General features: G+C 40.5%; 2 protein-coding genes across 8 annotated transcripts in view; both read right to left on the reverse strand.

Moving 5' to 3' along the window:
• Positions 1-10,205: 10,205 nt before the first annotated feature.
• On the reverse strand, positions 10,206-54,768 carry LOC111263314 (uncharacterized). Of its 3 annotated transcripts, XM_022838276.2 has the most exons (8): positions 54,503-54,768; positions 48,701-48,835; positions 34,185-34,405; positions 22,607-22,736; positions 21,254-21,384; positions 18,655-18,868; positions 17,226-17,462; positions 10,206-10,539 (listed from the first exon to the last, which is right to left on the reverse strand). In XM_022838276.2, the coding sequence occupies exons 1-8, from the start codon at positions 54,573-54,575 to the stop codon at positions 10,373-10,375; spliced, it is 1,308 nt and encodes a 435-aa protein (XP_022694011.1). In that variant the 5' UTR covers positions 54,576-54,768; the 3' UTR covers positions 10,206-10,372. The 3 variants fall into 3 exon arrangements, with proteins under 3 accessions (XP_022694011.1, XP_022694012.1, XP_086825669.1); XM_022838277.2 differs by lacking the exon at positions 48,701-48,835 and having other exon boundaries at positions 54,503-54,767; XM_086969543.1 differs by lacking the exons at positions 48,701-48,835; positions 54,503-54,768 and adding an exon at positions 47,495-47,592.
• Positions 54,769-66,514: 11,746 nt separating this feature from the next.
• Positions 66,515-72,089, reverse strand: part of LOC111263310 (uncharacterized) — a 6,729-nt gene continuing 1,154 nt past the window's right edge. For 2 of the 5 annotated variants that reach the window (XM_086969539.1, XM_022838264.1), the window contains exons 3-9: positions 71,912-72,031; positions 71,331-71,525; positions 70,749-70,947; positions 70,250-70,405; positions 69,627-69,743; positions 69,343-69,505; positions 66,515-69,120 (exon numbers count right to left, since the gene is read on the reverse strand). In XM_086969539.1, the coding sequence (XP_086825665.1) occupies positions 68,915-69,120; positions 69,343-69,505; positions 69,627-69,743; positions 70,250-70,405; positions 70,749-70,947; positions 71,331-71,525; positions 71,912-72,031 (1,156 nt within the window). In that variant the 3' untranslated portion in view covers positions 66,515-68,914. The remainder of the gene's footprint in view (positions 69,121-69,342; positions 69,506-69,626; positions 69,744-70,249; positions 70,406-70,748; positions 70,948-71,330; positions 71,526-71,911; positions 72,032-72,089) is intronic. The other 3 variants (XM_086969540.1, XM_022838265.2, XR_002682153.2) reach the window with 2 other exon arrangements.

The raw sequence follows: 72,089 nt of genomic DNA on the forward strand, positions 1-72,089 counted from the left end.
GAACCGTTACAGAACGAACCACGGACTGATTTTCAATAGGAAACCAATATATATCTGCTGTGTTTTGGGATTTTAGCAAAATTCAATGTAGGCTTTACAACCCCAATCGTTTCGGCACACTAGATCCAGGTCGGGTGCATTCTTTCTACGAAACGATACTTATCTCCTAACTTTTCTGTTGTTGTTCGCCTCGAGAGTTAGAAAATTCAGTTTAACTTCAGTCAGTCAACCCTCAAGCTATTTCCTATACGTGTATTCAAAGTACCACCAGCTTTTTCGATTGTTATTGTCGCTACTATGGGGCTCTCTGACGCACGCTAACCGATTAAGTTAACATTGGGCAATGGGATAAAACCAAAAAACCGCACCATCGGACGATGCGTGCTTCACAACCCAGAGCGATTTTCACGTGATGCGTTTCTTACATCGGATCTTTAAGGGGAAACCGGTTAAAATCATACATTCAGGTCCGTCTGACCGGTCCATTCATCATATGAACTATTCCTTTTCTGTCAGCTTTAAAGTACATTGATTGCGTCAGAGCTAACTGCTTGCAAGAGGCAGGCTTCGATTGGGTGACTACCACGCATCTCTGAGCGCGCTGCTGTAGTAGTTATGAACCATCAGCATCTCAGGCGATATTGATTCAAATATCAAGATCGGTAGAAGGTGGAAAAAGGTTTTTCTGAAGAATGAAAAACCAATAAAACAAAACTAATAGCTACAGAAACTGCTAATATGGCCACCTTGTTGGTTTCTAGTTGTGTTCGAGAACACAGCCTGTACGTGTCGTGGTAACGTGTTTACTAGCACAACTTAGAAACATGTGAGATACTCCAGATTCGAGACCAAGCGTCGACACACCTTGTGTCCTGTTAGGAGCCAATCGTCTGAAGCAGTGCTAAGTGGGAGCACAGAACTTCCTTTACGTCTGTCAGAGAAACCCTAGATAAATCGAGAACAGCGCCGTATTGACGACAATCTTTGAAACGATTCTTATATGTGATACCACAGACGTGGCCACGACGGAGCGAAGCTGAGGGTCAACGTGAAGTCACCCATCCCAGTTAACTATTTGTAGTTAGCTAGAACATACAAATTACAAAGCAAGACAAAACATTGAGCGTATAATGGTTACTTCGAGACTGCTTAAAACGATCTTTGATAGCAATGCGTGATCTGCTATGATCCTCTCAAAGATCTTTTTCTGAAAGAGCTTGTTCAGGTTAGAAGTTATACACGAAGGTACATAGTAGATATTTTGAATAGAAATTTAGAAAAGGATTCGAATTTCTTTTGACGTACTACTTGTCGAAAAAGAAAGACCTACGCATGATTTCATTGTCGTTAAGGGATTGCTCGCTACAGAAAGTTTTATCTTACGTATTTAGGTGGCATATCCGATACACTGCAGTGTTAGAATGAGCTTCAATGGCTATTGAATTATTGTTGATTCTTGCTAGCCTGGAAGAGAACGATTTGGAGAGATGGCTGGTTTTTTATGGTATTATTATTTCTATTATCTTTCATAATAGCGACCTGTGTAAGCATTTCGCTTACTCTTTATAGTACTGGTCTAGTGGTGCTCCCTCTGATGTAATCGCCGCCTTTTACCTTTCCCTGGCTAGGGACCTTTTCTTGTGTTATATGGCAGCGCCCCAAAAGAAAAACGCAGTCCCCTTGTTTATAATCTGAATAACGTACTCAAATGTTGAGCTCACCAAAGCCGTTCGGGAGCGTATGTATGGGCAGTACTTAACTGAATCAATAAAGTTGCCCCTGGAGGCTTACGAACTAATACCTCAGTAAAAAAAAATGAATAAGCTGTATTAGCACCGACATAAAAATACATAAGGCAATTTTCTCTTAACTAAACCTTGCCTCCTTTGCCACTTCTACTCGTTAATTCATTTCTCCGCTTGCTTGTGGCGTAATCATCGGATATTCTGAACATCTCAAACATTTCCTTGGTCTTTACAGGCAAACTCTGTAAACGTTTCCAGTAACAACAATAATAATCACATATTTGACAAGTCCGGACATCGCATACGGTGACTTTTATAGCTAAGCTCACATATGGTTCCCACAATCAGCACATCGATTTGAAACATTTAGTCTGCATAATTGTATAAAGATATAATTGAATTACGATTGTCACATATGCAGACGACACGATCTTGTCGGCCATCTGATTCGACCCAAGTAAACGTCTTTTCTTCCACCTTCTTCTCTTACCGATTCTTTCTTTCAGCGTAAAGACTCTTCAATCTAAAATTCGCAAAATGACACGGTCTAGAATATGCTAAACGCTATGCTTCAATTATGTACATTGCCTGTTCTTCCTGCTTCACGCTCCATATAAATGCAAATAAAGCTGAGAGGTTTTCCTTTGAAGAGGCTGCAATGTCAAACGTTTTGCGATTCAGTGGCGAAGACTTTTTTGCGGGTCTACCTAAGCCTCTGAAGAATGGCCGAATACGACCTCTCCGAAGGCCGAAGCCATACAAAGATGACAGCAGCAACAGTGAGCGCAGCACTAAGAAACCTATTGCCGTTATAATTGCTGTTTCTGCTATTGACAAACATAAGAAACCGGATGTTTCACATTGTATTGGCCAGGTAGTGTCGAGGTAACTTATGCCTAGGGTCATTATACTAAGAAAGTCAATCTAAGTTGATTTAATGGGCCTGCGATGGAAACCATTACTGCTGGATGTCGGTCGATACAAATCGGCCGAGTAATTGCTAACCAGCCAGAACTTGCAATTTTCAACTTTTTTTCGAACATAAAGGTTGTTATGTTCATCAAAGACACTTTGATTACAATTTTAAGTTGATTTCAATAAAATCGAGTAGACGATCGTAAGATGAACTTGCAGGTCTAAGCTAATTCGCGTAATACAATTGCAACGCTTCTAACCGACGAAAAAAAGGTCTTGTACGTAATTAGATGTTACCTTTTGCTGTCGATGATCGAGAACGTTGATCGATTTTTTTCTTAGTTAAGTTTTAAGGCTGCGTGTGGCAACAGTTCTAAGACAGTTTCTCTTCGAAATGAAAGGTACTAAAAGCAGCTCCCTTGGCTAAATAGCGCAACTAAGCCTTTTGCTAAATAAGATTCGTTTATAATAAATCTAACTGATGTGTGTTGAAAAAAGTACGTTGTTTTTTTTTTGTATTTTTCCCCCTATTTACCTCCCGTCCTGCTTAAAATTGTACTTGTATGACCATTTAACGCGACTATTTTTAGACGTGTCATAAATGGGTCCAATACGGTAGGTGAAACGAATTACCTTGTATGGCGTCAGCTTCTAGCGTATAGACGCTTGCCTATTAATTTCTTCCGGACTATGTTCTCTCTCCAGTTTACTTAAAAAAGGTCCTGCGGGCCTCTTGGGCAGGCCATTGTGCGATTATTTCTTACATTTGCATTGCGCTTTACGATTTTGTGAAACCGTTGGATAGTGTGATTTATCTTTGTTAAATATCGTGCATAATGTACGTATCAAGTAGCGAAAGAAAGGTATAAAGTGGAGCGTTATTAACGTTGGACGAGAAGACCACATGAGTACGGCCCTGGTGAATATGAAGATTAAGGCGCTTCTTGGAATGCTTTAAATTTTGGGCAGATCTTGACGGATTGTCGGAAATTGTACGAGTTATGTAACTGTTATCGAGCTGTGGTAGCAGAGCTCTAGCATATAAAATCCCCTGGATAAAATTTCTATTTTTACAGAGTGGTACAATTTTATGCAAACATAATTTGAACGAAATATACTACTGGTAATAATTTATTTGAATTCACTGCGTATGGTATAGAAAAGTGTGGCACATCTTATTTTTTCTTAATTAATAGTACAAAATATATGCTACCGACCCCTATTCTCTCTAAACATAGGTGATGTCGATATAGTTTGAACTTGTCACAAATTTTTGCTTGCTGGGGTGCTTATGGTAACTTCTACTGCAGGGTCCGCGTTATCGTATCCTCAGGGGCCCTCATTTAAATGAAGGCTGTTTTTCGCTCTCGTTCTGTTTTATCACTTCCGTTAAAGCAGGCGGCATCAACCTAACGGCAGGGTAATTAGGGGAATCAGTGGAAACATCATCTGATTTAGTAACAGTTATAACTTTAACTAGAAAGTTTCCCTTGGTTCGCAGCCGTCAAGATAAAGAAGCTTTACTGAAATTAAGCTGAACTTTAATTGTATCTGTGAAACATAAACGAAGCTATCGGTTTGCGCATCTAATATTTATTTCTAACGTTCAAGACGACGTTTTCTTTGCCTAGCTTATGACGTTGCACGTTTCGACCACTGAATATACTTGTGAATTTTTGTGATCAGTGTTTTTTTTTTTATAAATAATAAAAATTCTATTAAGAGAAATAAAAGCTTACATTGTAGCACCATATGAATGCGTATGTACATTTGCACCTAAGTTAAATCATTATATACCGTTTCCCGCTTCTTTGATACCCTTACCTTGATCTCCAACGTAATTCTGTTAACTTCTGCCCTTGGCGCTCGTTCCGGAACCTATCAAGCAGAGAAACAAGGACAAACTTTGTCTGGCTATCTTTCAAAGGGTATAATGGGGAATGGGCCTAGTCACAGTGATTCAACGTGGGTTAGTTTGATCGTAATTGAACATTTGTTCAAACAACTTTGGTCAAAACAATAGCGATACTGTTCTTGAAAACTCTCATGAAAAAAAGCTCATGAAAAGGCTCATGCAGGCCACAAGACAAAAATTCGACGGTCCAGTGTATATTTCGGACTATGTAGTTAATTTTTAGACATGTAGCTAGGACGAAAGGTTTGCGACGTTGTAGCGGCTGGATTGTACAGGTTTGTGCTAATATGAAGGAGTCGATATATAGGTATAGAAAAATATATGGAAGAGTGTGATTCCAAGCTAGAAATGGTACTACTTATCATCTATCAAGCGGATTGGTTAATCCGTTATGGGAAACAACGAACGCAGGCAGGGGTTTGCATTACTTGCCTATACGGCGAGAAGGCGGGTGATAGAACTAATTTAAGGCTAATAACCAAAGCCAAAAATTATATTCTTGTATGAAAGTAACATAAACACGTTCCTATATTTTCGTTTTATTATGTCCTGCTGATCGTACACTGCGGCGCCCCGTGTCTTGATCTTATACCGACAGCATAATTGAAAATAACAAGGATTTTTGGACCTCTTCCATAAGAGAACATATGCGTCCTTTTCACCTAAACTAACCAGCAAATCAGTGCGCTCAATCGGATACAGATGTAGAACTGCCCGGATCTATGCTATCATAGCCGTTATCTTCGTCTCTAAGTTTCACTCTTGTTACGCTTTGCATGTTTACTGGTATAAGAAAATTCCTGCCATTACAAAAATTAATTAGAACTTAATTAAACTTTGTCCAAATAATTGTTCGGGCAGTTGTTGCTTACTACGGACAAAGCAGTGGCTCTTACACTTTATGGCACTGCCTAGTCGGTCCAGGTCCAATTAACTATCAGCTATTTTTAGCTAAGTGTTTCCGTGGAAGTTATTGAGAACTGTTTCGAGTTAACTGCTATCGACAACCTAATGCCATTGATGTATTTAATGTAGAAAAGTTATTAGACACATCAGTATCGTAAAAAAAAAAAAAGGTAAGTTCGCTTTCACAACACTACTGGGGCAGATAGCGCTGTTTAGGGTAATTTCGGCTCTAAACGGATGCCTACCGTTGGAAATGGTAACATACGTTCCAGGAAGGATACATTACCTCTGCTCGAAACGTACGAAGTAAATCTCGCGTAGCGCAAGCCATTACATCATACCGACGTCGCCGATTTATACATATACATATATAATTCACATTTATTTACACGCTTGTTATTAACGAAGTTAAGATGGCTAGGTGGATCGTTGGCAGTATATTTTGTGTGATTATAAGTTTTATGCAGACCAAATGCGATGAGTACTGCACAACTTACGTGATGTCTCCAAGGAATTTGTCAATTTACTGATGATGAGCGCTGGAACTGTTCTAGAGAGCGTTGTCTACACCGATGGCGAGCGTGGCATGATATTGTAGTATAAGTAACCTTGTTCTTTTTTTAGCTATGGTTCGTTCCCATTTTGCCGTTTTCGGAGCTACACGACGCAATGTTGGTGACATTTATGATAAGTACCGCGGGAATCAGCGCGATATATATATATATATACACATATATATATATATATATATGTATGTCTGTCACGCCAAACGGCATACGTTCCTTTCATGGTTGGAATTTCTTAAATCATAGACGGAAACTATACTAGCTTTGTCACTTAATTGTTTTTGTGTGCCATCAGCTTTCAAGCGTGGCCAGTGTTAGGAATGAGATGAAATCTTTGGAGGATCAACGTAATGACTGCAATGCAAACGTCATAGGATCGGAATCGCTTTCTGCCGCCTGTGCGCCATTCCGTCGGTGAAATAGTGCCAACCATTCTGCAAGGCCATTGAAGATCAGTTTCGATCACTGACGGCCCGTCCTTACCGACGCGATGGCTACGTTAAAAGTTGTACAAGGCTAATAACTCTTTTTAGGCCTCCTCCAACTAGTTTATCTATCCTTGTGGTGCTCTTCTGCTCTCCTCTCTGTCGATTTATCCTTAACGTAGTCTGTGAGTGGGCCTCTGGGAGCACTTGCGAAAAAGTGAGACTCCTAAATCTAGCCGCTTCGGTGACCTGCTTACGCAGAAGCAATCAGGGAAGGCGGATAGCGTTCCGTATGCACTCCATAGGGACGATACTTTTGTCAAAATTATCTCAGTCTCTGGAGAGCGGTAAGTGTAACTTCATGGGATTATTATATGGAATCACAACCAGATCTGAAGCCGGCTGCGTAGACAGAAGTGCGCTGAAGATAGTAGTCTGAAATTAACGTCATAAGGATAACTTAAATCGGCCATGGGTCGAATATGGTTCGGCTGCATGAACAGTGAAAATAAATGCATTCACTAAGTGGTTTGAAAAGGTCTTTAAAGTTTTGGATTCCGAACTGCGTCAGCATTGCGTCGGGCCGCTGAACTCCAGCACGAAACCAACGCATTTACCGCAAAATTCACAAGTCGTCCAGCTTAGTAGAACGACATAGCGAAATATATACCATATATTTTTTCTTTATTACAGTCTCCGTTCTCTCGACCCTATAAGTCTATTCAAAAATGTATGTACTAACAAACACAACATAGGTTACGATTATCAAGTACAGTGTCCCAAACCGAATTTCTGAATATAAATTTAATTCCATATGAAAAACGTGTGCTCGATTTGGGTTCAACCTCCATGAGTGTATCTCAGCATGTCGGGACAATGCCTGTCCTTTGTGTACCACAAGCTTCACATCAACCCGCTTACATCCGTCTAGACATTTGCCTGTTGCAGAAATATATCTTCAGGTCACCGTGTGCTGTACCCTCTCGAGATGCCCCAGAAGGATCCACACTGTACAGCTGCAACAGCTGGACGAATAGATCTGTCGCTTTACTCGTTGGCCATGAGGACCTTCCTATCGATCATACAAACGCTCTGCACCGATGTTTGTATGTTGAATCGACATACCTACGCAATAATGGATCTCCGCCAGGAGCTCGTGCGGCTGTCGGGTTCTGTTCACTCTTTGGCAGTGCCGACTAGGTTGCCTCCGTCTGATGCTGGAATCCGGTTCCGCCATCAGTGACAGCAAATACAAGTTTTACGGCGACCGATACAGCCACGAATTGACCAATCAATGTCGATCACTAAACGTCCACTGTTGCCTGTCACGGACGACCCGTACTTCAAATCGACGTTAGGAAGGCAAAGCGACCGAGCGCATTTTCAGCCTAGCTCTCACTGAGAACGAAAAATGGCGTATCATAGACTAGGTATGTCATTCGCTTAATACGTGTTTCGTATCTGAGGGAAGCTGGTGTTGCAACCGCTCGACGATGGCGGACTTGAACTCGAGGCCGGTTAGGCTATACTGCGGAGAACATAAGATGATGAACATGAGACGCTGCTGTTGATGATTAAGGTTTAAATTGGATAGTATTGGTTAATAAAACAAGCTGACCACTACATCATAGCAGTAGCGTGGTAAATATATACTTGCGTTCACGCAGAAAAGCGGGCGAACACGCACACGAGGTGTCAGGTCGACGTAGAAGACTGCTTAGTCAAAGGTCCATTTGGGTTAAATTAAATTGATAAATCACTGTGACATTGATCAAAGTGATGGCAGCGGATGGCAGGCTAACGGGCCTGATACGGCGCAGAAGTACCGAAATTTATACGAATTTATACTACCGAGCTTGTCTTAGACTACCTATCGTTTAGATAAATAGATCAGTAGACTTTTTATAGAAAAACGCAAATTATGAACAACATTGCAATGCTCAAATTTAAGGTATATTAGGGAACTGTTTCATAAGTATAGAGAGTTCAAAGTCATAGGAGTTATATCGCGAAGTATTTAGTAGATAAATGTAAACAGCAACGAGAAAATAGAAAGTATATTTAATTATATTTTGGATTAGTAGATCTTTTTTTTTTTTAATTTAAAAGTCATTCTATTGGCTTTGACTATCTGCTGAATCGTGCAATTGACGATGATTGCCTTCGAAAATCTGCAGTCGCAGTTTGCGGGCATCCAATGTAAGTTCACAGTATTGCCATGACCCGAATAAACCCTTTCCATCATAGACCATACGTCATGGTAGTAATAACTTACCTTCGTAGTCGTAATAGTCGCACTGGTAGCGTAGCTACCCGCAATCTGTCGAGATTCAGTCTAAATATATATTTGTATGTGTTCATATAATTAACATTAAGCTGATCCTACACAAAGGAAATTGTTACGCTAGATACTATGCAAAGCAACTTTGTTTCGAGTGTTTCGAAGCCAGCAATGGCGATGCCACTGTCTGTTGCGAAACCAATAATGCCATTTCGTCGTGTACGTGAAGAAGTAGCTGTTAGCGCCTATCTGACAACGGAATTGTCGCAGACCGACACCAGCGGGCGTTCATATTAACTACAGATCTCGACAAAATCAATTCCGCTAGCTGATTAAATTGAAGGAACCATCTTGAACATCTTTTTGCACTCCATCTTTTTTTTTTTTTTCTAATCTGAAATATGTGTCTCTGCGTCTCTGCGCTGAACTATCGTACTACTGGCTTTTTCGATTGCCACTGGTGGTCTAGAAACTCAGTTGGTGGACTAAAACAAACGGAAGAGGTAGAGATATTCAGGTGATGATAGGGACGCAATGCATGAAGATGTCTGCTTTTTCTAGTTTGCTTGGCATTTCGTTCATGGGACGTTGAGCTAATTAGAAGATATTGGCTACCCTTTTCAGTGCTTTAGCAGTGAGATCCTACGGAGCCTGTTCCCCGCAGTGTATACGACCCTGTGGTTGGTGCTGCTGCTGACGCTGTACAAATCAGGCTTAGGGCCTAGCATCATGATAGCAGACGGAGAAAAGGCTGATACCAGAAGTAAAGTCGAGCGCTCAACCGGTGTATCCTGAGGCCGACCCATTTGTCCTGTACCATTCAGAATCCACGACGGGCTGCGTTACCGGCGCACAGGAAGCAGGAAAGAGATCGCATTTTTCTTTGAAGATACACTAGAGCAAGGCGGGGCAGAGTTGGCAAGCACGCGAAGCAACGGGGGGATCGGCAAAAGTAACTTTAGATTGGATTTGAAGCGGTCGTGCCGTCGACGGCTAACGTTGAAAACTGTGAGAAAACCTCTGGACACGATTGAGCTTTAGCTGGTGCTGGCTGTCAACAGATCCCTGCCTCTCTTTGTCTCTCTCTATATGAGAAAGATAATAAGGGTGAAAATATAACACAAGCATCCGAGCATAGCATCCGAGTGCTGACAGTGAAGCTACGGTTAAGCCTTTTCGACGGCCATCTTCTAACAGGTGCTTTGTTAGAACCTCTGTGCTCGACAATCCTTCTCACTACAGCTCCGATCAGTCCAATTACGAGAATCCCACAAATTCTGAAGCTATAATTCGAATGTGCAGTGTAAGGTCCAAGTGCATATCCGTATATATATGAAATACACAATATATATGTTTAATACTAATTTATATATGTATCTATATGTAGATGAGAGGCAAGCTATATATTTTTAATAATATCAATGAAATATAAAGAAAAGACAACGTTGCGGCTAGAATAACAACAGAATAGATCGGCAATGCATTTTACTAATTGTAGTTGTTATACAATGATATAGTACATCGGACCGTATATGGCGGCTACACAAGATGAAGATGAATTAACGGCTCTTTATTTCTCAAAAAAATAAACGTCAATCGAGCACTGATCGAGTTAATTGTTAGAACAATGAGTTTAAAAACGGTGAGTACGGCGTCGCCGTTGTTGGGGGTGACGGTTTAGTTCTGTTGACAGTCGTTGTTTGACGGATAGCAGCTGATAGCCCATTGCCAACCATTGCCTCGCAGCGGATGGTGAGGCGACCCTTGTCAAAGTGGCTGGACTTCACTGCAAACAGAAAGAATATTGTAGATTATTTAAAACATTAGTTATATGTAGTAATTGAGAGTAAAGTAAACATTACGTACTAAAAATATGAGTTACTTTTAAAGATGAGAAGATTAAGTTTATTTAATTTATTCTTTTGTATTTTTGTGTATTACCATTGTAAGTTATTCGATGGCAAAACGCCTATCGGATGAATCTAGGTTATACTCTGTATAGGATTTGAAGCGATGTTTCGCAGATCGTCTTCATAAAGCGACTACCGACTGGCTGCAATATGTCTTATGAAATGGCAGACAAAAAAACTTTTTGCTTAGCAAGGGGTGTCGACATGAGCAGTATAGGCCTAGTGTAATGGATTCTTCTGTTGACGCTGTATGAGGCTACATCCGCGCTATGCGTGATATTCACGTAATTAGCTCGTTCAGGCTTGTTTCTGTTCGTCGAACACGACAGGGTCATATGGAACAGCCTAATACGTGACCCTATCACGCCGTGAGCCGAATTATCCAGGCTCCATTTTCCGATATTAGCTTGTTTCTACTTAGTTTCGTACTTGCCCCCCAACTTAGGAGACATGAATCTTTCATCTGTGACTGAATTAGAATACGAACTTTTACACGTGCACGTGCGTACAGAGAAGTGACGAGACTGTCTCCATCCGAGACCTTTATCGCCAAACACTTAACGTTAAGAAAATAAACGAGTTCCAGACCCAATACTTCGAGTTCAGCTCTATAACACAAATCGGATAATATGCAGAACCCGATCAGGCTGGCAGAAAAATAACGGGAATGACAACTGTACATGTAAGCTAAAGACCTTCTTCTTATATTTTGCCACATGAATCCTGATTTAAATAGATGGTAACAATTTATAAATAAATTGTCATTACGCGCTTGTCATAGTTTCGGTTAACGTTTGGTATTAATACTAACTCTATTAACTCGAAGGTCGGTATCTCTACATTTTGCTCTCAGCCGTGTCTTGATAACTTCATGTGCAGCAACTAGACTGAATGAACTTTTTTTTAATTATCATTTTTTCCTAGAAATGATTTAGGTCCACTCAAATTTCAGAACCTCGGATGTGGCTTATTGACCATAAGGTCTATTACGAGAAATTTTAATCTATATTATGTGCTAAATTGCGCCAATATTGCAACCTGTAAATGTCATGACAGCCTTGACATACAGATCTAGTGAACTGCTATGGCAGCGAACTTATTCAACTAAAAAAGCTGACTTTTTAAAGTAAAACCATTATCGTCTGAAAAAAGGTTCTACGATCCCGCTATTTTGCAGCAATACATACCTATGTTTTTACATCGTTGGCTCAACACTGTATATGTAACAATGGAAAACAATTGAACTACAGGGAGCTAGCCAAATTTGCTTCAACTTATCCGCAGATTGCAACGAAACTTGACAGAGTGGCCCAATCATTTCTATACTATGTATATATATACGTGTATGTGCATGTGGGAATATCGTATCAGTTAACCCAAAAAAGTGTAACAGCTGACTAAAAGTACCCGATATGGCCTATTCTGTCGGAGAAATCCCAGATTTTCAGCAGATAAAATCGAATAAGTTACATCTACCCGAATTGGCACAAACGGTGAACATTATCTTTTCGACCCTTGATTGATTGTATCCAGGATTGTAGATACGTGTATTTTGTTTTATTTACATGTTTGGTATTTTATGGAAAGCAATAGACGGGGCGGTAATGAGCTTGATACAAGCAAGGTCTTTCTCGCTGAAGTGTCGATGGGATTACGGTAGCATGGAGTGGTTTTTGAAGCAAAGTGACGCCAATGTTGTCAACTTGTGTTAGCCTGAACAGGTCAAGCTGGTCTGATGAAACGCTTTTCTTCGTCATAGCTAACACGCCATGCACATGCGCGCGTGCATGCACACACACGGTTACGACACGGCAGCTTACGACCACATCCTGTACACAGCAGTACCCTCACGGTTCGCAAGTGTCTGCTGACAGTCTTCGAATTAATATGATTATTAGCAGACACGCTAATTAGATGCGTGTCAACCCATAACCTCAGCATACATCCACATCTCATTAATTTCGCTATAGTAATCTATAAGTAGAAAACTAAGGAAAAAAAGGAGAACGAGCAGTGGTGGTAGTCTATGGTCGCTGCTTTTGAAAAACGCAGATGGAAGATTAATCGAACATGACATTGCTTTTCAGATGATGTGTCCATTTTGTCATCCGAGGATGGTCCCCTTGAGGCATTCCTGCAGCCTCCCTCAGTCGAATGCTGCCGCTTTCCGTCGGCCTTGCCTTGTTCTTAGCACTACAAAAGACCACCAATAGCTGCATCAATGCTGCCCACAAAAGCACACAATAAATCGAGAAAGACCGTCAGAGAAAGGATATATTAAGCACAGCACTTAAAAACATATACTGCATCGATTTTGTGGCCTGCCGTTGTCGACCGCTTCTTTGGTTACAACGCCATTCCAAACGAACGTGAAGGACAGACGGGGTGGATAAACAGCGGCAGGACCAGTACACCGGTTTAAGCAGGGACAGCGATTGAAAAATGGTGCCCGATGTCCGGTGGTCAAAAAATTCCCTCGTGTTCCTTCTACTTCGTGTTTCAATTGTGCCTAACCTGTTACCTGTGGACTGAGGCTTAAATTGAGATAAAGGAGATGTCATCCCAGAATACGTAAAAAAGGAAAATTCAACGAGTATCTATGGAAGCGAACTACTTTTAAAAGTAGTGGCCGCTTTGCGAAATCGTGATGGCAATACTTACGACGGCATCGAGGTCCAAAATCTGGAAAGGTGTAACAGGTTGAAGGTTTTTCCCCGAACTAACTAAGCAGCTCGAAGGAGTTGGCTACGACAGCCACGTCGTCCTAGAAAAACAGACCCGTGTTGTAGTCCATCGAGAGGCTCCAGCAGCGACGCCTCGATTAACCCAGTAAAACACAATGCCAAAATGCCGGTTTAACTCTGGTTGAGTGAAAACGTAAACGTTTCGAATAGTAGCATGGAGTTCGTGTTTAGTGGACTGGTAAATAGGAGAAAGTTCTTGACCTTCTTTGTTCTTCTATGAGCCGTCGTAAGTTGTTGGTGTTGTCGAAAGAGTAGCTTGCTCTCCGTCAGCTGTTCAGCTATTGGAATAGTATCGGCGTATTATTACAACGACTATCCTTTCTTCAGCTGTGAGCCGTTGAAACTTTCCAGCAGCTGAAGGTTACTTTAGCGTCGGTTAGTCGTTGTAACAACCCGATTAACTAGTCGAATACGTGAGAGGCGCCCAATTCGACGTGAAACTTGTTTCTTCCCATTTAAAGTTGATGCATTTCTAGCCAGACAAGGGAGAAAGACACCAAGCTGGTTTTGCTTCTGCTGTCGACACCACCGCAACGAAAGAGCAGGTTCCCTCTTTTGTACTCTCACAGCATTTCGTCCTTTGTACTACTGCTACAGTGAAACCACTGCACACATAGGAAACTTCTTCCACGTTGTGTATGAGCAAGCGAATGGTGGCAGAAACAGAGGACGACGAACGGAGCGGTCGCCCTACCAAGCTAGCTAACTCACTCAATTGATAAGGACACCCCGATTTGAACGGGGTATGGGGGTGGCATGTTGTGGCAGGGCAAAGTAATGTTAGTTTTCTTATACGGCGAGAAATCGATTACCTCTTTTTCTGCTGCCTAGCCCGCTGTCCGGCTTTGAAACTGATTTCTACAGTGTGCCAGTAGATAGCAGGCACCTTGCATGAAAACTTGAGTGTTTCTTGTGATTCGCATTGACGTCTCTTTATTGTCGTTTTGTATTTCGGCTGGAACCTGTGAACAGTGCCATGTCAGACACAGCATGAACTGGAATATGGACATTCTAGTATACGAATAATGCGTTTGTCTTCCTTTATTTAATCATGCTTGTCATACACTATTTCTCGTTGGCGGGACCTTAACCAGAAATCCTTGGCTTCTTCAGCCAGAACTTTTAGCCGCCCAAACCACGTCGCCGAGATTACGCTTTAGTAGATGGCTCTAATATTGGCAGATAGATGCCAGTAACGTTAGCTTTGTTCTTGTTTTTTTCTGTAGGAGGTTTAATTATGTATTATGTATTTTAGTGTAGTTAATTCGACAGGAACAATGTAATGGAGGAATACGTCAGTCATCATAATCATTATTGATAAATTGTTGTGAGAGCACGTACGATCTATAGGGAAAACGCCACGCTACTCTGAAATTCCACATCGTCAACACTATAAGTTATTGGTCAGTTGGTGCCCGAAGAGTTCAGATTGTTTTCCAACTGTTGGCTCCCATCAAAGTATTTTATGTTGCTTAGATTTTCGCTTTCAGCGGTAGGAGCAGCCACCTTAGGTCCAGCAATCAAGGCTACACAGGACAAAGCCCGCTCGCAATCAAGATCCAGTGATATTATTTTGTTTGAGCCGGAATCAGAGTGAATTGCAATCAATTGATTCGGCCGTCCAAATTAGTGACAGTCTTTTCTGTTGAATTTCCGTCGTCTGTCGAACTTGCGGACAGGGTTCACAACTTCGACGATGTTTAAGTTGGTTTAGTCGATCGAAGTTTAGCTGGACATCGGCGGAAAAATTGGATGGGAAAGAAAAAGCAGATGTATTAAAGCTAAAAAGATTCTGAACATTGCCAGCCATGTGGATAGTAACATACGACCAAAGTTCATTTCAAAGAAGCTTACTACAATTGCGCTTTACGTGAACATCTGGTCAGTAGTAATAGGTATTTCTAGTTATACCCATATCCACATCATACTATAGTAACGAAATACAATGCTCTGGCCATAAGGTTCGTAGCAAATGTACGCGACGTATACAAGCGCTCATGGCATAGGGAAGAACCAATATCGGTGCCTAAAAAACTTCAGAATAATGTAAATGCTTGGCATAAAACCTTGCCTTGATCCATTCAGACTTTTAGTAAGGGCTCTTGAAATTTGGTGTCCAAAAAAGTGCTTAGAATGGGTTTGGCCTTGTTGGTCGATTTCTTTTAACTGAATCGTTCCGTGTAAATATGGAAATAATTAGAGGATTTTCAACGCTCGCCAACGCCCTTAATTAAAAGTTAGTTTTACGGTTTGTTAAAATTACCAGCCTAGTTTTTCATTGTCCGCGAACAAAGAATAATTCTAGAATTCTAGAATAATGGCTGAAGTTTATAGTCGCGCGTGAACGTTCTACGCATACACAGTCTGAGCAAATCGAAGAATACGGCATCGGTCAAATATCGCATACAATGGTTTCTTAGCTTGAATAGTTGTCTAACGTTTGGTTATAATTTGTCGCAGATGTTGCAGAAAGCTTTGCAATTAGGACTCTTACCATAATAGAAAGACTCGGGTCCTTATTATGACGTGCTGAAATTTAATCTCTATTGAAAGTACACTTATATTACGCTTTACTTGTCTGGCTAAATAAATCGTTCTATGTCCCGTATTGCTGGTAAGTATTCAGTATGCTGGTCTGGTTTACGTGCAGCTTAAATTATCGCACGTACCCCTAAATTTACAGGCTACAGACAAACAGGTTACTATTGCATCATTATAAGCACCATGAGAGACATCTAGTACGATCTTGATTTCGATTTTTATTTCTTCGTATACACTGTTCTTGGGCAAATTCCTTTTTTAACATGAATAGATGCAATATAAAGTTCTCTGGAAACGTATGGGTCGTTTTTTGACAGTACATTATCGCCCTGTCCGCAGTTAGTGGATCTTTACGGAATGACGAACAAGAATCGAAGATACTTGCTTTATTATTTGCTGCATTCAAACTTAACAGAAAGATACCAAGATGTCATACTTGTAGGTTTATCCCCTTTACAAGGACTTTTCGAACAGTTTTTTAGACTTCGCAAGATGGAAGACTACCTCTCGTTCTACGGTATCATGTCTGCTTCATCAAAATCTGATTTGGCCGCATTTTACTTCTCTAAGACTTTACGAGCAGACTTTACCTCGTTTTTGACCTTTGTGCAGTTGCCAAAAGAAACAATTTACATACACCCTCCAAAAGAGCATGCGTTTTATCTCCTATTTATGCAACGCTGGCTAAATAATTTGTCATAACACGTATAGTCGTCGTATGGTCAACGAATACGATGTGAAGCTTGAATCTTTTTATACAGAGGCCGTGCGCGCATCCCGGCAATTTCGAACGGGGAAAAACTACTGCCAAGATATATCGAAAAGTCCCGTTCAGAATAAACGGTATGCTTAGATCTAACGAAGACTAGCAAAAATTAGAATTTTACTTACGGCAGACGATTCCTGTTCTAGCAGGTATACAAATCGGTCGAAATAAAAAAGTTTAAAAATAAAAAAAGCATCCGACATGGATGGTCAGGCAACAAATTGCAAGAAGTACTGCTAGAATTGTGTTAGATCTTGAAACAGCAGTTTCGCGCTATTCGGTTGACACGATGTTAGCAATTACATTAAGGAGTCTATATAAAAAGCATTATGTGATGTTATTCAATGCAGGCATTTCACTTCTACGTTAACCCTGCAGTTACTCACTAATGGTGCGTCATAGTTTAGGACAAAGCGTTTCGTTGTACTTCCGATCGTCCGTTCGATAAGATTATTTTTACGGTCGGAAAAAACATGCTAACGATTCTCAAGTGGGTTACAAAAAAACTTGCCGCGAAACCGAATCCCCAACGCTGTGCGGACTACTCCTGAGCTAGTCTGCTCCTCGAGAAAATGTAACAGGCTTTGTTTGGGTACGCGATGCTCATTGAGCAACCATCGTAGGGAAACGCTTTCTGGGCCTGCGAACACGCACGTCACATTCAACACGTCACCGATGTGATAATGCGATCTGCCACCGTAGATAACTGGCCCCGTCTCCGTTTCTGGTGACAAGCCGTCGGCGATTCCTACACACAGTATTTAGAAAGGGAGCGACGAATACAAACGAGAAGAGCCGTTTACCATCAGACCAAACAAAATAAATAACGCCAATACGTTAGTGTCGGTAAAACTTGGCAATTCATAAAGCTTCCTCTACTACTGACAAAATATTGTATATTGAGTTTATAGGATGCGCAAGCACCGTACTTAAAAAACGGCGAGTACACGATATAATAACACGAGCAACAAGAGCATGGAGAAGTAGAAGGTCGATTTAAACAAAAATCAATGAATCCAACATGAACGAATTTCAATAGAATAGCTTCAATAGGTTGCTTATTATAAATTATTAGCAGAGGAGCCGGCTAACATGCAATTAACTAATAACTAATTAATTCATGCACTAACTAATTAATACGCAGGTATTTAAATTTCATAATAAAAGTTAATTTGTTAATGTATATAGGAGCGTGGCGCATAACTTACTTTGGGTAATACACAATAAAATGCCGTGGGGTGAATAACTGAGGCTCAATTAATTCACTGGATTTTCAACCAGCCAATATTTGTTTTACGACCCACAAGTAATTTCGAAAAATCTTAGTGTGAAATCCAACTTCAAGGGTTATCGTCATGTGCTACGTTACCGTGCAATTTAAGTTCATTTTTCTTCCGGCCGATTCGAGCCCAACAGGCCCAAAAAGCACCACTGCTGGCGCATGCCGTAGACCAACGCAATTCAAGCGGCTAGGATACAAGAAAAGATAGCATATTCGAGCCATCGTGGGCATAGTAGACATCGAAAAGTGCCAAACGAAGGACAGAAAAAACAAAAACCGTCGAAAACGTGTGGTAGCGATGTGCGTCCTGCGGAATGGGCCGACTGGCGCGGTGGGTTGGGGTCAGATGTTCCACAGACTACATCAAAGACATGCTTGACGACGAAAGACCAAAGTTAAACTAATAGCGCGACAAAGGAAGGAAAACGGCCACCAAAAACAGCTAAGCGATTCGTACTCTCTGATGACAGTTGTCACGAGGCGCGCCGCAGAAACACCGAAACAAGCTACATTCTTCCTTAAAGCGCACACTATTGATAAAACTGTGGACAAAAGACGAGACAGAAAAAAGAGGAAATAGGACAGTAAGCGAGAAGGAAAAGGTATGGAACCGCGCGCCAAACGCCGCCTTGGTCAGTTTATCATAGTCGTCACGAACCATTAGTAGCGGTTGCTGCCAAGAGATGGTGTAAGAACACGACCCTTCTTTCAGCTGTTCTCTGATACACGTCAAGCACGTCGGCTCTGCAAGCCACTTTTAGCTCCAGCAGGTCCTCCGGAAGAGTTGACGTATTGAACGTAAGCCGAGAGAATACCGTACTCAAGCCGTTATGTTGCTCCGCCTGTTCGGTAACAATGGCATTGACTGGAGGCTGTAAACAGATCGGGCAGGCAGATTGCCATTATATATCAAATAATGCTATGTAATCAATATGTGCTTCTTTCTGGTGTGATTATTATGGAAAAGGTTAGTAATTTCACGTTACAGTGGTGTGCATGTTTTACGTTTCTAAACTGTTCATTATAGTGATCCTCGAGTAATCCCGCAAGCTTGAATGCTGTCCGTTGTGAAGCTGTCATAATTAAAACAACTGTCTTATATACTTTACTAACCTAAATAAAGGATTTATTGTGCACCCGTCATCGGCAGAAAACTTGGATTGAAAAATTAGTTATTTTGTTGAAATAAGCTGAATGTGACGTACTACTACAACAGAAGGCTGACATTGGTCCGTTTATATATTTTATTTTAAATCGACTTATAAGATAATAACTAGAGTACAACCGGAATGCTAGAACCCAATTATAGTAATATCTATATGTATGCCGTACCAATCCCCAGCTAGCTTCTTTACTTTCAGTTCAGTGACAATCTCCCATTGCTATTAATTTACCGAAGTTGAGATATTCCAGCGAATGCAATAATCTTATTATGCCTATTTTTCCTCTTTCTAATAAATCTGACAACACCTCAATAGTTACATCAGCTTAGATGAAAATGATCGCCTTATCGGAAACTAAATACACCAGGGTTTCCTCAGTTGATCTTTCTTCAGCAGTATTCCATAAGCGCGATTTTTCAAAGTTGTCTTTCTCCCGGGTCTACTCACCCACTTTACGAGATACAGCCAGGGGCCATTAGGAAAAATGACGGGCTATCGCTCTTCCGAAAACTTTTCGTCACCTCTATAACCTCAGTTGAGTCAAGCTAAGGTGCCGGACGTATCAGACACACATTCTGGCTATAGCAGCAAAGCTAGATGCGGAAGTACCGGAAGCTGCCATCGTGAGCAGTTTCTGAAGCACTCTCGGCAACTATCAAATCAAGACTTTTTGTGCTCGCCTCTCGCTTCTTCGTTGCCGTCCCTTGCGCCACTTTCTACCTGAAAAACAGGACGCTGAAACGCCTGGCTGAATAGCAGAGCTCACTGATGATAGTTTTTGTCGCTCGTAATGGTAGCGAAAAGTCATTGCGACAACAACGGAAGTTGCTCATCGCCGAAACCGGCCGACGAAGATCGAGCAGAAGAGCGGCCTGGGAAAGCGAGTAGGCGGCATGACTGAGCACCCAGAGGAGATGAAATCGGCCTTGCTGCCACTGAAAGCGAACGAATACAAGCGGAGAGAAAGAGAGAGGGAGAGAGATAGAAAGGACAATTTGCGACGGTCGGTCGGTCGAAGAAAATGGTCCCATCGTTGTTACGGCAATGTGCACGACCCTGCCCTAACCGTTCGAGGGTAGCAGCAGCCGCGAGCACAAAAACGTAAGTCTCAGAAGCAGCCAGGAAAAATTTGACCGGTAAAGGCGGCGCAGGAGTGTGCGAATTTGGCTGGAGATATCGGAACAGATGTAGACACTACTTGCAATTTCCACGTCCTCTACAGTGATCCGGCAATAATAGTAGCGGGCGGAAAAAGCAGCATAAATAAAGTCGCCGTAAGTATTACGATGGTGTTGGCAGACGGGCGACTGGGCAATTTCTAGTACGACAAAAATTGAAAAGACCTCCTAGGCCCCGGACAGCGCCTATCCCTTCCCTCTGACGTCTGACGAAATCCTGATCTTGTTTGCTGATCAAACTTCCTCAGCAAAAGTGCCGAGCTAAAACGTCCAGGTAATTTAAACGAGAACAAATCGCTACGTGTGTACATGGTGTGTGCGCAGGGCATAAGCAAAATACCGAATATTCAGGCGTTTGTTGTACCGTCTAATATATGAGTTGTGTGCCATTATATAACATCGAACGAAGCGATCTGTATTAATCCATTCGACGATACCTGGCGAGATCGTACGAAATCGATTGAAGCGATCTGTTCTTATTTTTTGGCACAACTTTGTCCCATATAGTAGATATTTACGTTGAACATGTGAAACGGAAAACAGGATAGCTGCTAGTTTAACGAAAGTAGTACGTCCGTAGAGTGTAGAGTTTAAGAGCTTACAAACTCTTAAAGCCTAAGAAGAATTGCTTTTTGTTTTTTTGTTTGCATTTGTTTGTGCTTAAATTGGTCTGTACTCGCTTTTCTCGGCTAGAAATCGCAGCTGATCTCGAAGGTCTGCATTGAACATATCATAATGTGGAAAATGGTCACATAGAAAATAATTATCAATAGACTATAATACACACTGCCCCATATATCTCTAATATTCAACTAGCATTAACTCCTACTGAAAACATTTAATAACACTGAAACGAGCGTGAGAAATTAACGATTGATTATCTATTAGATAATTAGGTGCTTAACGAGGTAATTACCTGTTGTCCATTGACGGTCCAAATTAAATCGGGCAACGGTTTCGCTGTAAGTCCACAGGTTGCATTGAAGCCTTCGCCACGATAATAACGAGCTTTTACGCCTATTAACTGGGGCTCATCTCGTGGAAGCACTGGAAATAGTAAATGCTGAATAGTAAAAAACCTTTCTCGTGTAACACGAACAACTTCAAAACTCAATATGAGACTCCCAGATTTACATTGAAAAGCGGGTGACAGTCTTATGCCAATTCCTAAATAAGGCCGAGTGTTCTCCTAGCGTTTTCATACACAAAGCCATTTTCCATTCAGTGGTTACCATAGCGCTACACTTTGCTTAGATCGAGCATGTCACATTAGTTGTGATAAAAGTGCGTAATATTATAATAAACGTCTAGAGTATAAAATCTCTCAATATCTTTGCGCGTATTTTCGCTTGTTCTTGATTCACCACATTCATACGTATACCATTTACCCTGTTAATTTAAGAATATTTCTCAAAAAGAACGCGATTTGTTCCGTGTTAATCACTACGCACACCAATACTAGCGGTAATATTGTTCGACTCGTATTAGCTATTGATTGAAGGGTAGTCGTCGTCACCAGTAGTGCACCGGTTATGATAACGTTGGCTAACTTTTAACATCATACCCCGTGCTGTCCACGGTGTACTTGTTAGGCACGTTCTCGCATGTATATTTGCATGTAGGCACGACAAGAGAAAAGAAAAGCGCAATCCATCCTATTATAGAAAACTGTATTCGAATGAAAGGGACACGGGGACACGATTGGTTAACCATCAAATAAATAATTTGGTTCGACCACGTACTATACATACATCGGAACGTCACCAGAAGACAAAAGGCTCCCCGGTTACGTTTATTCAATCACCACTACCTGCTAGTAAAGAATTATGACTATAACGAACAAAGAGACGACGATTGACCAACTTGACGGAGGCCCGTCTAGTGTACTCATGTTATCTTATGAGTCCCATGTTCTGCGTTTTTGCCGGTTGACCATAATATGGTGATCTTGCGCAGTACAATGGATATCATGTTTATGTATGAGATGTCCTTCGATGAGGATTTCAGCGCTAACGAATGACAAACCCTCGAAATTGCTGGACATAGCACAGCAGCTAAAAATTATTGACTAACAATTTTTGAAGGTATCGTTCTTGTATGACCGAGTAGCCGTGGGGTTATGTGATGATAAAACGAAGAAAGCAAGATCCGCTCCGTGGCACTTCATCAGTAACTCGAGAGTAAATCGTGCATGCTGTTTTATGCTAATACATTTTCGAAGCAGTTGGTAAGCCTATAGATACGTGTACAATACGCGAATGTAACTTACCGTATAGCATTAACGGAGCTGAGGCGCTTCCCACACGGAAACGTGAAGTTGTCAATTCGCAAGCGTAAACAGCTTCGCTTTTTGGAGATGTTCGTTTGAGCCGCAGGACCCCGTCATACGACGAGTGCACCTAAAGTTTTACAATGAAGGAGAAAACACCATTGACTTAACGATGCGATTACTTGAAAATAGTATTATCTTTTATTATACAGTAGTAGAAAAGAAAAGAAAAAAAAAAGTTTTTTAAGTTACTGAAATGTAAATTGGCGTTGTGTATCGAACTATCTCTTTTTAGCCATATAGCTGTTTAGCTATATGGAATAGGAACATTATCCTTTTACTTTACTTACCTTTAACATGACTTTATAGTTAGTTCTAATGCCGTTGAATCTATTGCTAAGTGGTGATTTCTAGCCTACCAAACCACTATCACAAATATATTCTCCCCTATTTGCTTACTCGCATGGAACGTATCCAAGTCGACGATGTTTAAAAAATTAAAAATCTTAGCTTTTTCAACTTTCGATTCTAACGTAAAGATAAAGTAGTATTAGTAATTATGAAATTAAACGGCAAGACGGTATCGTCACTGCTTCTTTAGAGTGGCCATTGTCGAACAAGCGCACGTAAAGCTAAAACTGTTTCTAAACTGTGTTGACAATCAAAACGTGCATCTGACGGGGCGTCGACGCGCATGGAGGCGTCTTTGAGGGCATGTAGCTGAGTTGTTGCGTAAGAATGAAATTGCCATCAATCGAACAACGATCTACCATTTCGACTGCTGTCGAAGATAACCAGCGCCAGAAGCTTTTAGTCAAGCAGGTCTAAACTGCTTTGAAAGCTAAGGCTTAAAAGGATAGGCCGCTACTCCATGGTTGGAGACGTTTTCGTTCTCAAACACGACTCAATCGTTGACTCTTCAAGGTTTTTCTATGGGAATATGACACGACAGAAAAAAGCAACGAGCAAAATTGAGTTATATTATAAACAACAGAAAATACGGTACACTGCTTCGTCCACTGACCTTTATTTGATAGTAATTCTAGTTTGAAGATAAGCGCGAGTTATTAGAAACGGTCCTAGAAAACTGTCACCTTGTTCCTTTTGTCCCTGGGAAACTTGCGACGCTACGGACGCTTAAAAAGTGTGGGTGTGGATCGATGTTTCATCAGAGATTTTATACTGGGCTCAAGGCTTTTCAGAAGCCTGCTTTCAGTTTCGGTCCGTAGTTGCTAATAGCTACAGCATTGAACCGTCGGTCTTTCTGCTGATCTACCCTCTTGACTTGATAGCTTACCACAACAATTTGACACATACTTGATATTAATTTTTTCCCGTTCGTTGAAAATGTTCGGTGCTACTTGCGTTCAAAGACCACCGTTAGGAAATTGTTTAGAATAACAAGGAAGAGCTGATTAAGGTTAAGTCGGATCTCACTTTTATAGCCTTTACTTTGTGGAGTTCATTGCAGAGGTACTTCGTTCTTTGTAGAAGCAAGCAATAGCGAACAGCTGTTCTGCTGATTTGCAAAGATACACTTGAAATGGATCATTTTGGCAAACCTGATAACTATCATGGAACACGCAACCTCTCTACCTCTTGCCCTAACAATCGATGAATCTTACAGCGCTTTAAAAGTTTAGCAGTATGCCATTTTTTCTAAATGTATGATTATTTAAGCTGCACACAACAAAATATGTCGTAGACGAATATTGCTTCTGGCGTCCATTCTCAAATTCTCACCTTCGGATATGAACAACTTTTTCGTTATAGGTTTCCGCCTTGTAACCTTTCGCCTACCTAGGTTAGGTTAAACTCTGACCACGATTGGCCACAGTCATGCTACATTTGTGCGCCACACTTGGCGACGGTTTACAATAAGGTGGTTCCGAAACATGGACACATGTACGGAACTAACGTAGTGATATATACGCAACATAGATCAGTAAATTTTCGATGTATTCCTTTTTCGTATGTGCGGAAGGTCTAGATAGCTTTCCGTTGTTTAGCGATATGGCCAAGGTAGCTAGCTGTATGTGTTCGCGTTATTAGTTAGCCAAGGTAATTGACCTTCATTAACCTTTGCGGTTGCACCAGCGACCCATTCGAGTCAATCCATTAAGGTTATTGGCGCGTTTACACTGCGACGCTTGCTCATTTCTATTTTACTTTTCTAGATACATTTACGTAAAGCTGGGGGCGTCTTCGACAATATTAGGGCACAAAACGTCACAGGAGCAAATTACACCCCAATCGAAATCTTACAAAGGCAACCAAACTTCAAGAACTGAAGCCAACTACGGATGTGGCGAAAGTGACAGTGGGGCAATTTTTTGGACTAACTGGTATTCGATTGCTTGGGATAAACAAAAGCGTATTGTGAATTATCCAACACAGATATACAGATCACTAGCTGGAGAAAGATTTATCCTTATATTTAGACAAAGCATCTTCCCAAATTTGGCCGCAGCAAAGCTCCCCAGGACGTTGGCGGACCGTTCAGACAATTCGATGACTGCAGACTATTTTCCAACTAACGGTGACGTGTAGTAAGTTACTGCTGTGTTTTGTGAAATTGCAAAATTCCGCTCTAACGGCCAACTAGCTACCCGCAAGAGCAAGCGCTTGCTGTAAAGATCTCACAGTAACTCATCAAGCAGGTTTGTCCGTAGCCAGAATAAATGCTTAGTCTATCGTCTTTTGCATTATTGATGCCAGTATTGCCTGATCTACAGTCAGGAGGCTTTAGACCAGTTATACAACGGACTCTTTTCAATTGCCAGCTCACTTCGGACTTACTTCGAGGGACACTTAACACACACACACAGAGCTATGAATGCGGCCGAGCGCAGCGTAGTCACCAAGCCGGCGGTAGCGTCCTGAAAAATATAGAAAGACAGTTGCAGGACAAGCACTGCTTCTCACTGGCTACTGTGTTTTCTCACTTGATACAGGATAAGTGCCTATTGTCGGATATGCGACCTAGCCAGCCTGTAATCATTTGCCATCGCTGCAATGTGTATATTTTGACAAGCCGCTGTCACGTTGAATGTGATGTGTTTCCAAAAGATCTATTATTTATGTTGGTCAGCTCGTGCGAAGGCACATTCACGAAATAACAAAACGGGGAACGTATAGAGGCCTTCTTTGCGCAGGACCGTAACATTTCGGACGACAGTCGATAGATTTAAATACGGCCGTAAGTTGCGGACAGTACAGGAGCGGGAGTGAAGTTAATGACGTATAAAATTGTGCATGTTGTGTAGTTGAGATGGACGCAGCTAGGTGTTATCTGTCTTCCAGTGGGATAAATAAATTAGTCGATTGAATCAGTGAGAATTATTAACTAGCACATATCCGCAAGCTTTAGTACAACATAAAGCATTTTTAAATCCTCGGGGGAAAAGGGGTGGCGGTAGAGGAGATCACCCCTAGCCAATCGGGCAATTGCTGAAAACGTCAATTTACCGAATTTTACTTTGTGGAAAACTAGAAACGCGCTGAGTAATAAACGGAACCGCATTAGCATAGAATACGTCCGCGGTTTTGCCACGCTAATCGGATGGTCGATTTTACCGTCGCAGTAATACTGAACGCTGAGTGCCAGCAGGTGGCTTCCATTACTGAAGGAAAAGTTCTAACGTCGCCATAGGCCAGCAAGCACGAGCGCATAGTGAAACGGTAACTTAATATTATTGATAACCACTTAATCTATGTCTTCAAGTTAATTATAGCCGTATGTTATAGCGTAGAGGGTGACATATTTACTAATAGAAACCAAGAGAAGCTCGAGGTGCCCTTTTGATTATCGCCCACGAGCATGATGCACGTGGCAAGTCCCTCAACTCAACAAATGACAGCTTAATATAAATCTGTTTTACACAATTACTCTGCATCCTTGTTAGCGTCGTAAATGTCGCTTAGCTCCAGCAGAGGCCGGCTTCTCTTACCGAAGCAACAAACGTTTCTACGAATAACTATGATTCGGTGCTAAACCCGCATAAAGTCGATGTTATGATCTGTCCTCCTTGAAGCTGTGCCTAATGCGCTCCGTTCAGCCTACTTGAAGTGATGATACTGGCTGATTAGCTGACGATGAAATATTTTTAGGCTACGTTTGTCTTTGCACGTACGTGCAATAAGGGTTTAAGCATTTCGCTATAAATTACGAACGAACAAGTTCACAGTTTAAGCGACACGAGTTTTAGAGCTTCAAATCGAATGAGTTCAATGGCTTCCGTGGATTTTTTCGTGATATACGGCCGCGATTTGAGCAAAGAAATGCAGAGTCACACAATACAAGCGTGCTTGTAAGATGCGAAGCTCTATGTCTGCACCGCTATACGGCTTGGGCATATGACGAATGCTCCTCCAGCAAGGGCCCATTAGAAGACTTCGCATGCATTGTTAGTTACGCGTATGGACAGCGAAGATGGCTAGCAAAGACATAATAGCAGTTTCGTGCACTGGGGTACACGAAAATCAAGACGTGACACAGTCGGTCCTTAAGCTGTTTTAGATGAATTACGTGTCCTCCGGATACCTAATCATGTAGCAAACAGATGTGTTGTGTCAAACGGTGTACAAAACCTGCATATATTAGAATGCACGAATATGGACACCAATAGTTTTCTTTGTCTATTTTCAATAGCCACATCTAACGAAATTGGATGTGGCTCTTCTAAGCGTCCCATACGAATCTGAGATTCGGATCGGCCCTGCTAAAAACCTTGCGATATGTTTCTAGCAGCGTTCGATCGGCGTTTGGACGCGTCTATCGAGTAATTTTTGCCAGCTCCGACAACAGGGGGCGCAACGGCAAGAACATGGATCGAATGAGACAAACAGATAAAACCTGTAGAACGTATAATTTGTCAGAACAATTTGCTATGCTGCCCGTTCCAAGACCAAGCGGAAATCATTTTAAAAAGCCCACTCAAGGATAGCAAATGGCCTTGACGGCCGTTAGCAGCGATATCGAGGTAGTAATGAGAACGATGAGATCATGGTGCGCCCGTTAGCGCTCTCCCCTGACAGCACTGACAAGACGCTGATAAGATACAAGTGCAGTGGAGACGATCAAGATCAGCAGAGCCTTCGAAATTGTCTTGGGCCAAGAGCGCTTGAACAGTCGAAAATCTACCCAAGGCCGTGACTGAAAACGACTCATACTGACTAGGTACTCGGGACGGCATAGGCAGGAAGATTGAAGCTGTAGCCATTGAATTATTATATTCAAACTGGTCTTATTAGCGCATGAATAATGTCAATAGAAAAAATGATATAATGGACGCCCGCTTTTGAGGTGGATATTCATGTTGTGTCCCACCGGTACAGAATCATGCAAAAATACCGAGCTCACCAAAGTAATTAAGTGAGATAGAGAGATATGAAGTAAGCTGGCTGGGAAACGGAGCCCCAGTAACGTACGCTATTCATCGCACATAATCAAATAAAGCTCTCAAATATATCTAGCAGAAAACGCACACTGTGATTTATTTGTTTTTCAAGTTACTGTCCTTCTCAAAGTGAAGCATTAATGTGTATTACAAAATAGAGCTATGTGTCAAAATTACACCTTTGCTTTTGTGTATATACATAGGTATATGGGTTCGACGAAGAAGAACGGAGCGCCAGATGAACCGAAAGGACGCGCTCCGATGCTGCTAATTATGCAGCATTATTATTAAAACAAATAAAAGCGAATCTTCTGTCAATGACAGTCGACAGAAGACTCGCTCAATAAATTGATGGCGTTCGTATAGCGACAATTATAATGAATGTTCGCTTTGTTCAGCAAAAGTTAGTTTGGCCTCAGATAGAACGATAAAATAATACCTGATTAAAAATATAGGGCAAATACAAAATTAAAATCGTTGCTTCTTTGGAATGACTGGAACATATTCGACGGTTGGCGGCAAACGGTGATATAAAGCTAGATACCTGAAATAGTAACCCGCTATCTGTAGGGACGAAAGGATAAAGTGTATTTTTTCCCAGTGGAAATTTTAGTTGTAGGGGATGTCAAGACAACACGTATCGAGAAGCATCGAATTTGTTACATGCACGAAATTTGAATATGACAGAATACTGTGGACGATTAAATCTGGGTATAGCAGAACGATATTTGCCTGGAAGATATATAGCATATCGTTGGGTAATTACGGGTGATTACAGATCTATACTAAAAACCCGATTGACCACGTGCCGTTCTAAGTCGACTTTGGCACCGACGTAGGTTCCGTAAATTATAACTCGCTGCATTTGGCAATGTAGGCATATAGCGTTTCACCGCAAGATCTAAAGTATATAGTGGGCGCTGCCGCACTACCATTTTCAGTGAAGACTGCAGAATCCAGGCACAAAAGACTACTTCTACTAAGTGCGTACCGGGCCAAGGCCGATATACAGAACGCGAGAAGCCTATCTCAAGCTGCAATGAATAAGCAGGCTGCAACTTGTTGATTCGGACTGTGTTTGCCTACATTTGCATACATTTCTTAGAACAACTATATAAGCTGATCCCGAAGCGTAAAATGTCATAGCATCCTACAGTAGAATCTTGACAAAGCACAAACGCTAGAGAAAAAGTGAGTACAGGATGGACTTAAAGCAGGAATTAAATCAAGAATTGCCAGTTATGACCCCTCAGAAGAACCATTATTGTTTTTTTTTATGATTATTGTTAATTATGATTAGTAATATTGCAAGTATTATTTCCTCGTGTTGTTTCTTTTACCACTGTTCGTGGCTTTCATGTACGCTAAGTCGAAGTGTCCGAGGGCAGATTTATTACGAGTCGTTTCTCCTTTAAGCTAAACTAGGTGGCTTTCGATAGCTGACACATAGTGCTTGCTTTCAGTCTTAAAGGGCTCGATTTCACCGTACTCGATCGTTCGAACCTGTGTTTGCGGTCGCTGTGAAAAAAGTAGGATGGTACCTAAGTTCTATTACTGAGAAACGAAGACATCGAAAGTGAAGGGTGTCCATTAAGTTTAAAGTGTTCAAATGTGACATGTTCAGATAGGCGTCCAAGAAGCATGCCAATGGGGTACCTGAACGAGAAAGTACGTTAGTGATTACAAACGTAAAAGTCGAACATTCAGAACGACAAGATATATTGAAAGAAGACAGAAAATGCCTTCAATCGAGGTCTGTTGAGCGACGCGTTAATGGAAAGTCTGTGCACGCAAATGTTGACATTGCAAGGTACTGAAAATCACCCCGGAAGCACTCGGTAGCAATATACAAGCAGGAATAGCGGCAGTCTCATTTCGATGCGTAAGAGATAGCGGAACGAGTGCTGGTGAAGGAGCGGATTTTAGGCCAATTCTTAAAGTCTTTATATGCAAGTAAAATGGTTTTTAGGATTCTAATTTTGGTGAAGAGGGCGCAAAAACGTTGTAAGTCGAAATTAGGCTAGATTCGAATGAACGGTGTGTACCAGGCCCTTTGCATCTGCCGACTTATAACGAATAAGTAAACCAATCATATAACAGTTAAAAAAGGCCCAAAACGTGAGAGAAACTCGAGAAGTGATTTATAACAATGGCCTACTATAATAAACGGGATTTGAGTATTTACTAAAAACAGTTTTCTTAAGATAATCTGGATTATCCGAAAATTGATAAAGCCTATAATGTATGGATAAAAGCCGGCAAGGACCTGCAAAAAGCGTTACACTTCTCTTCGCAGGATTTCATATCGCTGTTTTCTCAGCGCCTTGCAACAAACATATGGACATGTCTGGTGATCTCCATAGCAAAGATATATTTTTGCGACGGCTTCAACTTGAAACTGCCGAAGTGATCCTACTTCAACAAACGGGTCCGTTGAGCGTGTTTACTTGAGGATCAGTCGTTCGTCGATACACGGATCCTATTATCAGAGCATACTCCATTTGTCTCTGCTCTCCAGCATGTAAACCTTTTCTATCGGTACGTGAGCACAGCCTTCACTAAGCTGTATATTTGTTAACATTACCGCATCTGTGGCAGGTAAATTGCAGGCGAAAATTTAAGGTACTTTCTATCAGACTAAGATTGTGTCAGACGCTCCATTTACACGTTATAGGCCAAAGAAAACGTCGAGTGTACAAGGCCCTGCTGTTCTTATAGCATGCCTATACGCCGTATAGAAAAACACTACTTCTTTGTGGTGGGTTAAGTAATAGAGTTAGCGAGACGAAAATTACTGGGATCCCATAGGAGCATGTTGATCCCCGATTTCTAAGCGCGGTCTATGCTGTCAGGCGAGCCAGCCGCTAAACCGTAACGACGTGATAGGTTGTGGAAATGGTCAAATTATCAACGAACAAAAGAATTGAATTTTGCTTACCAAGTCTGGGTTATGCTTCTCACACTATCGTACAGCCAATGCCTAGCTAAGCTTTAGTGATCAATTCTAAAAATCCATCTCTACTGTCACCGGCGACGAGGAAGTTTCGTATCAGAATTCCTTAGACGTTCCACATTGTTCCGGCTATTAGTCAGAGCAGAGCCTTTGAGTAGCTTCAGAACGGCCGTTGTTAATTTCTGCGTAAAGGGAAAGAAAGTACGTTCATCTGCTTACGTTGACAGCTGAGCCAACCAATTCTTACTTTTAAATCTAAGCACAGGCCGGTATTTGATAATTTATGCGCGCTATTTAATGGAGGATGCAGTGTTTAGTTGTACCTATTATTATTATTATGTGGTTCATCGCAAATTGACCGTTTCTAACTCCCCGTGATGGTGCAATGGCAACATGTTCGCCTAGAAAAGGTCCAGATTCAGAACTTGGGGTGGCTAAAATAGATGCTCAACGGCAGTACAGAAAGCAAAATCTGAACTACCTATTTGGGTCTATCCAATTCGTGCCATAGAGTGTTTAGACAGGCATTTACGTAATCTGGTCGAAGAGGACCAGAGGTGTTGCTCCAAGTCCGTGTAGCAATTTTTTAATGTTAGATTTGAGAATATAGAATACGAAGTTTGGATATATCCTGAAAATCTATAGTAATTGGCGAGCCCCATCACCCAAGTGCTCCATTTCACGACTGCCATAAAGGTTCTGAAACTATCGTGCTAAGTAGAACATCTACTTTTTCGTTACGCTTTATAAGGAAAACCAGCTAAAGACCTTCACATCGTAGCTGCCTTATGTCGCATAAGATCAATCAACTCAAAAAGCAAAATCATTTATCGCAAAGCTACCCTATCATGTGGTCTTGTGTGGAGAATTGTTAACATATGATAAGCTTATCATTTACTTACAAGGCTCCGCCAAACCCTCTGTTGCGATACTTTAATACATTACCATTGTTTATATTCACTAGGTCGCAGTAGAAAATTTATCTTCGCGTAAGGTTTAACGCGTTTATAGAGTAGTTTCAAGTAAAGACCACGTGCTCTAGATGGTCTGTGCTGCATTCTACCGAAACTAATGACGCGAACCCCCCAAACGTCGACCTCCCCTATATCACCATAAATTTAAGAGAGGTTATCTAGATAGGAAGATATGGAAAATAATATACACGTGCGTAGTAATTCTACAATAATACTTAGTAACTTTAAATTCAGCCAAAGCCAACGCTTAGAAAGCCACTGGTATTATACAGTGTAACTATGTTATCCGCCTCATTTCCAGGCGACGACTAAGATAGCCGTGGCGCTCTGGCACAGACAAACTCTATCAACAGGTATCGTCTTTTGGCGAAACCAATCATCCGTCTAACTTCAGTTGACATTACAACGTAGGGCTTCCGTCTTGCCAATACATTAGGCAAATTACAACAAGGTCGAAAGTCGAAAACGCGTAATAATTCTAATTTCTATTAGACTGAAACGGATTTCCGGTAATATTTTTTTCAACTATAGAAGTATTACGATATTATGGTTTACTGAACATCTCGGAATCCAGCCCATAGCTCCTCTTTTATGTGACAGAAGAATGTATGGGTTGCGAGTATCGAAATAGTTATCTAATGTTCTTTGCAAATACATGTTTAATTGGTTAATGCTCGTCAAAGATAATGACCCTATCAGCACTATAACGAGAACGGCTTAACTCCCCGCTGTATGGCACTGTGTACGTTGCAAATATATATGTACCTTCGAGAAAACTCTAGGTAACTAATGCCGATCAAGTTCAAGTAACCTTGTTTTCTTCGACAACTGTACTAGTTAGATTGCGTCAGCCATATGGTCCCATCTAGTGGAAGAGTAAGTTGAGACGAGTACCGCTGGCTTTATCAACATACCGCCAAAATCAGGCGACGCTACCCTGGCAATCAGGCCCCCTGCTTGTCACAATCAACCTAGGAAAGCTGTCAGTACTAATTAATGCACTAATTTCTTGAACACAGTATAGCCGTCCTCCTAATTTGGCACGTGCCAATACGACTGTCACGGCTCGCTTTATTGTTATATTATTATAATATAAAAATAATGCTAGTCCCAGTTTTAAATTTTAGCCTTCTTATCGAATGCTACGAATCTATGCACTTCTTTTTTCTGATTGGGCATTATTATGCCCCTAACTTGCGACGGTTAAGAGTTGCCGATTAGAGGCCTTTCCTAGAAACTTCATTCATTAAATTTCTGCTGAAAACGACGAAAGTTCATCTGTGACGCTACTAATTCCCTCTGCCGACTAAGATAGTTTTGCTCCGACGTTTGCTGTTATCATTCCGGTAGCTACAATCAAGTCGTATTCCAAATTCAAACGTGACACACGAACTTACTGATACTGTAATTACCAGATACGCAAACTTCTGCAAAAGCCATTTAGACTTATGGTTGATCTGCGGACATCCAGCGTTTTAAATCAATGTATAGGTCAGTATTTCAAAGCTGTTTGCCTAGACCTTGTTGTGCGAACATTCGTACTAGGAGTAGGATGCCAAGCAATCCATTTTATCTTAGTTGTTCAATGAAAACCTCGCGAGCTCTATTGAAGATTATGTGGCGTGTGTCAGGCAAACAAACTAGGATTTGGTATCTGTGCTCTTTTCATTTCCATTGCCCACATATACGTGCGCCATCGTCAAGCGTATTTGCCGCCATTAGCTGCTTTGGCCCGGAACACTCTAACAAGTTTTCCTCTATTCATTTTACGATCATTTATTTAGTCCGCCAGTATATGCTTTGAATAATCATGACTGAGTGGAGTTCATTAAGGCAGTCGTTGCTCCACCTTTTCCCCTACAGCATTCGTGTTAATCGAATAAATGTCAAGGTTCGTTGAGTATTTATATCCTGCACGGTCTCGTCTGGATGCTTTTGTGAACACGTTGGCCATGCCCATATTCTGACCGATCCACCTATGTATCAAACACTCAGTATATCCATATATGATCAATGCATCCTCTCTGCCTTGTTGGGCATCGTTGCGATATATGCTTTTGCGCAACATTTGAAGTGTTCCCTGTTAGTGTAGATAGCCACCTTCTTGTGTTCCATCATCAGCATTCATTATGAACCATAGATGGACCTTTCGTTCTTCGAAAAACCTCAGATCTGAATTAATTTATGCTAAAAATAAAAATAAACTTTTCTAAATTTTTTGTGTACCTATTTTTGACAAGACGGATACATACATCTACGAAAACTCCGGGTCGGTCAAAGACGAGCTTTTCATTTGCAAGTCGATTAAATCGGAAGACTTCTTCACTGTCATGGAACCAACGTACCCGCGATATCGTTTCTGGTTCCTGGCGAGCGTTAACAGGTTCAAACGAGCAATTGAGAAGTGCTGACCGGCCCAGCGCCACTGATGGAACTAGTAGCGTCACTTTCAAGCGATCAGCTTCACAATGCGCTGTAAAAGATCCAACAAATAGAAAAAAAATACGGTTACCGTACTGATTCGAAGTACAGAGTGGAGGATTACTTTATGACTGCGTAAACATAAAGAGGCTTGTAGCTCGGAACTTGGTTCGTAATTGTTTCGTTCGGTGAACTAATTAAGCAGAAGGTACGTTCCCAAGAAGGAATTTAGTCTAAAAAACTAGCTTCTGCACCTGATAGGAAGCAAAGAGAAAAACAATATATATTATTACTTGCTTCCCTATAGAGCAGCACTTTGTTGTTCTGATTGTTGTTTCCGTCAAAGGCTTATGCAGCCAAATGTCGATCCGAACATTTTATGAAACGGACCGTATGACCATCAATAAACCTATTTGGTGCTCACACAATATTTTCTCATGTACTTTTGCTTTGCTTACCTTAGCTACTAAATATCTTTGAGCCATAATTGCGAACTAATTAAATTCAGGCATAGCAAAAACGAAAGGCAGAAACCATTAACAAATGGAACGTATCTTAGGTTCCAGAATTCATGACTTTGTCGGTCGAATCCAGGTGAATCAGCGACGGCACAAAGATGCCACAAATCGTCTCTGTTCGCACGTCGCATATTATATAATGAAGTTAACAGTGTTTGTTTAATCATAGCGTCAGCCCACCATAGGGATATATTTACGGAAAAACAATGGATCAAATGGAGCCATAAGGATAAATCACAAGTAATCATTACTATGTTTATTATATGTAATAGTGCCACTCATTAGTCACAGAAGCGGTTCTCCTTTCTACCCAATTGAGTAGGATAGACAGGACAAGAGAAATATTACGCGTTGCAAGAAGCCACATCGCCGGCAATATCATTTCACAGCTTATAATGCGTGCGTCGAGCAGTCGGAAGCCGGTTCGTATGGGGTATGGGGTACAAACGTTGGTCTTTCCGCGAGCCAGTGAGTTACTGACGCTTCATAGTTACACAGTCTGCATGAGTAATGGCACGACGGACGACCAAGAACTTTGGTTCTTTTTCCCAATGGGAGGGGCGATACGGCGCTCCGCGAGATGTGGCTGGTGACGTTGGCACAGCACCCGCCGACCTAGCAGTCTCAGGAACACCTAATCGTTGTCCGCAAGCCACTATGGCATTTACGGTACTTATTGAGGGGCATCGAGTGTGCAGCAGCAACCACGGACACAGTCAAGGCCAGTATAAGCCAACTCCGGTAATGCACGAGGCAAGAAGGAGCCCTGGCCTCCGTGTGGAATCGCCACACGCAGCGGAGGCAAATGCGATAAACATTGCCACTGTACGCGTAGTGTCAAAGAGGGCAACAAGACTAGGAAACCCTGTAGGCCAGATGAGTACACGTGTTAGTGGACTAATATGCGCTAGTAGTTAGAAGTCAGCGACCAGTAATAACATACAAGCATGCTCCGTCACAGTTGACCTAAAATGGCTGAAAAGAGCGGAGGAGGTGGCGCAGTAGTTTGCATAGGATTATTCATTTTTCTTTGGAGTCAACGTTATGGATTAGAAGATAATAATGGGAAAAACGAAGTGGTTCTTGTACCTGAGACTGAACTTCTTGTTAGATTATAGTACTTCGGTTGGGTAAACTTTTTCGTATTTTGATTGCGCTTTTGTTTATTTCCCATGGCCGGATATTTGTTGTTCTAAATGTTCGCCATATTGTGTCGGAAACGATATATAGCCAAAGAATCTCCTTCAGAGGTGGCCTGATGCGAGCTTTAAGCAGGCACACCCTCGAATGCATCGACTAGATCATGTTTGACCTACGAGTGTGAGTCACACAGTATTATACACCTGCATTCCCAATTAAGGACTAAATAGATCCTGCTATAGTTTTGTTTGCCGCATTTAGCTTGCTATGATAGCCATACGCAATACTGTTCCGGTAAGCGTACCTGAGAAGCTCAGATTTGAACTAGAGGTCAAGTATTTGGCTACAGAATTTCGTAGATAGTTGAAAGTATTGGACGCCTGATTCCGCCGTTGTGTTCGCGAACATGTCTTTCAGTACGATTTGAGCCCGACAGCGACGGTTAGCAACTTGGTGGCCATATCATTTCATTTGTTCAAATAGTTATTATTGCGAGGTATTATTGTAGTTAAGTTTTTTTTTAAAAAGGCTCATATGCAATTGAAGTGGGCTGAGCTATAGAGTAGATCCAACAGATTTCAATAGTCTCGGCAACAGACGATTGGGCAAAAAAAATCAAGGAATAAGCGCTTTAATGCAAAAAAAAAAAGTCGAAATGATAAGATACGTCTCAACAAGCCGCTATTACAATTGACTCTATATGTTAATAAGATTGAGTGTCCCTTTTATACACCAGCATAGAGGTCCAGCTACTCCATAGAAAGCTGAAGAAAAATTGACAGGAAACCTAGACGATTTCTGATTTTCATCAAACACCAACGAATAATCTATCCCAGCTTACACATGTGGTAGTTATAGTTATAACGTACGAAATCGCATTTTAAATCAATATAAATCGTTCGTAACTTCCAATAATAGTAAAAGTAACTTAATTCTGTTTTGTCACAGTGAGATGCTGGCTCAATCAAAGTTCGATTCATTGATGGCTTTCGCCTTTTTTCTTTTACCTGTCGCGTTCACATTCCTTCCCTGCTGGTCGGCCACTTTTTTACTGGATTTAGATCCGAAGGGCTAATAGCCAAATCGTTCGCTGGAAGGCCGACGTAGAGGGGCTAATTTTTTTGGCCCGTTTTTTTGGAGCCTGAGCACAGCCCGATCGGATATGCGCGGTTATTTGCCATCTTCTTACTATTATATGGTAGTCAGACGCCTTTCGGACTTATTTGGACTTCGGTCACCTACGGCAAGCTCAGCTGAACGAATAAGAAATAATATTGTGACGATAGCTAAGCTATGTAGCATGGCCGCGTACAGCAATGTTATAGGCTGCATACAGGTAGCTCGCCTATATAGTATAACGTCTACGTTTCACCGCACACTGTTTAGAAATCTAAGCGTAGGATAGATATATCCGCATGTTTCTTCTAAACCACAGTCTGCCCGAAGATACTGAATCTTCTATTTTCACGGAAAGATAGCAGTTTGTAGCAGGACGGACAGCTGCGACCGCGTGACCTAAGGCATGCTACATGCATGTGCAGTAGTGCGCAATGAATAAAAGATAACAGAAGCCTTATATCCTAGGTTAAAACTGTCAATGGAATACAGCCTTTCCAGCAACGTTGGAGATGAAAACTGAGCAGTTTAGTAGTTGCGCGCTTAGATAATATATACGAAAACTTGTAATGTAGTTAAGCTGAGACCTGGGTACTATATTGATTGTGTGTCACTATGGTATTCTTAAATTTTCCGCGGTACCACATCCTTTCCGCTGTGTGATATGCCAATCAGCGCAAGGCTTCGATGAAAGCCAAATTTAGTTAAAAAAAAACCAGCTCAATCTTGCACCTCAGTGTAAAAATAGCCTGATTGAGATATACCCATTCTGCCACTCACGGCATTAAATAATGTCAGCCTACGAGCGCCCGTTCTTACATAAGCCTGTGTAAGGCGCTTATGTAAGCTGGTCTTTCAAGAACAACCTCCGGCAATCAGATCCGAGCACCGGATGGTCATAACTCCTTCTGTTCAGACAGCACTGCAACACTCGATTTGTTGTTCCATCGTAAGCTGACAAATTACCACGAAAAGGTACTTCTGTTTGGAAAGATGAAACTTGCCATATATGCAGGGCAGGCGAACTTAACCGAATTCTTATTATACAACAACTGTATTCAATGTAACTGACCTGCTAACAAGTTTTACATTAATTAAAACAGGACTCCTTTCGTTCGTTATAAATGTTTTCGCGATATTAGTAATTAAACTAGACTAAAAAAGCAGTAATGTACAGCTTTGATAGCAGTTGAATAAATCATAGACACAGATATAATACAAGGTCACGTTCTAAATACATTAAACTCAGATACGGGATATCAACGTTTCTCCTTTTTGTTCTGGAAGTTTACTTGTTCATTTCTGAATCGGCTGCTGGGTCTGTATGCCGCCGCCGCGGCCTCAGGCATGTCCCAAACGATACAGGTAAGCGCTGCAGCTGTTTCATTTGTATCGGATTTCCGGTAAGTGTTGCGTTTCATTGATACGAACTTCCTCAAAAACAATTGTTAATTGAAGAAGAGTTATTCGGGTTCTTTTTGCTGATCCGTTTTTCGGACCGAAGCATACCGTGTGTATTTACGTTCGACCTGAACAACTCCGCATGCCCAAAATAAGGTACGCACTCGAAATAGGAATCAAATGCCCCATTTCGGGCAACGGAACAGGCCGAAGCTTCATAATATATACCATGATACTATCCTTAAAATAAAGGCCAGACCATGTATAAACAATATTTTAATATACCGCATGTTCGTTATGCTAACGGTACATACTGTATGTCGATTTAATTGATCCCGTCAGGAATACCCGTTGATTGCATGATTTTATGTATTTCAATAGTTCGTTTACTCAGACCTTCCGAGCCACCGACAGACCACGCATTGAACGCACCGTACGATAACACTTGCTTAGCAATAATAATATCGTAACCGCAACATATTTAGCAAATTAATTAGGTAATTAATATGATCAGATTTTGATTAGACTCGTCTTGCACAGACCGACGTTCTGGTTTTCCGTCAAAGAACGTAAAGCAAGCTAAAAAGTTGCCAAAGTCGCTAACTGATGTGCCATTTACCAATTCGCTTGTTTGCCCTCTGAAGGCGCGTTATATCTACAATACGCTAGAGCTCATCTTTAGCGGCCTTCGTTTGCTTTATCGTCGCTCCTTCCTCTCCCTCTGTAAATTCTGTCAAACCATTTCATCATTATGAGATTATTTCTCAAGGACAGCGTGCGCGTACGGGCGGACGAGTGAGCGTTGACGAACTAATGACATTATCGTCTCCTGTTACTAGTGCATGCAACAGAAAAGTCATTCGCAGGGGCATTGCTCACTGTTCGCTCCCCTATTTTTTCATTGCTTTTACTTCACCCGTTTTCCAACACACCCTTCTGGCTGTTTGATTGCCCATCCTCCTCCCGTACCTTCTACACATCGTCTGCGTTTTGCGATGTTAACTCGCGATGCTTACTAATTTACGTACCAGTACCAACGTACTCATATGCACTCATAAAAGACGTCGGCAGACGACGAACCAGTGATGTCCGGCGGATGCCCGCGACAGCAGAAGGAGGATACTCACAAGGCCCGGGTCATTCTTACTAGTATTACGACTAATGCAACCCCTCGGCTAGCTTTATTTCGGTCCCGTTCGGCTGTTGTTTATACTTCTATTCTGCAAGTACTGCTACTACGTGTTGGACTACCTGTTCTGCTGTTGCCACCACCCTATTTCTTCAGGAGATACTCGAAACACCGCGAAGGGAGAACTGTTATAAACCAAGCGATTATTCTCGTCTGGAAAAGCTTGACGCCAAGATAGATGGACCCTATACTCCCTCCTCGGTCCGATTTGGGTTTCACCTTACAGTCAGGTAACTCACCGGGTTGTCAGCTTGCCAGCCCACTATAGGACCATGCAAGGTTGACGTTATGCTAAAGACAAATTATTATAATAAGCCGAACGAAAAAGAATGACTAAGTAAAAGACAGCGAAAGGACCAAAGAGAGCAGACGGAGCCACTCATTGCCATTGGTCCCTATGGTATATTAGTTCGTTCATTTGACCATTGTTGTTGCTCTTGAGTACTTTATTTTCATATGAGCATAATAGCAAAAGTGCTAGAATAGTGGCAAAGGAAAGCTTCAAGAATACGTAAGATGACAAAATGTAATGGAACCACCTCCAGCATCTCTACACCGCTGTGCTTTTTGGGATTCTATTATTTCGCTTATTCTGTCCAAGACGACAGCCAGCTGGTGGTGTCATAGTCAGGCCTAGGATGCGGTATGTCTATAACGAAAACAGCCACTACCCGAATGTGACGGCTGTCGACTTTTACGTTAGCGACAAACGGTAACGTTATTTGTGTGGATCGCGACAAGCAGATTGGTTTCGAAAATACACGGATACGCGAAGATCTTAAACTGGGTTAGCTTATGAGTCTTTGTTGAATAATGGGCCGAGGCAGGCTTCAGCAAAATGAATAGCAGAAAGTATGGTGACTAGGCAAGGAAATCGAGTGACCTTCACGTTTTATTCAAGCATTCGTTGTTTTAGTTAGAGGAGAGCTACCTCTTTGTCAAATCATCGTCGTGACATCGCAGGCCCTAGTACTTTTCTGGCGGCCAGAAAAAGACAGCAAGTTCTAATATGTGATGATGGACGTTAGTTCATAAATTTTAGCTGATCTCTTTTAAAATAGAATGGAGGACCGTCACCTTAGCAATGCAGTTCCCATAGAGAAAAGTCATAATGTTGTCCACGTATCTTGTCCTCTTCGGCCCTTTGCCAAACAGAAAAGGCTAATAAGATTTTTCCACTAAGTAAAGTATGATTATAGTCAAGATACTGTGATGTTATTTCCATTTTGGTGTGTCTCGCTTTGTATGTCAGGTTAGTTAGATATGCATTGTATGTTCTTTCCTTATGTATCGTAGTATGATGTCTCCGATAAGGTCCGGTTCCCAGCTGTTACATGCGACTACGCATCACGGATATATATGATGTTATAGTCAATACGAGTCCTATATATACATATAAAAGTATAAATAGCATTTTCGAACCCTTAGGTGTGATTAATAAAACATCACGACACTTAAGTATTACTAATCGATTTTATCGATTAGTAATTAATCGAGCGTACTTCAACAGTGACCTTTGGCTGTATCAGTGTCACAAACATTTAAATGGCCCCTCCGCACTTTCTATATATGTACATATATGTATGGTATGACCGTAGTGTACAATAAGCGGCTTAAAGCTGGTGAAACCTTTAGTTAGCTGTTACACTTTAAGGTCAGACTATCATTGCATGTTCTTCTGAAGTACAGAGAAATTTAATTATTGGCTTTAATGGAAGCCGGATGATATTGATTTTGGTTTCCTTTGATTTGAAAAAAAATTATATATGGCTATACAATAAGAAATATTTGCCCTATAGAGTAGTGGCCTATTTCCTACCTTCCTGGTAAAGGCTGATTGATGAGACAACTTGGCAAAGTAAATCGGTTCTTCTCGACCCGGACGCGGAATGCTTGGTGCATCAAAATAACCTAGCAAACATTTGACAGTTTCTCGTCTTACCGCATTCACGCTCCCTTCAATTAACAAGTCCAATATGACTTCGCGTGAGGAAATAGGTTGCGGTACAGTTATTCTGCTCAAAACAAATAGTAGCCTAATATACGAGGACTTGATTCGTCACTTCTGATGAGATGGATGTCTGAATCAGTCTACGTATTGTACCTAACGTAAAAATGAATTGGCAGTTAACTTTATTGTAACTAGACATATTTATATGAATACGTACGTACATGATAGTTCGCTGTACGGGTTATGAAGTTCATTAAATCAGGCTCAAAAGCCCGCATAGAGCTATTGCTTCTAGCTATTTTTCTTTGTGTTTCGCTCGATCCATTTGTACGGGCACAACTATCATCCATTGATCCATCTTAATTATATAGTAATAAGGAAACGTTTATGTTCTTGTTAATGCAGCTCCATGATACGACCCACGCATACAGAAGTTAGTTATATATCTATTGAAAATATCGTGTTAAGCCAGAGATATATTCACCTGAGTTTATCAGATCATTTAACAAAGGTGTTTAGATAATAAATCTAGCATGTAGCAATATACAAAGGCCATTCCACGAACTTTGCCTTAACTTAAGAAAAAAAACATTACACGTTAAATTATCAGTGTAGCGAGCCTATTTTTACGTATTTATGTATTCATTTTTGCGTATATAAAAATTCTGCAGCAGCAGTGATACATATCGCGTACAAGATGACCATTTGCTATGCCGATGTCTATACTTTTTGCTCATTATCAAGCCCGACCGCTAGCAACGAACCAATGTGGGTTTACTTAACTTTGGGCTTACTAAAGTAAATTAAAAAGCTATATACGATGCCTAATCGAGAATCATTGTCGATATTGACGTGCATACCATGCATTGACTAGAATCTGGTAAGTTCGCAGGAAGGTACCTGTTGCAAATTCACCCGCACAACAATTATCACAAAGAATCGGCGTGGCTTAATTAGAAAATTTACTATTTATATCAAGTAACTTATATATGCGTTTATATACAGCCACAATGTAATCGATATAGCTGAGTCGATACGTTGAAGAATTTCATGTACTCCTTTAATTTTCCCGATCTGCCACTTAATGACGAGCGTTGCTGAGCAAACCGGCAACGGAGTACGCCTCTTCTTTAGTTCGTAACAAAGACGATCTTCAGCAAGATTTAAAAATAAAATCAGGTGTCGGATGTTCTCACAGTTTAGGTGCCTCTAACGCATCCATTCGGCTGGAGGTCGTGAGCATTGCTAGCTAACCACCTACGGACTCATCATTGCTAACTATTGGGGGGTCAACTGGTGATCATGCTTGTTTTCTGTTGGCACTAGCAAAGCCACTGTCATCAAATTTAAACGAAGCACTTTTTTGCGCTTGTGTAAGCGTAGCATTATCGTCCGTAGTCGGCATAATATCTCTTGCATTCGCGTCACAGTATAGCATTTCCTTAAATATATTTTAGGAGAGGGAGAGCAGGTTACAACTACGGATCATTTACTGTTATTTTTCCAATTTTTTGGCTTTTTTGCAATGCGAAATTTGCATGTCTTTTTTCACTTTAGTTTCAAGTATCGCCCGACAACTGACAATTTATACAGGCCGAACTGGTATTTACGAGAACTGCACGTTAAAGACGTGCACAGTTCGCACTTTAGCCACGGCGCCGCACGATCAGTGCCAATTATCTCGCCACTATGCAGCCAAAATTTCTTATTGAAACGGCACAGCTATTTTTTTTTTTTGCTGATTTATTTATCTTCCTCAACCGATTTCACTTATTGCGCTTCGGTTTCATTAAATTTACCAGCACCTACTTTTTACTAGGTTCTACTAGGGCTAGCGTTAACTCAGCGTCTCTTTTCGGTGTTGACTCCAACTTCTCTTGCTCTCGAGGTTTACTCATTAGAATATACACTATTTTTTTTTATCACCTTATTTTCTACCAGTCTGGATTTAGCTTTGGTTAAACAGAATTGCTCTGATAAGGAGCTGCCTGGACAGACCTTGTACCTCTGCTGTCTGTCTAGCACTGTTATTATTGTCTACCTCGCCTCGACGGTTTCGTTTTTGATGTTCTTTGATCTTTTCAATGGACCCTGGCTTCATACCGATCCACTGATCGACGGGCCGATCCGCCTATTATATTTCTGCCGTTAGTTTTTTTTATCTTTTGACTTTCTCGTCTCAGTTCAGTCTCTTCCGTCAGTCTTTCTTAGCACCTCTCTCTCTGCACAACAAGTTCACTATATTCTACTTTTGTGTTTATCTCCGTTTAGTCAGCCGTCTTTCCCTCCTATCTAGTTTTGTTAGAATCGTGCAATGACCAGCGTGCTGGCTCTTTACGTCTAGCACCATCTGAGTCAGTCATGGCCTGCTTCTACTTCTTTTATGACCACTACTACAGAAACTAACGGCCGATCACTTTCAAGCCTGCCACCTTCGACGCTTATATTTCCCATGGGTCTATTGGGTACTTACGGACATCGCCATACGCGTCTCCAACAGGTCTATATCTACGCATCGCAGTGATTCCAGTTGTTCGTAACTGCAACGTCAACCTGCAAGAGCTAATGCGTTGATAATTTTGCTTTCCTCCTTTTAGATGTAAGGTCACTTAGTCTCACCTCTGAACTGGCTTGTTTTAGCTCTGTCTGTTATCGGATCCATCATTACTTTCATTTTTGTCCGTTCATCCCGTATCTCGCCTATGAAGTTCTACAGGGTCAATTAAACGACTCTGCCTGTACTTCTTATGGCAAAGTGCTTCTTCTGCCTTTTTCGCCTACTACATCCTGCTAACACACCGGTCCCGGCTCTCTGTTAACTATTGACCTCGTCAGTATAGCTGGAAAAACTTGGAATTTGATGCTCTGTTATGTTTTTACTTTTGGCTAACTGGTATTTCGCCATGTGAACGACGCTATTACAGGAGTTTTTTTTTGTATATTGTTCTACATACTCAATCTTACTCTAGGTCGATAGCCTTGTGCGTGCGATTTGTTTCATTTGTATAGAATAGGGCTGCACAAATGGTACCTGCTTTACCCGTTATGTTACATTAGCATATAACAGGGGATCGATGGTAATCTTACATGGTGTAATAGTAAGAGATTTATTGAATTAGAAATTATCTTGCTAAACGAATAAGTTGTTTGACCCCTTTCCTATTGTAGGTTTCAACTGAGTTTTTTTTTATGCTGTCATATCTTGAAAGCTCAGAAGTAAACTTCTCGATTTCCAACCTGTTAGTTATAAGAGCTAATAAAATAACCTATTTTTTTTATTGACTGCGTTGCTTCTAGGCTAAGGCTTGCTAGTCTGGGGTCGCCATGTCTAATAAATCTCGCCCAGTACCTCAATATCTGTCATAAAAGAGCTTTGCCAAAAGGGGTTTACTCTTCGGCACTTCAACGTTTTCCTCCCATTATCGCTTTCGATAATTGGTGACCGTCCGTCTCGCCGTAACAGCACTGAGAAACTGTATTGCCGTACAATATTATATTAATGCTTAATAGTATTCTTTTTAGGCGTGTAATTTCCAACAGCATTACTTTGATGAACCCAACAGAGGCGTAGAATATCACCAGATCTGAAAAAGGCTAGCAGTTTTGCCAAGCAATGAATACCTAGTAGGCACCGAAACCAGTTTCGACACCTGTTTGCTCCTAATTTGCCTTGGTGGAGCCGCCTACGTGATTTGCGGTCGGCCCTTACAGCACAGTCTCTTCATCTTCAGCCTTTGGTTAACTTGCTTTTAATGGCGGCAGAAACTGAACAGATATTAAACTCTGGACCTCTGATCCATCTGACTACCACAGAAAACACCCAAACTACTTCTGAGCACGATGACTTCCAAAGCGAACGGGTTAGATAAGAGAAACACCTGTTGCGTACGTCTTTTAGCGACAAATTCGTTTAGATGTATTATTTATTAAAAGTGAGTGCTTTTCAAATTTTATATTTATAAACATGGTTAATAACTGAACTAAGTTGAAGTACTTATATGTAATACACAGTTAGCTAAATGTTTAGATTTTTACGTCCGTGCCGCCATTAGAGATTTCATCAGACGGTAAGTTCCTGCCCTCACGAAACGAGGTAAGTGAGCCGGTACGAGGTACACGTAGTTCCTCAAGGTTTCGTTCAATACACAAAATAGGTATCTTTGAATCGTCATTACAGCAGAGTCAGTGATGTGACTTTTTTCGACCCTATGCCTCGGTTTCACTACCTCTCTAATGTTACCAAAATATCATTTTGTGTTATATATCGTCCGCTCTTAAAGCACGGAAGAAAATAACTGTTACTATACTTCTGCAGTGATGAGCCACTCCTTATAATGTTCATTTGAGGTATCGTCGATATCCTTAATCTCAGAACGTAGTACGTGTTGGAAGTCGCCTCTGTTTTCTAAGTGGAACACATCATGATATATCTCTAGTACGTTTACAAATCCAACGTATGATGTTTTGAAAACATTTCGAATTCCATTGGATCGCATTATTTTGGGGCCACGTGTCACCGCTATTGGAAAAGCCATTAATCATAACCTATAGATATCTAGACAGAACGTATTCTTGCTAAACCTTTTTAAAACTGTTCTTGGGGCGGCCCATTCTACTAAGCGACGATCGATAAACCCGTACGCTTTCATGTGTTTCAATCGGACGTAACTGGAAGGGAAAAACGCAAACAAGAAACTTCCCATTTACCCTATATAATGGTAGTGTGCTCCATGTTGCTTACAGGACAGCTGTTCCTGGTATTTCCTTGACATTCCTCGTAATTTAGTGGAAAGAAGTTCAAGGTTTTTTTACACTTCGCTAAGTTCTTTTTCTTTACAGACCTGCGAACCTAACAACGTCAACCGTACATTTTCGTATAATCAACCTAGCATTCTTGGTAGCTTCACTAACTGGAAATCCCTTATCTAAATTAAAAGGGGCATCACAAATTCGAATTTTTTTTGTTCGTACCTAGGAGCCAAACCACGAAGAACGATCAAACAAGAGCACGTGCATTGAGTTCGTGCCCTAGTGTCGTGCGTGTTTTAACGAGACAGGTCAGACGTTTCGCGGAATTTAAATCTGTGCATTGAGCGGCAACTCAGATTACTTTGCATCATCAAATTAGATAGCTGCGAGATAATAGATAGGAAAAAATACATACATTGACCCGAGATCTGGAGGTACGTTGGTGATCTCTGCACGCTCTGTCCAAGGTAATGTAAAATTTTCCGATTTGTTGCTATGAAATGCATATTTCAATGGATGAATTGAAAGGTTAACTCTCAGATTGTTTTTTCCGAACTTCTCGAAGTTTCCAAATTTGTTATTTTCGAAGGAGAGTATTCAGTACTCAAACATTTACACTGCGTTGGAGTTCAGAAACGCTAGAGAGAATGATGTGGCCTGGGAGAATATTAGAGATCTGTGTTCTTATGTTTCATGTACTATATGTTCGTGGTTTTAAGATCTGCTAAAATGGGTAAAATGGCGTGGGTGGGTTTATTTTGTCAAATGTTATAACACCACAGCAACAACAAAATCGAAATAGTTAATAGACTCTTTCGTTATTTTCTGCCAAAAGTAACAATTGTGTTATCAGTCAACGTCCGTCACCCACTTTGCATGATCAGGTAGTTCTGACGTTGGACAATGACGTTGTCGTGTTTATTGGAAACAACTTAAATATCAATCCAGAGTTACTTTTTCACACTTGCTGTTAATAATCAAAAACTTGATAGATACAAGTCAACAACCTAGTCTCCCAATATCAGAGAGATTATACAGAACATTTAAACTACTTCACATCATATGGGTTATACGAGCCTTTTTTTCGAGTTTTACGTTTGGTATCGCCGTTGGGCATTCGATCAGACAGCTAGTCCCCAGCACGAAGCGAAGTGTATTTATTCCCGGCTTCGAACCTGTCACAACCGAAATCACAGCGTGTCCTTAATATAAGCAGGCAAATACATTACTTAGTAAATAAATCACGGTTACAGGTTATACGGGTCTTCTTAAGCTATGAAACTAAAAATGGTACCCAGGAGGTGACGAGCGGCATGACATTTATTAGAATTTCCCGCATCTGCTGTAGCCCCTACATGTATCTTTAGGTTTGTGAAAACACAATGGTTCCTGGAGGGCCTGTGACAGAATACATCCATCCATCCATGCGAACTGAATGAAGATTTCCTTGTTTAGCCCTAGTCGTTGTTTTTAGTTGCATCCGAAACGAAGAAATTTTTTCTTCCAGCTCCTAAGTTTGTTTGGAAGTTTTTGTTGCTGGGAGCTTAAAGTGACGACATCAATTTTCAGACAGCAATGACAAGTCTGCTAGAGGATATGCTGAGCGACTTCGGGTCATTATGCGTGATTCTTCTTTGACGGAGGAGGCTTTGATGCGATTTAGTAATTCGAGGTTCTCCATTGTAAAATCTTCCCGAATGACGCGTATCGCATACGTTGCCATCGAAGTTACTTTGGGGTCGAACAAGTTGAGAGCGATTGCGAGGGAAAAGCAGAAAGGCAATTTGATCACCCATGAGGCCAACACTGCCTTCCTGTAACTTTCGGTGACGTGGGCAGTAAAAGCTTTGCCGCTCGTATAGAATTACAGCCCTAGATACGGAGGCCGGTTTATGTAGGTAAGAGGTGATTTGGTGGAGTACAAAATATCAGTGGCCGCTGTCTAACCTCCCTTTCTAAACTTTACTGCCCTCGTTCTGGTCAGGTTTATGGCCAGTCCCAAATCTATGACTGCCGCGGAGAGCCGAGCTAGAACTTGCTGCGTTTGAAAGCTGTTCGACTCGTATACTACTAAGTTGTCTGCATACAAAATGACTTCGACTGATTTCTTATTTGACAAGGGAGGCTCTTCAACAATATGGAGAATAAAAGTGCGGCTCGGGCCGTCCTTTTGAGCCAGGCCAGTTGTCTGTGTGAACGGTGGAAGTTTAGACACTTTGTTGTTATTCTCTTGCCCTATATAATCCCAGCAGGAAGGTCAAACACATTCTTAGAGACACCCACCTTCGTCAACATGAGTAAACCCTGTTTCTAGGCGTCGAGTTGAAGGCTGCCTTGAGGTTGACGAACACTGCGCGTAGCGAACTGCTCTCCTGACATCAGCCATCAGGACCCTGCACGCGATTTCTGCAGGATACTCTGCGGAACCCATATTGCTCCGTTAAAGTCGCGTGTCTGCTTTTTATGTAGCTGTTCAATCTATTAATCAGCAAGCCGGGGATCAATATATAACAAAAACCCTTCATCGCCATTCCTTGTCATGATGACAGCGCGTTTGGGACGCTTCCTACTTTACTAATCGCTGACAAAGTAACATCTCTCTATTGGGCTGAATGTATACAAAGATCCAGTGTATAAGCATTTATTAAATAATTAAATCCACCACACTGTCAGAGTAACGACGCATTCAAGATGCTTGTTACAGAATTCACGTGGACCGGTGCGGTTTCTTGCTGCGTACACTCTCAAGAGCCTGCAGTAGTTCCCGCATTGTGAAGTCCTATTGGACGTACCGCGTTATATTGAGATCTTCTCTTTCTACGTTGCAGCAAGAAAGGGCACGCGCGTGGTACCTTTTAAAACAAACATTTCCGCCAAGTGATTTATGAAGACCGGGAAGCTAATCGAACAAGTCGTCGAACTGATGTGATGCGTTAGCCACTTTTACGGTTAACGTTCTGTTGCCTTCGTGGCGCATACATTTTTCGAATGGAGGCGGAAGTGTAGAACTCGGATTGTACCTCAGCCCTAAGCCTGAAGGCCATCTGGGACCTCCTTGCAAGGCTGCAAGCGACCTTATTATGTACGTGTCTCAATTCAGTGACTAATGTTTAAACACGATGTTAAAAGTAGAAGTTCAAACGGTTTCACCACGGCTATACAGATTGATTTTACCTACTTAAACGATAGCAATATTTATGACCCTTCCATCGTAATCACGTAGATCAGTACTTCTATAAATATCAAATATAACCTATGTTTAGGGATTTTCATCTAATAAAAGGTTCGAAGATGAGAAGTCGACGATATATATCCGAAACTGCTGAGCGAGATTCTCCCAATATAGATGAATGCAACAAAATGCAGTTGTAAATTCCATGTAATCTTTCAATTTTGTAATATGCAACAATGTACTTTGTCATTTACCTTCGCTTTCAATTGTCTTATTGCTTAACTTAGTTTTTTTTTTTGCCGCAAAGGGCCTCAACCGTGGATTAAAGATGAACGCTTCGAGTTCTATATATGACACTATCTTTGCTTCACACGCTTGGTCCCTTCCAGCACAAAATGAATTGTATCTGTGGCCGGTTTCAAACCTAGATCGCTCCAGGTGTCCTCAAGTTTAAATGTTTTGACTTTCAGTATGGCCATTAAGCATTGTTGAAATTGCTGTCTCTTAGCACAAAACGATGCGTGCTTATGACCAGTTTCGAACCTAGACATGTGTGTTCTTACATTTACTAAGCAAACACGTTACCACTATATCATCACATTGACATTAAATTGCCCAATATGGGCTAGTGGCGACTTTTGTTTCTGGTATCTAATACCCTATCTATGAATCCACTTTACCCTCCAGAAAATCGTCACGTCTAGATGTTGTCAGGTTTATGCCTAGCTCAGAATAAAGCACAATGCCTTGTGTCCTTTTGCGTCATGAGGCGGCCTGCTTTTGTACCTCGATCTTCTGTCGGCGCCACGTACGGTAGTATAGAACGTCTAATTACGTAGGCACCATGAAAACATCACGAACTTCTTGCTTTGAAGTTTCTATAAGGTCAAATACATGTGACGCACTATATTTGCCGTTAGGATGTCCGAACTTGTTCTAGCTCTATTCAGCGAAACTTCAATTTTCCAGTAACTAGAATTTAGCGTTTCTTTTAAACGGCCACATTAATCACCGGAGAGAAAACTAATTGGCTGTCGGTGCTTAAGAAAATGGAAACCTAAAAAATACTTTTAGGTAGTTGCTCTTCTATGTTAGTTGGAGAGTTATTGAAGTCTATTAGAGTGTGACGACAAAACGGCCTAGCTATATCGGTCGAAACTTCTTCTGATATCAATGTCATTATTCGTACATAGTGTACTGGCTGCTTTACCGCTTAAGGAACTCATTAGGTATAGCAAAAAATACCTGCAGGAAGCTTCTTCAGGTTACTTCTTGAAGTTCGTGTCAAATAAGCTTTCTGTATATACCGACAGTTTGCTCTACCGATAAATGTGAACGAGCAGGATTTTGTCTATGCAACCAGATTAGACTATAAGATTGATGCTACCATAAGAGCTTTGTGATGGAACTTCGTCACATGGTTCAAGTGTTTACAGTTGTTAGAAGTGGTTAGAGAAAAAGCGCCGGCACACGCTCGGTAGTTTGCAATAACAGTCTGCTTTAAAGAGGGCGCTTTAAAGAGGATAAGCTAAACGCTTGTCATGAGCTGTTAACAAAAATATGGATAATCCAAATAAAAAGAAAGTGCATTTTAACTACTTCTGTACTATACCTTTCACCGAAGCCAAAACGCTACCGAAACATCCTGAGACATCTGCTTTGTGTACGCTAATGGTGTTTTTGCTGAATGGACTGGTCAAAATAGCCTTTCTAAAAGCCGTATCCATGACCTAAACCATGCCCCACTCTGGCCAACCGCCTGAATTTTATGATGCCCATTTGAGGGCATTTTTGAAAAAAGGGTTATCGAAAACATATCGAGGAATCAACCATAAAAAATCGGCTAGAGTTTCAGGGCCGTCGTTAACCACCTCAAATTCCTTGCGTTTACACGGAAACTTGGAAATCGCTTACGTCATAATCTCTTTCTATTCAACAAGGAATTGCGGTTCACCATTACATCTCAGCATATAATGACTTTACTGAGTGATTTTTACACAACATTGTTACCGGTGATGGGAAATGGTATTTATACGTCACTATGAACCAGGGATCTAAATGTGTGATTTTAGGTAAGAAGCCAAGGCCCAAGGTCCTATCAGATTCAGGTCATTCAAAAAAAAATTGTTTGTGTGTCTTGTAGGACTGCAAGGATCTAATTCACTGAAAATTGGTTCCTATGAAACATATGGTTGATCGGTACGTTTATTTTGTACTAAGTCATCCAGGCTATCCAAAGACAAGTCCAGATTTGCCAAGTCAGCTCATTCTGCATCGTAGCAAAACGATAAACGTAAAACACCGCAAAGTCTGCCCGCCCGGACATCGAATGGAAGGTTGTACTCCAGTCCCATAGTCTACGCATCGTGTGCCGACGAATTTTCAATATTTCTATTCGTTTTGTGTTCTTACCTTCGACACTCAAAACGTGAATGATAAATCTTCTTAAAATAAACCTACTATTTTCCGACGAGACGGTTTATATCGCTTACTGGATTGATAATAGAAAATCGTGAACAATAACGGGAAATACATAGGATAATAACTTATTCTCACAGAAATAAAAAAGGTGGTATTTTCTATTCAGTAAAAACACGGGAACTTATTATGAATCAGTTATATATACATTTTACAGTGGTTCGTTTGACTATGTAAGCATCATCATCCAAGATGATTTTCTTTCGGAGATTTACGGGTAAGCTTTTAAAACACCTTATGGCAGTCTCTAATAGAACTTGCTTCGCGACATCGATGATTGCCCACAAAGGTCCCTAGTAAATAGCTACAATAAGTGGTTTACAGGTCATCTTAGCTTTGAAGCCAACCAAAAAAAAAAAGGTGGTTTTCTGAACAAGTAGAGCTCATTGTTCAATAGAAACATGCTGCATACCAGATGAATATAACAGACGCCATAGACGTCTCGATTTTCTTAACTGTTGAGTCATAGAAATGAAGCGATCGAAAGAGAGAGAGAAAGCAAAAAGAAACTATTATACAAGCCTGAATCTAATTGTATAAATCTGTGTCTAAAATAACATTATGTTTATTGCCACCGTGCATACAATGCCAGCCAGGTTGGCAAAGCTTGAAAGGACCAAATGAACGGTAGCGGCCTAGCGCACCTCTTAGATAAATCATCATATAATGCTGTAGACGTTACACATTCGTATATTACATACAGGAAATGTATGAATATGGGCTTGTAAGGTTCGTGTAGGGTGTTGAATTGAAGATACACTTTATATGGCTGATCGCATACGGATCTGAAAGGCCATGTATTAATCGTGCTACTCATAGTACTGCTTCTGTATAGGCCCCTACCGTGAACTGAAGGCTCAGAAACTATTTGAATCACTTTGCTGAATGGATAAGTGATCCAAAAGCTTTTCTATCATCAGTGAAACTTTTTTAGCTCCCTATGTTTCCTCTGCTTAATAATACCCCAGATTAATGCCGAGGTGCATTGATGATACCTTCTAATTTTATATGATCCTAGCAATGGTCTCGGAGCAATCTCGACGATGGTTAAATATGGTCCGCCTGTTTTTATCAATTTTTTTTTATTCAAATTTATCAAAGATATCAAATTTTGTCATTTGTTTGAAATTATTATGCTCATACTTCTTTACGTTCAATAATTAGTGTCTTTAGAAAAGCTAAAGTACGAATACGTACTTCTCACGTTCATATTCATTAAGTGCCTAAAACAAGTTCCGATAAAGTAAATATTTATTAGGATTAATTATATAGGATTCTACGAAAACTACGAAACCTGAACAAAAAACGGATCACATTGACCAGACAAAAGTTGGTGCAGTTTTTTACGCTAAGCGTTTAAGAAGTTTCGTATGAAAGTATCCTACACCTGGCTATCACTGTAGGCGATGCTAGGAAACGGATGATTCTTATACAGACCTATTTTGTCTGTTTGTTTGACCAAGTTTTTCAACTACGTCGGCCTTTTTATATATATTCAGCAGATTTTCTACGCTCTGTTCATAAGAGCCACATTAGACGAATTCGTATTTGAAATTCTACAGGCATACCCCAGCAAATGCGTATTATATCAATGAGGGCTTTCAGCTGGAACCATCAATTAAAGGTTTGAATGCTGTGATTATCATAATTTCTTATAAGAGGCTTGGGGCGAAAGGAGCTTCTATGGGAAGAAGCTAAATGAACCGGCAAGGGCCGGGGTTAAAGCGGTCTGGCAGAATAAAACTTTCTTGGTCAAACGGAACTGAAAATGAGCATAGCTAGGAACTGTTGCAAGCTTTACGGCGTCTTACCGCTGAAGTGGAGCATCGCGCAACGTAAAGAATAGTTCTACTATAGTATAAAAAACGGGGCCTGTTAATGCAATTTATCATAAGCATTAACTGTAACATTTCATTATGACGCGCGGCCTTTTAGCCCATTAACCTTTAACCATCTCAAAAGCTGTATGCAGATAACTACAAAACCTGTAGACAAGTTGAAATATCCTCACTTAGGTGAGCCTAAGTCTAATTTTAAGAGGTAAACATTTTATTCAGGCAACGTACAAGACGTCGGTAGCGTTATGCTGTTTCCGTAATTGCCTGTAATTGAAGTTTTTGCTAAACACCGTACACAAAATGCTGGAAAAAGGAACTTATTTAGATGTTAAGGGCAGTGTAGCCCGTTAAATTTTTTCTCATTGTTTTATGTGAGATTCGGCGGATGCCCACTTCCTGAAACGACTCACAGTCTTCAAGTTGATTAGTAGGCCTGTGTTTATATAAATGTCTTAGTAATTTCATCATAAGTTATACAAGCCCCCATAAGCTTATATAAGTCTTCTACTTTTTGAAGAGCCCTAAATGAAATTGATCTCAAACGGTATTCACTACGTTCCCTCGTCTCTTAAAACTACGGTCATCGCTTCAACTTACGGTTATTGGCAACAACGTAAAGCAAAAATACACAAGTCACTCGAAGTTTGATGTCGCATCCACAGATCCGCATGGCAGTAGGAGTAATGTTCAATAGGCCTACATATATCACTTATAACACAGTTTATTTAATCCGAATTTTGCTGATATAATTATCACACAGTCGTTCACGCACATTCACTGCGTGCGACGTCCTTCGGTGGCACATCGGACATTGGCAGGAGTAGGAGACCCACTGAGTTTCAGAAAGAGTGTAAAGCTTGTGAACAAACTCGTCCGGCTACCGTCGCCCAGCGCGCTACGTACCTCGTGCAATTTTTGCTTCCCTTTCCACTCTGTTCGCCCTCGCTCAATTTTGTGAGGTGTACCCAACGACGTGGGGTGACCGTGTAAGCGAAATTATGCTTAACAAAGCCTGTGTTATCTACGAACGGGTGGGCACGTGGGTCGAATTGTTTAGGACTACCGACTGTAATGGTAATTGATTCTACTGCAAAGTTTTTAGAAGCATAGATGACACTACTTTTTTCACATGTATCCGTATGAATACGATTAATAATAGTGCGAAATAATACAAATTTTGCTTATCATTTCCAATGTTGTAGGTCACGCCAAAAAAACCTTCGTAAGGGCGACATTAGCCACTATTTTAATAGATTTTAACAAATCCCGCTTGTCGCTGTAGGTATGAAGGTCACCGCGGTTTGGAGCTTTCCACCTTCACTTATGTCAAAAAATCGTTTTACTGAGTTGACTATTACTTTAGGCTATACGATTGACGTAGCCATTTTATACAAGCGTAAACCTTACAAATAGGTACCATCGATTAGCTTCCAAGCCAAGATGCGCCTCTTGCTATTGAGCGGATGTTCTAAGTAGAACTGGTCAACCTAAGGGCGCCTATGGGTCTCCATTTATTAGAGCTAAGTTAGTCCTTTTTCATATCATCAGATGTTTCGCATACTGACCGCCCGATAGGTCTCTGAGAGCAAGCTGCAGACTACTTTTCAGAGAATATCAGACAACTCGACCAAGCAGGGGAAGGCGTGAGTGGCATTCTCCTAGTAGGCAGAACACAATGAAGAAAAGCATGTCTTCTTTTTAGTCTACTAGACTGACTTCCAGCAGGTAAGATTTCGTGCAAGTTTTCGTCAAACGACTTGAGGCGACGTCACGCAAGCATTATACCTTATAAAGTGCGCGAATCGTGTTATCAGTTTTAATTGACCGAGGAGCCGGTAAAGTCACGTAGCCTGAGAGTGATTTCGTATTCTAGCAACGCTCAAAGAAATGCAAAAAACGCTGTACGGATAAAGAAGACGACGATTTGAAGTCAATTTTGGGCGCTTTTAGTAATTCCACAGTCGTCACCTGCGGAAGTTGTTGTCTGTCGAATATATTTAGGGTGAAGCCTGGGTAAGCGGGTCGAGCAAATATGTCAAAGAATGTATATTCGTTTATTTATGAACCCGGTCGGCCTGAATGATATCCTTGTTAAATTCCAACTAGCCTGATAACGTTGTTTTTATACATTTAATCTAGGCCATAAGTCGAAGACTAATTTTAGCTGGAATAGCACACAGTGATACACTATCACACACCTTGTATGATTCACGCACGTAGAATTTTTTTAATTCATACGCACCCATACAAGACCAACATAGTCTGTGGCACAAAGCCCGATTTAATCTCTATATAATTATACCTAAACAATTATAGTTGATTTGTTTTTCTGCTTAAACATACAAAGCACAGTCCAAGCAATATGGCATGTACCGATGTACACATATTAATCATGGTATATTTTCTTTTAATCATACATATATCTGTTCGATCTATATAGTTTAAGTTGAAATTTTAGCAACAGCATTGAAAATAATTGTTCGTATTGAATTAAGTCAACCCTTGCTGAAGACGATCTAATTTATAACATGACTATTTGTTACTTCGTACACCTTTACTATAATTTTTCATAATAGTACCTGTGATGACGGCCGGATCTACTAATTGCCGGCTAATTCTTAGACCGAAAGTAAAACAATAGCGATAGATGTTGTATGGTGCCCAATTGAGCAGGACCATTTCAATCAATGATACCTTAGGACTATGTGACCTCCACATTAGTGGAAATATTCAGTTGTGGCCATGACCACTGTTCAAGTTCCCTAAAGGCAGCTACGTTTTGATGATGTCAAAGGGAATCGATTGTAAAACAATTAGTATAAGCATAGCTCTAAAAACCTAGATATTCAATCAACGTCGACCTGACAATGTCAAATATTCACAGAGTAAAAACAAAGTGAAGTTCGAAAGTTTTACTTGACGAAACTTGCTTATGGGTTCACCTTAACAAACTGAGAAGGCTCCTAACAGTTCCTGCCTAAAACAAAAGGAATCATCAAGGAACATTTATAGGCTCACTGGCGACGAGTGAATATTCACTTCGTAATAGTCATTAGAGCTCGTAGTGTTGTTAATTTCATGAGTGAGCCACTCGCCGGTCGAAATCTGTTAGATTCCCAATCGACTTAATGCCGATATCTCGGTCAAAAACTCGCCTTAATAATATAGACCCGTGTATAACTTGTGTAATTACTGTAAATTCCATCTATGAACAGAATTCATACATCTTGCATTCGACAGGGTGACTGTCGCCGTTGGGCGCGTTCGTATAGTTTTACTATTTCTAGTTAAGAACAGTCGTCAATTTCTTTGACTGCAAAGGCCACATTCACTATCTTTCTTTGATTTATCACAGACCTTCTACGGTGTCCGACGTAAGCAAGGATCAAAACGTCGCGTTTCTAGGGAATAACGGCATTCGTTACGCTTTAAATACGCTCAATGAGGACGCAATTTAATGGATGTAGTATAAGCATTGTCAATATGGGAATATGGGCATTTATATACTGATTCAACGGCACGAAGTTTTTTCTATAGGACTGCGAAAATTCCGTTCTACTGTCAGAAGGATAACAATCCGATTAGCTCGCATCCCTACCAAATAGGGGAACAGCTGAATATGGCAAACAACTCTCTCTAATTTCATTTCTAGCACAGTCAAAACCTAGTAGCAATCGCTTCGAGCCAGGCGGCGGGACCTTACTACGCCAAACAACGGTACGAGATATACTTTTTTCTATATCGTAATGGTTCTCAGTTTTCAGTAAAATATATTATGCTGTCCGAAGATTAATGGCGACATTGTCAGCGGACGTGTACCTCTGGAACGACCCCTTTTAGTAATTGAAATCGTGGTCGAAATAAAATGTTAGGAGCTTTGTAGAAGCAGCTTATGAAATTTACTCCGTGTGTAATAAAAAATCTTTAGGTAAGCGATATAGGCTTCAGAGGATCTTGATAAAGGATAGGTTTGTAGTGTTTTACCTAGGTAATTTTTTATACAGTGGAAATAACAATTCTTAATCTATAACTATAATCGGCACAGCTGGTATTAAGCAACGACAGGCTAGATTGTTTCGCTTAACATTACCGCGCGACCCAATGCCTGGGCCCCCGATAAAATTTCAAATCAACTCAGTAATGATCCGCTCAAAATCTATATCAACGCCTTTAGGCCCTTTACTAAATAAGTATCTATTGGAATTAATTATAGCCTATACATAGAATTTCATATAAATGCAAACATGTACTCAACGTCGCAAGTCTCATTGCGAATAGATGGACAGTAAATTATTATGAAAAATAATAAAACAACAATTAGTTTCGGCATTCGATAGCGAACGCTTGTAGAAAAGGAACGACATCTGGGGAGGAAAAGGAAAATTGACATCTCTCAAGTTACGGCTAGACGTACAGGCTAATATAATTGTGTGAAGAGGGTGGGTCGTCGAGAACATCGTCTCGTTCATCCAGCCGTCCAACGTGAAAGCTCCTGTAAATCGTACGAGACGTAAGCAATCGCACAGCCTTAATGGTCTTACGAGCGCGCTGCACTATGGACAATGAACATGAAAATCGCCAAAGAGCGAAGTTTCTAACAGTAACTGGTTCACTTATTGATTAAATGATCGTTAAAATATCCGGCATACAGCGGCGATATACAGTAATGGCCTGAAAACTTATGTGCCTGCAGCAAAGGAGGGCATTTGCCTTATCAACGATGATCCAACGAATCAAAAGAGAGATGTCAATTGGACACAGAGTGATTATTATCATATTTCAAATATTGCCGCTATTTTCATAGTCTAAGCTCTTGCACGACTGCAGCAAGGTATTCTCCATCATCACACTTCCCGTGACGAACTGTGACGACAGAATTTCTATTCTAGAAATCTGACTTTCTAGCTTCAGTTCCCGTCCACGCTTTATTTAACGGTAAAATCATGCAAAAATGTGCTGTTGTCACCACTGTTTGATGACATAGTATATATATGAATGCACAATGACCTACGATGGCAATTTTTTTATTGATACCTTCAAAGCTTGCTATAACTGGAAGACAATAGTGATATCAGTTAGCAGTTAAAAATATCATGTAGACTATATACGCGAGTGATCGAATAGTGTTATAATTCTGTGATGAATTCCGCCATTCATACGTTCGCTGCCTTTTTTCCTTGTTGATGGTAGCCATCAACTCGAAATCAATTCGAGCGTGAGCGTAGCTTATGCTGGGAGACACAATGCCTAAAGGCGATGCTGTCCGAATCATTTAGTTAGTTGAATTGAAACGCGGCAAAGGCGGGTTTGCAACGGCTGATGCCACTCCATCAGCTACTGCACCTCTCTAAGGTAACGTAATTAGTTTCGTTACTGATACGTATGGGCACGACATACTGCCTCCAGCAGTCCACCGTAGATAGCGACGTCCTCTAGCGCCAATGCTGACATTGCGACGTTTGTAGATAGTGCTTAAGGTAGCAAGTAAGTTAACGAAATGATTTGAATCGCTTGTAGTTCTTGGGGTAGAGAAACAATGCACACAGATTGTTCAGTAAGTTACGCAATTTAATTGCGAAATATATTAACTGCATGAGATGAAGTTACCTACCATTGAATTGAGCTCGATCGCACGAACTAGAATAGCATATTTCTCCATTCAACTGGGTAGCTGCTGTTGTATTTGTGACACTCCACAGAAGCATCAAACCATTCGTAAGCTTAAATTATACTTTCTCTTATTGCGTATTCTAAAGCATTAAAAAAACCCGAGGTGGCAGCAGCTTCGGATATTTATGTGTGTATGCGCACTATGACAAAGGATAGCTACTGGAAAACGAAGCTTCGGACGGCAGACTATAGTCGACAAACCTATTTCGTCTTCATATGTAGATCTTCTTTCTCCTATAATTAGTCGTGGAATGAGCTCATTCATAGAAATAGAACTGGACCTAAATTTCTGATTCACCGAAAAAGAGTACTTGAATCGGTAGAGTCACAAATGTGTTTTCACCGCACCGCCTCCTCTAAATCCTAGCCTTTTCCTTATATTAGATTTAGGAGGCGAAGATGAGTACTACAACGGACTTTCCCTAAGGTGTGCGCAAAACATAACTGTACCTTTGACGATAATAGGTAAATACGCATTGAAAATGGAATGGTCGGGTCACCCTCGGTGTGCTGCTATTTCTAACCTGTTTTGAGAAAATGTCAATCTAACTAGTATCATTTAGAACAAGCAAGATTAAATGATAGCTTACTTTATTCAATTAACCAGAACAAGTTGTGGTAGGATCGTCGTCAATACTATAGTCGTACGTTTTTCTTCTTTGTTTTATCGTTTCAGCGTAATAATTTTTCATCAGTCGATAGCAAACGCTGCGCAGGAGCGTACGTCAGCCAAGTGCAACCGCCTTATGAGAAATCTACTACGCATGAGCAATCAGCAGAGCTTATATTCTTTTGCTAGCAGAAAGCTCTATTTTTTACTGTTAACAATTAGTTCGTAAAGGCTTGTCACATATATTACGCTATCATTATAGGTGATCTTAAAGCAGATATCAGCTGAGACGTTTTAGGACCCCTGGTGCATTGCTGACGCGGTTATGTAAATCACTAGCCTTCTATATCCCATATTCGCTTTCCCTGCGGCTGAGAGCTAAAGGGCTAAAACTGTATAGATTAATGCTAAAACGCATTATCTATTTCCACGTTCATAACTACAAAGCTTTCAGGTGAAAAACAGTCGTAAAAAACGCTCGTACATTTCTGTCATCGAATGTTTTATTTGTACTCACGTAACATATTATCATGGACTAGAACCTGCACAATTGTAAATGAAATATTCGAACGTGCATTGCAGCCTAGGTAGCGGCGCCAACGTTATTTTCGGGTCCAGCCCGTCATATAAACAACAATATAAAAGAGACCAAAATTTGAATTAATTCCATCCGGCCTCTTGACTAGGATGACGTTGTTCATTTGATAATGAATTATTTTTTTAACACTTCACAGTACAAGTTTAATATATTATATATACATATAGGTTAAACTTGTACCTATCGCAGCTACCGTAGAACGCAGTAACCTGCGAAAATACTGACTTCGCTCAATGCTTGTGTCTGTTCGCGCAGTAAAAAATATTTGTCCGCTGGAAAACCGACTCTAAAACACTTCGTAGTATTAAATCGTGTGCTAATTTCACATTTTACTAGGACGACAACAGTAAGCATATGAACGTTTGAAAAAACTTACCTTGCTAGCTTCTTTGTCCGTTATAGGGCTGTTTATTGAATTTTCGTCGATCGCATAAGCTTTTTCAATGGTTAATCATCTTTCCGTTACCATAAAGTCATTCTCTAGCTTTTAAATTTCTAGTAACAGGCCGTTCTTTGAGCTGTCGTTGCTAAATTGGCTAATGTTGCTTTGCCTACGCTTGTCAGCGACTCCGTACTACTTACTAGTTGTCATGGGCTTCAATTTCTCGAACGGGTCGGAACCCATTCGAGCCAAGTGCCGCACCAGGGAAGCCGCAAAAGTTCTAGTTTGCGCGCCTAGCGCAGTCATACCGAACGATTTCATTAGAAAAGGGCCACAAATTGCGTTACTTACATTTGGTGAGTGCACACCCTCTACTTGCAAGTAGATCTTTCCAGGATGAATTTATTTCTTTGCAAAAACCGTTGAGCCGTTGATCGATCGATGATTGCGGATAATCGAGTATAGTCTATTCGTTCGATTGGATTAGACGAGCCTGAATTAGGCATTGGTGAGATGACCTTAGAACAAGCCATCTTGAAATATTCAGTAAAACTGCAGAAGGTGTTAACTTCCAGTTACCAGAGAGACTGCAAAACAGACCAATTCAAACGTTATCATTGGAAAACTGATCGAGCAAATTTCTCTTTCTCTCGAAGTTGGACAATCGTACATACGTTCGGCACAACCAACACGTGTCTATATGTTCGTCTGTTTATCATCACGCTATATTCATTTGTAGTAACCTTCGGATTTCGCTAAATTGATGTTTATGATGTAAAATGACGCGTTTATACGAAGTTTGGAGTTGATGGGCTAATATCGAAGTTGTGCAGATGTGTCCGAAAAGGACACAAGTCAATTGCGAAACTGGCTAAGAGTTACGAATCACTCTCCTCTAAGTCGCAACTATTTAATTGGACGTTTTTCAAGGTTGAAAGGCTAATCAGCGTATACTGTTAGCAAGTACAAAAGATACCGGAGTGTTATAGTCATACTCTGTCGAAATGAAGCCTGCATACTTTTTAATTGCTTGCGGGTTCAACGAGCATAGAATTGAGGCATGCAGCCGAAATTAAAGGTCAAACTTAAGCGATCGATGACCTGAGAATAAGTTCGAAGGGAGTCTTTGTTAAATTTCGTCCTCGCTTTTTCGATGTCGGAAATGGAAGCTCTTGAGGTTCTCACAGAGCTTTAGAGATGAACCGTTCCAACCTATGCGATACCCTTAAGACGGGTCAAACAATCAGTATACTCTCAATTGCAAAACGCTATCCATATTTGAAAAGGGACTCAGTGTGTGCCTTGCCTTCTATTCGAACAAAGCCTTCTGCTGCAACCAGAAAGTTCTCTTACATTTCTATGCCTACCACCTTTACCCCTAACTTTCTAACTGTAAGATTTGTTTAATTTTCATGCGCATTTAATTTAAGTAAGCCACATGAAAACGGCATATATAACGCTTAACATACGGAAAAAATTTACTTAGATAGTTGACAAGTTACCTTCTCCAGCGAAACCTCTAGTTTTCCAGGTACGAAAGTGAGCGCATTGTGGTCTATGACAAAAAAAGGCATAAGATACTATTACACATTTAGGTTCCGAACTAATTGCTCTAGGATCTTCGTCTTCGTGAAGTGACTCATTAGAGCTCTACTAGAATTACTAAAGCGAAGGCTTGAATTTGTCATGGGACACCTCCCTAAGCATTACACCAAAGCACTTCATACATAACGTCGCCGATTCCTTAGTCTATCACCTACTTAATGCAGAATGGTAAAAGATCAACATTTTGAAGATTTTTCCGGTTTTTTTTCATTACCTAGCGAAATGCACAAAAACGACCAGCAGCAACAATTGCATACTATTGCATATTAGCTATTAAATAGTTAATAATATAACTATTTAATAGGTAATATGCAATAGCATGCAATCCCACTGGGTACTGCATTATTTAGTAAGTAATTTGTAACGCCTAAGAGCATAATGTAATATATACAACTACACAGTACAGATGGAGTAATGCTGAGCCTTAGTTTGATGTATCATACGACTCAGATCAGAAAACTTATTTGAGCGTTCTTTGTTATTAGTATCGCTAAAAAGTTTGTTCTATTCAAATAGCCGTCACTTGAAAAAATGTAACGTACCATAGCGAGCTACCGCCTGAAATTCGCTTTTCTAATTTAGCCAGCGATGACTAGAAAATTATCGGCCGGTAGTAACGGTACCTATAAAGCAATTTACCGACTTGCCTTTCGTTCGTCATGTACTGGGGGCTCTTAACTTCGGTGTTTGCCTTAGTCTAACTGATTCAAAGGTAACCTATTCCTCTCAAGGTAAACTCAACGCAAACATATAATTAGCAAACGTATCATTAATTAATAATTTAGTAAGTCAATAACTTAGTTGCAAGCTTCGTAGATTTTAGCGCAGTCAAGGTTGGAAGGATAACAGAAGACCTCTATACGCCACTTATACCGGATACATAAGCGGATATCATTCGAAGTGCAAATCAATCGGGTACAACCCGCACGTTCTAGACATGCTAAGAGAATGAAGAACCGTATTTCTACGACAGAACGCTAGCGCGGAAAGATGCAGAAGAGTTGATTACGTATTTTCTTGCAAAAAAACTCTAAAATATTATATCACAGAAACAGATATCTCACTAGTGGCAACATACGTTGCTATTAAGGTCTGATTGTGCATTGGAATTAAAAGGACCATTCACAAAGCTAAAAAAAAAAGCGCTTGCAGATATCCTGTGTTTTTGGGCATCTTGGCATTTGTATAGTATTTGGTACTAAAAACATTCTCTTTCTTATATAATGAACTGTTAAATGCAAGAACCTTTATTGGACAAGCGACATGTGCCAAAAGTGACATTTTAGTATCTACTATAGGCGTCTGGCATCGACAATAGGTACGATTTGCTTGCCTGCATCGTTTATGCAGTATGCTTACATGCTGATTTGTCGGTTTCATATGTTGTTATACGTTTAACTTTCGAATAGCTTCTGGTGAAAAAGTTTCAGCTGATATCTTTGGACCAGTTTGAACAGACGTTTTGTGAGAACGACTGCAACTGAGACGCAAGACATCGACTATATTTTTTGATGCTTTAAATCCGCTGGTACCGTTGGGCAATGCTTCACACAACCGGCACAGCATGATGCAAGCTGTGGCTACGCCTAGTTATGAACTTAGGCTATCTTACATGGTCTTAAACTTAGTAGGCAAACACGTCACTACTGCACCATCCTGGACACCGGAAACCTTGAGTAGCTGGAATATACTCAATTTTACTCCAAGCGCTATGTGAATTATCACTTTAAATTTTAATTAAAATTGACATAAAGAAGAATTGATGATTATGTTCGTGCCAACAGTTTACTCGGTGCTACAGAAATTATCGTTTCAGAAACGAGTAACCTCAAAGTGTCAAAGTAAGGCTGGCAGAACACGGATCGATGATTTACACGATGTTCGACGAGTTACTTATCCTCATGGAAAACTAACCCTAACCAAGGTTTGACAATTTCAAAGACAATCTTCTATGTCATATATTTTCATTCATTTTTTAGTAGATACATAAGCAGATAAATGAGCGCAATAACCCAAAGGACGTCGAATACGGTAAACCGGAGCGACCGTTCAAGACAGACACAAACTTTGTATAAATTATGAGTTTCAAACTTAGGTAAGTTTGTTTCTGGCTAAAGGTTAACCGTGTAGTATGATTACTAACGCAATTCTGTACGTAAACTCGAAAGATTTAGCCGAAAAGCATAAACGGAAAGCAGCGATCTTTTTTTATACTTTTTTATATACAAAACTGAATATCAGTGCTATGAAAATATCTGTAGCGTTCGGCCCCAGATATACTTCCTAAAGTCGATGATCCTGTACAATCATATCCTATTGTGAAAGACTGTAAACACCAAGTAAATTTACCATTCAAAATGTCACACGGTCCTGTAGAAATTCAACTCCGTTTTGTTCGATTAAACTACCATTTAACCCACCGGCCACAATTGAAGGGACGATTAAATGGATTTTTTCTACCGCACGTAACGCTAGAACAACATCCGAATGAGTCGTTTATTTGAACTACGGTAAAAGGTGCATCCAGCGGCCCTGGGGAGGCTCAAACCGGGCATTAGACGCACATTTTATCGAACTAATAGGAAATTCAGGATGCTATGCGGCAGAATCAAAAGCCATAGTAGGCCAAAAAAATATATATATATACAAATACGGTATATACTATCATTACACGGAGAGCCGTGGACATTTGGGAACGGATTTATAGTTAGTCTGCAGTGGAGTTGAACAATTCCATAAATACATATTCCACACAATATATGAATTTTATAGCACATGCAAACACATTTTTTTAAGTGAACTGAGTAAATTTAACGGAATAAGAAAACACATCAAGTAAATAGACTTCCGTTCGTACATATAAAATTATTAAATTCACCAAGATTCTAAATTCAGCCTTCCAAGATCTCTTTGCACTTTCGGTGTTAACATAGGTTCTATGTAATAACAAGCGAGATGTGCAGATTTCAAGCAGTGCAAACTTAACCATAATGAAAGGTATTATTAAAAAAAAAGGAAGAAGAACAGGGTTTTATGACCTGACCACATAGCTTGGCTTTTTCGTAACTGACTAAATTGGATCCCTCAATAGAGGTAAAGTGCCCGCTTTTCCTTTCCTAAAGAGAATGATTTACTAAGAAGAAAACAGCCGGGAAAAGACCTGCACAACCGCACATGTATACCTCCTTGAACGAAGTCTATGCTAGACGTGTACAGTTTGTGGCAGCGCTAGCATCCGTTAATTAATCACCTTAACGATGTTTTGTTTACTCCCTACAACTACCGACAGTCCATATCAAACTTGGCTACCTCGCATGTAAACTCTTAAAAATAATTCCATGGACTGTAGAGAATGTGAGTCGAACACTACAAAGCTCTCGATTGTCGTAGATTTTCTTGCCGCGTGTCACTCTGACGCGACTGCCCTGTAGAACTTATTTCTTTAGGCCAACTGAAGGTGAAATGAATTAACATTTATACAAACACTCCGACGATAGCACTTAGATTTGAAGGGACTGTGCAACGCGTGTGTTAATGCCTAGCGAAATAATTTAAGCTGCGGTGAAGTACAAGCATTTCAAACAAGCATATACTCCATATTAGCTTAATCGAACAAATTATCCAAATATCTCAAGCTACAAAAAATATCATATATGAAAATATTGCAAAAATGCCAACAGTAGCTCAAAACATTTGACAGTCATTCATATACAATTACCACCGCCCTTGACTAAAACAGACATAGAAAGGAAATTAACAATAAATGTCTTTATTTGAGATCAAGTGAGCTTACAAGAAGCTCTACCTTACTTTTACTATAATTAAGTATGCAATGCGTGTTATTTATCTTTTGTCTGAGTAGGTGAACCAATACGATAAGCAGTTTCCACATAACTATAATATAAAGGGGCTTCTGGAAACGTCAACTCTTATATTGGCAAATAAATATATATATTACCAGAAAAATATATTTTCATTCAGTGCCATACTTATCGATGTACCTAAAATGAGTGCTTTATAAATGGCGTCATGCATTGCAGGTGGTCGCATAACAGCCTAGTTTAGGCTATTATGCAAACCACAACGAATGCATACTATGAAACTACGGTCTAACACTGAACTAGTATTCATTAGATTTGATCACCTCCGTCCACCAATCACCTTGAACAGGACGGCCCTCCTATTGCCTCCATTGCTCCTCATCGGACTCGATCGATAACTAAGCTGCCTCCAACGGCACTCGACAAACTAGTACAAGCCCATCCCAACATCTGATAAAACCCAACAAAGCTCACGACGGCATCTGCGGTTAGGATCGCACCTCAGCTCGGGTTTGCGGTTTGACCGATTAGGGATGATGTGTTATCGCAACAAATCTCTTCAATAGTATGGAGCGCGGCAGCGGCCGCGTCAATCTTGGAGAACAATAATAGCGCAGGGACAAACCGAAGATGCATTTTGCCCGAGTACGGCAGTACGCTCTGCTCCGCAACGCTATGTCAATTTAACGTAAGCAATTGTGTTCACATCCGATGAAAATTCGGCTGGTCAGATAAAATTCTGCGGCTACTTTCAAGGAAAATTTTGCTTGAAGCGAGCAATACTTGCATTTTACAAAGTCCAAAACAGAAGATGTCCCCCTAAAAGCAAAAAGCAAATAGAAGATATGAATATAACATAAGGTGTAAATTTTGATTTAGATAACAACAAAATGAATTGTTATGATATTGTGACAGGTTTCGTTAACCATTTTATTACGCTGGCTATGTGCCAGCAAATAGCGCACTCGAAGAATAAACTATGCATAATCTCATCGTAATCACGTATTTAACAAACTTCGTTTAGCAACACATGGAAGTTATTCTGTGTTGACGCTTATCATATATAGGAACTTGAATAAACTTAAAAAATAAAAAATATGAATAAAATTTAAACAACACACTGAAGAAAATAATGGTACATATATTAGCCCACCTCTTCCAATATCGACTCTCTACTTTCTTATAACTGCACCTTTGTTATCGAAGCAGGCGACGACGCAGGTGCAGCATCCCTAGAGAAAAACTTCAAAACGTTAAGCGCGCAAACAGCACAACCCCCGTAAAGAGTAAATAATAGAGTTAATTAGTTCGCTTTATGGTGAAACTACCAGTGAACCCAAGCTGAATTTCTAGATTAAATTTGGCCTGAATCTCACCTTTGTTGTTTGGGCGGTAGCAGTGAGTATTGGAGTCAACCCTGGCCCTCTTTCCCGAAAAGCTTTGGTTTACTTTCGCCTTCCTTATAGCGAATTCATGTTGTGGGTTTCGTCGAAATGTTTTTTCAAAACCTTTACATATATTATCCTGTGCGATTCAACCACATAGTATTTGCGTCAACATTCCAATAATTTTTACTGTTTCCAATTTGTTCTTTTCTACTATTAGTTAGCGATACTTTGACTCCAAGAATAGATAGGCACACTCTTTACATCGTTGCGAGTAGGTCTAACTAAAAAAGGAACGCTGCAGTCATCCTATAAGAGGCCATCCGGTATCTAGAAGCGAAATATCAAACTGCAATTGTCTAATCATAGCGTTAGCAAATATTATAACCAAAAATCGATTACAAGGAACATAAAAAATACTATAAGTAAATAACTGTATATATGTTTCATAAGTTCCTTGGAGAAACCTACAGACAGCATAATAAGTAACCTTCAGAATTTTATTACCGGAAAAGCAGAAATCACTTCGAATTAGTTGTCTTACAGTTTTGTTGTTTTAACATAAAGCAGATGGCACTTGTAATAAAAATATTTATTATAAACTAATTACCTTAAGTTTAGTTCACTGATACGGTTTGCAATACATAGACTGAATCAAGTACACCTTTGTGAATAGAACATAGAATTGACTTTTTGCAAGATATGGGCCAGAAACTCACCGTAAATGATAGCTATTATTGACACAGTTTACGTATTAACAAAATAAACTGTATATACGACATTTTGTTTCTAGCATAAATCTTACAGATATGCTAGAGCTAGTTCCAGTCACAGGCACATGCCGGATCTTACTTTCTACCCACATGAACGGACAAGGTAGGTCTGATTTATTAGTCTGCATGTCGCTCTTCGTCGTGAGAATTAACACGTGAGGGGTTTTAATTGTGGGTAGTGCCTGTCGACGCGACTCGCTCGATAGTTTCGGACAAAGCGGTCAATTGCGCGTGGCGAGCTTCAATCTGATCATCAGCAATTCGACACGCCTTCGAAAAATCGGCCATTGCGTTAACGTGATCTTTCCAAATTTTCATTTGTTCACCATGGCCTTCGATTAGTTGACACATGACGTTCTTTTTCATGGTTACTGAAATATGTAATGACACAGGAAATATATTCATTATTATGATTCCATCAATGCTTTTAGTGTAGCTTCAGCAAATATTTTCTCCTCACATGGTACCACTGTTTAAAGAAATGTGATGAACTTCGCTGTTTATTGATTTGTAATGCTATCTAAAATAGTAATACTTTCGTTGATTATTTTTAGATTTCATTATTCCGCATACAACGAAACAGGTTCTTCTACCTGTCGTACGCTGCACGTTCTCAATGATACCGGCCACTTTTGTCGTCTCATTTAACAAATGACGTCGACGGGTTTCGGCCTTCTCACGTTGTTCTTTTAGCTGCTGTTCAGTTTCCTCGAGCGCCAGCAACGACTCTCGAACTTCACGGTCTTCTTCCTGAATCTGTAATCAACAACTACGGTTGTTGTTAGATCCGGTGAGCTCAAAACTTAAATCACAACTCATACATGCTTTTTAATAGAAAAATCATCCCTACAATCTAAACGATATTCGCAATTTTTACCTTTTTGAACTGATGCTTTCGGGCCTCAACTAGGGCTTTTAGCTCCCCTAGTTGGGATTCAAGCTCAAGTAGGGTTCTCGCTTGGGCTGCCGTACTACGCTCACGTTCTTTTTCGCTCTGTTCAAATTATGAATAAAAAGTTGTGCACAGATTAGCAGGGTTGCAGCAGACATAAACGCCTTTGGGGTTAGTTTTATCCTCAACGCATTTCAACTTGTCACTTCATCAAGAATTGGCATTCATTAAGGTCCTTAATAGCGATCACCCACTGCCACCCATTAATAGTGTGCGCTCGAAAGAAGTCTCTTTCCGTTCAAAGCATCTGACTGCTGTTTGCAGGCGTTCAAACCAAATTTACAAACTTTACTTAAATGGCTAATAAGCCAAAGCATGCAAACATACATAAAAACAATTTGTGCTCATTACACAAGATTGTTCATCGTATAGGTGATGCAGCTTACCCTTTTCTTTTTTATACATTGGTTTTCTTTCATAAAAAGCATCCGGTCGACTTGCAACGATTTGCACTGAATAGTTATCACCTATGACCAACAATGTCTTGTGATTACCGTACACTTTGAGACATAAAACAGTCTTTAAGGTTCCTAAAAACTTTATCATACCTGAGCGAGTTCTTCATGCGCACTTGCAGCCATTAAGGCTTGCTTGTGTATTGCCTTTGATCGCTCGAGAGCGTCCTGGAGCAACTGTAAATGTTCCGTTGCTTCGAAGAGGGCATGTTCTTTTGATTCAACTTGCTCTTTATGAAGTGAAACTTCCTAGAACCATAATTTTCGAGTCAGTGATTAACGCAGCTCGTTTTCTGGGAAAAACAATTACTATTCGTGAATGTGTAACACTATCGGTGAAATATAATTAAATATTAATTTAAGCAAGGCAAGGTTTGATGGAATGCCAACGCAATTACAAACGTAAAACTCGGAGAACTACTTGGCGTATATTATTTGGATTGTAGACGAATCGCCACTGAATATTTCTAAAGCAGTGCCTTAAATGGGTTGAAACCCTATTTTCAAATTATTGCTGTCATTACGCGCTTGCAATCTTAATGGCGGGGCTCATTCGTTGTATGTAGGATTTTCTATTGCATGTAAGACATACCTCTCGAAGCTCATGAAGCTTCGCTACACACGTGTCGGGATCCTCAACAATCGATGCACGTAGATCAGTCAGTCGCTCTAGGCGCCGTTCCAGCTCAGCCTTAAGTCCGTCAATTTCGTTAGCCGCGTCTTTCACTTGTTCCTTAAGTTTCTCGTAAGCTATTTTAGCTACACCAGACTCCTTATCCATTTTCTCCTTTCTAGAATGACATTGTCCGAATAAGAGATGTAAACCGCACAAAATATAATTTGCATGAAAATTTATGTAGAATATCAAAATCCCAAAGTGAGTTACATTGGTTCGATCGTTAGTGAACTGTAAGGCTTTTTCTGGCACAATTCCACACACAGTTCCATTAGGTCGTTTGTACAATCTATACCACATAATAAGCTAACTATATATACAGGCAAGTATATATACTGCGAAGGAAAATAAGAGTAGGACTTTTTTAAATTTAACAAGACGATTGAAAGGATAAACAAATAATGTTATTTGCAATTATCGATAATGCACTTATAAAACTATTTACTTACAAAATCTATAGTAGATATCTAGCTGCAGGAAAACCCTTATTACTTCTACCTTTCACTAGTCTCAGCAAGAGCTTCGGCGACACGCAGTTCCTCTAGCACCTTCAGTCGCTGAACGGCGACATTGAGTTCATTCCTTTCGCAATCGAGAGTTTCGCGTTCTCTCTGAACTTGGGCACCCTTCTCGTCAAGATCTAAACAGACTTGTTCCACAATTTCAAACACCCGATCAGAATGGTACAAGTACCTGTAATAGAACAGCAAACATGAGACATATATCTGCCAAATCTAATGAACTATATTAATTTAAAGGCATTTCCACTAGATAATGCTTCTTCTTACCAGAAAGGCCCAGCATTAAACAAAACAAAAAAAAAATAATAAGAAATAATTCATAGCTAAACCAATGACAGTTGCTGGCAGGACCCTTATTTTTTTAGTAATAATTGGGTAAACTTACTAGAATATCTGTATATGGAGCACAGGTAATTTTTATACAGTTAAAGTTATTCGTGTACGCCACACTATAATAGAACAAAGTAGCTATAACCATTCCTGGTGGTGAACTGATTTAAGCAACAGCTACCTGAGCGCTAAATACACATTATTATTTAAACTAAAACCTCTACTTACATGAGCATCTGCTGTACCATTTTCTCGAACTTCTTTGTATCTGGTTTGATGATGTCCATCAACGTGAACTGCGCCGACCTCTTGCTTAGTAATTTTAGAATCTGTTTCATCAAGATCATCCTCAAAAAGATAAGTCCAAAAGAACATGTAACAACCTACGCTAACAGCAAACCTTGCA

Source organism: Varroa jacobsoni, unplaced genomic scaffold (genome assembly GCF_002532875.2).
Source record: "Varroa jacobsoni isolate VJ856 unplaced genomic scaffold, vjacob_1.0 scaffold_755, whole genome shotgun sequence".
Lineage (NCBI taxonomy): Eukaryota > Metazoa > Arthropoda > Arachnida > Mesostigmata > Varroidae > Varroa > Varroa jacobsoni.

Coding starts and splice junctions, on each gene's coding strand:
- LOC111263314 (XM_022838276.2), bottom strand. CDS start 54,575: ATGCGGATCTGTGGATGCGACATCAAACTTCGAGTGACTTGTGTATTT. Junction 18,869..21,253: donor GGACCGTCAATGGACAACAG/GTAATTACCTCG, acceptor ATCTGTTTACAG/CCTCCAGTCAATGCCATTGT. Junction 10,540..17,225: donor GTTGGGGATTCGGTTTCGCG/GCAAGTTTTTTT, acceptor TTCTGTTTGCAG/TGAAGTCCAGCCACTTTGAC.